The 72,089-nt window shown below is 37.8% G+C and overlaps 2 protein-coding genes across 2 annotated transcripts; both read left to right on the top strand.

Moving 5' to 3' along the window:
• Nucleotides 1-21,680: 21,680 nt before the first annotated feature.
• Nucleotides 21,681-26,628, top strand: LOC117962381 (potassium voltage-gated channel subfamily A member 5-like). The gene has a single exon (XM_034926246.2). The coding sequence runs from the start codon at nucleotides 21,874-21,876 to the stop codon at nucleotides 23,566-23,568; it is 1,695 nt and encodes a 564-aa protein (XP_034782137.1). The 5' UTR covers nucleotides 21,681-21,873; the 3' UTR covers nucleotides 23,569-26,628.
• A 3,828-nt stretch (nucleotides 26,629-30,456) lies between these two features.
• LOC117419947 (potassium voltage-gated channel subfamily A member 1-like) lies at nucleotides 30,457-67,553 on the top strand. The gene is made up of 3 exons (XM_058985668.1): nucleotides 30,457-33,521; nucleotides 57,620-57,733; nucleotides 67,432-67,553. Exon 1 carries the CDS (start codon nucleotides 30,457-30,459, stop codon nucleotides 32,152-32,154), a length of 1,698 nt encoding a protein of 565 aa, XP_058841651.1. The 3' UTR covers nucleotides 32,155-33,521; nucleotides 57,620-57,733; nucleotides 67,432-67,553.
• The last annotated feature ends 4,536 nt before the right edge of the window (nucleotides 67,554-72,089 follow it).

The raw sequence follows: 72,089 nt of genomic DNA, 5'->3' as shown, positions 1-72,089 counted from the left end.
ACAAACTAACTGCGTCATCTGTCCCTCTGTCCTTTTTTATTTATTTATTTATTTATTTATTATTATTATTATTATTATTATTATTATTATTATTATTATTATTATTATTATTATTATTATTATTATTATTATTTACCGTTTTCTTTCCAACTTGAATTTAACAATACTGCCTGAACCAGTAAATACCTGAATGCCATATTACAAAAAATACATTCTGTAGGCATTAGTAAAATAATGGTGGAGGATGAGCCCTCATTGTATACCAGACTTTTTCTTTTGTGCACCTCGGAATATCGTTCCATCTTTTTTTAATCTCCTCCACCGTTCTTTTAACTAAGAAGCAAAGGCTCTCATTAGAGCCTTGCTTTGCCACTGTGGGGAGACCTTTTAAGGTGCTTCTAAGAACCTTTTTTACATGGACTCTATATTCTCTATTTGCAGACTTTCTGTTTTGTCGTGTAAGCTATGAAACATGTATTGAAAATTGGAGTTTGCAAAACATTACAATACTGGTATTATAAACCGTAATTTACAAACTGACTTGACCAAAAGGGCCCCAGAATTACATATGCATATACAGAATTACATATGCATCAAGGGCTAAAGCGCACAGAGGCATTGCCCCCGCAAATCACATATTAATTGCGTGTTTATGCCACTGCGTGTGTTTCATAGGATCGTAAAACATGCGCAATCCTTTTATAAATCTGGGTCTCAGAGTTAATTAACCATGAGAGATTGGCTTCCACAGCTCCCCCTATGCAGTTGATTCCAGCATTATTATCAGAGGTTAATTTGTGCCGGATTGCATGGGATCCTAAATCCGGTATCTTTTTGTCTGACAGGCAAGAATTATTTGGAAATGAACTGTATGAAAAAAAAGAACACTATATACATAACATGCACAATAAAAAAGCCCCACTTTCCTGTTCCATAAATTGAATGACAAAACTGTACCATACATGTGCTTCAGACCCTTTCCTTTAAAGTGTTCAATGTGACCTACATGCAGAACAATGAGAAAGAAAATTATTGGTTTGTTTTTTACACCCCAAACGCTAAAAAAATAGCACTCTTAACAATTCTACAGTCCTCCAGATTAGTCGACCTGCCACTGGTATTGTTCAAACCTGAAGTGTTTGCCAAAACATAGGTAACATGTAGCTACCTAACCTGATCAAATCCTGATCCACAAGCAAGTGTATATGGCAGTTACTGTAAATCAAGGTCAGTACATTAGATCTTTAAACAAATTAACCCCGGAATATTATGTTTTACTAAATTCAGAACTCTACATAAGCCAGATAAGCCACATTATGTAGTGGGTAGTGCTTTGCAAACTTCAATAAAATCCTTGAAACACATACAGTAGTAATAGTTGAGTAATCCATTATATAACAGTGACAGATTGCTGCCATGATCATTGCCTGTCTAAAAATAATACTGTACATGTTATTTCAGGATATGTTATTAGCCTCAAGTTGACATTGTTAAGGTATGGAACACAGAAGGTCACAGAACTATATGATACATACTGTAGAGCCTCTGGACTGTGTAAATACATCAGTGCTTCTGATGACCACACATGGAGCTCTGTGGTAACAGATCCTGCTCAGACATTATTGGTTATGGTAAGTGGTGCTTCTGTGAATTTCCTGTGTTTAATGTAAGGCTTCTTCAAATTCTTGCCTAGCCCAAAATACCTCCATGTCTGAGAATCATGATAATAAACTGTTTTTTCATGACTCAGAGAGCTGTTGTGACCTCGGGCAGATGACCCTTGTTTTTGCATGACTTGTTTCTGCTCAAAAATGCTAAATGACAACTGATTCTAAACCACAAACTTCTGCTAAAAGTGACATGCTATACTTTTGGTACCACAGCATGGAACGCCTTCTAACACACCTCCAGTAAAGAGGGGCCAACTCTGTTCATTGGTGAAAGTAGGAGATTTCCACTCCCAGTAGGCAGTCATTTGCTAAGTATATTAATTCTTGTTGCCCGAATACCACCTGTCAAGACCTATAGGTTTACCTGCAGCTTTGTTGCTCAAGAGTCCATCTGCTGAGACCTGTAAAAGCGCTTACAGTACTGTTTATTTGTTTATTTAGCAGACGCCTTTATCCAAGGCGACTTACAGAGACTAGGGTGTGAGAACTATGCATCAGCTGCAGAGTCACTTACAATTACGTCTCACCCAAAAGACGGAGCACAGGTAGGTTAAGTGACTTGCTCAGGGTCACACAATGAGTCAGTGGCTGAGGTGGGATTTGAACCGCGGATCACCTGGTTACAAGCCCATTTCTTTAACCACTGTACTGTCTTTGGATTTGCTTTGTTCCTGAATAAAACTCTTTTGATTGAAGTTACCTGAAGAAGACCGACATTATTTTTAAGAAGAAAACAAACCTTACAGGTTAAAAACAATGTGGCACTGAAGCAGTAAATGTTCATGTCGATAAATACTGTAGGAAACTGTATTGTTTTTGGCTGGTGCTACAGTATTATTTTTATAATAAGGGCTAATTGCCAGAGTATTTTATCATTCTGTCGCTCAGCATGAAATATAATTGTAAATATTGGTAAGAAAGGCCTCCACCATCTGTCTCTTCCCTTCTGTTAATCAACACCAAAGCCCAGTGGAGGGCAGTACACCAGGGACCAGGGCTGCTGTGTATGGAGGGCAGTACACAGAGGACCAGGGCTGCCTCAGGGACTATGGACTCAGCTGCAGAGGCTTGCTTTTCACTAGCAAGCCAATCTGTTGGCAGTTATCAGACTGTGTGAAGGGTAACCAAGCAAATGTTTTTTTCTGTACTTTTAATTGGCATAAAGTATTTTATTGCTCAATTATTGAAGTTCACTTACATGTAACTGGACATGCAATAGGGAAATGTAACCGTATGAAAATGATAAAATAACATTATTATTCCAAAACTTAATATATGGTCATATGTGGTTATATATTTTTTTGTAGTAAGAAATTACCAATATAAAGTCCTAATAAACATACAAAACATACATATGGACGATGAACACAGAATTGCATTGGCAGACCGAGGGTGAATACACACAAGCAACGCCTGTTGCGTGTATCTTTTGACTGTGTATTAACAATAAATGTTTACTTGCATATCAATTAAATGCCTATTTATGCCACTTAAAAGAAAGCGATACCCTTTTTTATTGTAAGATGCCTGGAACCATTGCTGCACTCACAATGAGGCAGTAGCTGTACAATGACAATGCAATGGCTCTGTCACAAAGGGCATATTTTGTCATACCAAAAAAAAAAGGACACACTACATTGCTGATGCCAAGGTATCAGTTCCAGTGTAGTACAGTATCAGGCACATTTGTGTTGCCATTGCTCATCATGTTGTGTTCAGCTAATGGTTCAGACATAGTAAGGTTTCTTCAGGTTAATATGCAGGTAGTATCCCAATGGTATTTCATTAAACTTGTTGGTAAGGTTAACCCAACGGATGGAATTCTCCAATTTGCACAACAGGCAACTTCTCTTTGCTGATTTTCAAACCAAATTCTCACTGCGCTTGTGCAGAAAAAACAAGCCTGCATCAGCATTTCAGGGTGGCAGGTCCATCATCATTAATACGAAACTCTCTGCCCATCGGAAGCACTCAGATGAAAAAGCCTTTTCAGCAGCTAGTTGTACAACAATGACTGGTATTGACATTTTTTTATATTTGTTTATTTTATCTCACGGATCAAACTGCTTTATGTAACTTTCAAAGCATGTCAATAAATATAGGAAGCAGCTGGTTAGCTAAGGTTTGGAAATAAGGTGTTGACAATTTCACTCTGCAGGTGAAATAAAAAAAATTCCACGCTATCTCAAGGCTTGCAAACAGTATTCTATAATTTGTGTATCAGATATGTTTTTTTAAAATGAAAATACATGTAATGCATGCATTTTATATCAGAAGATGTATGCAATTATTATTTTTAGAATGGCTTCATGCATTCATTTCTGATTCACCCTAGTTGTTGGGGTGATGATCCTGCACTGCTGAATAAAATCCTGTAACGTTTCTTGCTATAAAGCCATCTTCTCCTCAACACTACAGGAATGCAGGTAGTTGTGGCACAGTACAAAGCAGCACTTTGTATTCAAACAATGTGTTTGGTTTCAGAGAAGACACTCAATGAAGCTCCTCGAGTGACACACATTCTGTTTTGATAAGTGGGGTTACATTGAACAAGTCACGTGAGACCATTTTATTAATTGTTATCAATAATCTATTGTTGCGGCGTTCTTAACAATTTGCACATCTCTATATAACACACAATGATTTCATTTAGTGAATTAACACTGCTGTGGTTGCTTCGGTTTCCTCTTTTTGGTCTCCCTGCTGCTACTGTGAATGGTAAAATAAGGATCTATCTCTCGTTTTCTCTCCCGCTTTGTTTGTGTGCTGGTCTCCCCTGTTTCTAAATACTTTTATCCTTTTTTTGTTGTTTGTGTTAGTGTTAACTTTGGTTGAATTTCGGGGTGCATTTGAGTTTCAATGTAATCTGATCTCTCTACCAGCACATGACATGTTCCCTTGCAGCACTGTAACCAGACCTCTGTAACCCAATCTCATTGACCTTTCACGCAATCTACTGCCTACTATATAAAATACTCCCATTTTATATAGACAGTCTCTTTTGAGTTTGTTTGTAGTTGCTGTCATTTCCTTATCTACTATTTTCGTACCTGGTTTGACCATTTTTGCATATCGACTACCCGCTCCCACAGAGCCAGCACAATTTACCGTTCCATCAGAAGATCCTGCCCTGGATCTCCAGCAGGTACGTTCAGAGTTTTAAAAAAAACGATCCAGCCCATTACAAACTCAATTTCAACCAGTGGTAGCTCGCGATTTTGACTGGTCACAACAACGACACTGCTGTACTGCAACTTTTCCACCGGCGCCTCACAGACCCTGGTTGACCACGGCAACGCCCTCATTGAGTGACTGCAGGGAGTGGTAAGTTGCCATGGTGACCAGGCAGCATCATCAGGCACTACAGACTTTGTGCCTCAGTACTGCAATCTTCTGGCTTCCTGTTGCTGCGCTTTCACAACTGGTGGGGGCGAGTTCAACTCCCTGAATTGTGACATCTAAATACTGCAGGCTCATCGTGTAGACCTTTGTTAACTTATTCATATACATGACTAACTGTCCTAAAACATGTATTGAATATATTATTCAAATCTAAAAAGAATATGCAAATATTGTTATACATAGACAAGGATTTTAATCACAATAACCAAATATATTCTACACTGCTTCACTCAAGCCAATAGTTTTAATTCCAATCACAACTTCTAGATGGCAGTATAACACTAAGTTCTATATATATTTTAAGCCAGTTTGCTATCGCTGCGAAGCTCACACACTCCAACTTTTCTATCCATTCCTGCAGTTCGTTGTCACCCTGAGGGATTCTCAGGAGTTCCCCTCCTGCCTCAGCCTTTTGCCCACCTATATCAACGGACATTCTTCAGTTTCAATTCATTCCAGGTGCGTTGTTAAATTCATTGGTGCTCTGCATCACTGAGTCGGAAGTGACATCACTTGGTGCTCATCGGTGCGGGGAATTTATCAACAGTTTGAATCAACATAGCTGATAATAATAATAATAATAATAATAATAATAATAATAATAATAATAATAATAATAATAATAATAATAATAATAATAATAATAGAAAGGTTGCTGCTGCAGCATGCAAGGCTGTGGTTGATCTGTGCGAGCTGAAAGCTTATTGGGACGAAGGCACGCGTTTATCGGCTATCTGTAACCGACTAATTAGGAGCTAGCTTGTTGTTACATTAAAATGTAGAAAGCAGGTAGCCTGCAACTGTAAATATTTATAAATATGAATATATTAATGGATACACTTTCAAATACCGTTTGCCTACTTTTCGCAACTTTGTAACATATTTGTTTGAAGTATAAACAGACAAATTCCCTTCGAGGACCTGGTCATGAAGCCACGCGCTTATCGGCTTTCTGAGATGCTCAGAATCTACCGTCACATTAACTTTCAGCTTCTCTGCATCAGGCATCCATTCCTGCGACCTCATCCTGTCCCCTCCTCTAGCCCAGCTCCTCTAAACCGACCAACTTCATCAAGGCACTTTATTCAACTTCATCATTTAATCAATGTGAGCCACCTGTCAGATACGGAAACCATGTCCTTAGATTATCAATGTTTCAGTCAATGTGTCCTCCTTCCCCGCAATAGAGAATACACTCATAGACTGCTCCTGACCAAATCAATAGGTTTTGCAGCAGCCTCAGAGCTGGAAGGGACTCAAGCGGGGATCACAATATAGGAGATCTGGTAACTCAGATCTATGCATTCTTCATCTCTGCCCAAAGGCAGCCCCATCTCCGGCTCCATCTAACCCACCTTAACACTCAAGACCAATATCCACTGCATTGAGCAGATCTCTGCTCTCTATAGCTGGCCAATACACACTATTGACAGCACTCCATCGTTTACTTCCTCAGATCTCTGCACTGTTCAGCAGATCCCGTCCTCTACTATTAATTACTCCTCACAACAGCAGATCTCGGCTCCCTCTTCAGATCTGCTCACTATTGCACCATGCAAAAGTTGCTTTAGTTTACTGTTTAAATCTGCAACTGCACTCCTCCAGAGCTTCCAGTGTTCCAGTTTTCCTCCAATATGCAGATCGTGGCACTATTTCCACAATCAAGGCTAACGCGAATCCCCATCTAATCAAAATACGGGGCGCTTGACTTCCTCAGCAATCTATTCATTTGTCCACTCATCCTCTCAAATATTACAGCATTAATACATGGTGAGACATGGTACGAGACTGGAAATCTGTCTTGATTATGAGTCAAGGAGTTCCACTATTAGGAGAATGACTGGAGTTGTGAAACCCAAATCTCTGAACGACAGGGATATGGCAATTCCAGCTCAACATCTCTTGTTTTCTATTAGCCTGGACCCACTGTAGCATATAACAACTGTTAATTGATAAAGAAGATATATGTACTACAAAGCAAACATTTATTTTATTTGACAATTTTTGTATTTTAAATAAATATTATTACCTTGCCTATGTGGGGTAAGGTTTAAACCATATGTACGGTTTCTGTTACTTTTTTCTTTCATTTAATTGGAAGGGACTCAAGCGGGGATCACAATATAGGAGATCTGGTAACTCGGAGCTCCCCTTACTCCTGGTTTAATTGAGGGGTGCCGTATCAAATCAATAGCCCTATAGGCTGGGTGCCACAATCTGATGTAGTTGACAGGATTAATAAATGGAAAAATGGAATGTACATATAGTGGGTTTTTTAAGTATAGTGGAAACAAAACAATGGTCAACTGTTGCACCTACCAGCAGAAGGAGATTTTGTTGGAGATCTGCAACCACGAGAGGAGAAGGCAACCTGCAGGGGATGGTTGTGCTTTGGCAGTCTGTTTTATTAGTACTACTTTTAAGCTTTTACAATCTTACTGTCAGCCCTATAGGATGGGTGCCACACACAGTTATAAAAAATGTGTTTTGCGATAATTCAATGACAGCTGTATTTGGATATCCATCGGTGCGATTATTTTTTTATTTGTTGTAAAGTGCAAAACTAATTGGATAATACACTCTTAAAATGTACCAGCCACCCAACTACAGCATTCACTATGGCAGACCAAAGCAAGTGTTCTAATGATTTATTTAGAATATAACTATATCCACGGCCCCCGATCTCACCTTTCAGTCTGAACGGAGCTACTTTCCTTATGAGGGTTAAGATGACGAACTTCAACCAAGGCTGGGTGTACAGTACACAGTACCCACCCAGGGATTTTGGAATATGGGGGGAGAGGCATGGGCCAGTATGGTCCTATTCTTTTTCCACCCATAACCCAATCCAAAAATTGAACAGTAAATAAATCATAATAATCTAAAATTCACTCTTCCTGAATTGACATATTTTATCCTCATCATTGCAACAATAACCCTCCCTTTTTGAAGATTTATATAATCCATTTTTTCTCACATACCACTTTTCTGGTAATGAGTGCCTCTTAATTGGGTATACAGCTGGACCCCTCTACTGCTCTGGACACTAGATAACATTTAAGTGAACATTTAGCATCCACAAGTCCTGATTAGCTCTGACAGTCCAGGAAATCTATCTGTCCTTTAGAAAAACCAACAGCTGCTGCTAAAAAGTTCACAGCTTGTATTATCTTTGGATGAAGCACATTGAGGGCTATTGCCTTTCCGCATAGAGATTCACAGCCAGGATTGACTTGCAGGGGGGACTGTGGAGTGAATGTGCTGAAAGGCTGTTGACGTGCAACCCAGACAGAAAGATTTCCTATCAGAATGAAAGGTAGCTCCAAGCAAAGCGAGACTCTTATAAATAGTAATTGGGCTCAAGGGGGTTTACGTAACCTATTTGTTTTTTGGTTTTGTCACGCTTCAGTCCGTTTATCATCAGCTTCTTGTTCTAGCAGATGTGGTGATTCCAGGGGTATTCTTGTGAGCACTGCAGGGACGTGCCGTACTGTAGTCTGTCTTTTAGAAACTTGTGATTGTATTGTGATATCTTAAGCTCAAAGCTGACAAAAAACAGCACTGAAGACTGGAGCTTCGCAACCATGAACAAGGGGGTTCATGGTCCTAACTCACTTCCTGTGGTGTGGGTACATGGCCTGATTGTATATCAGTGGAGTGAATGTGGCCTGCAGCACAGGAAGTGAATAGCTACAACAGTACAACAGCCACTTGTTATTTATCATGTAAACACTTGCATGTATATTAAAGCTAAATAAACAAGCCTAAAAAAATATCTTCTGCACAAGAGGACAAGTGATAATGTTGCTCATGCTAATACACGGTAGCAGAATGGATTTTAAAGCCTTGGTTATCAGTCCTTTAACAATCCTTGGCAAATGTCCTTAAATTGAAGTGCTTACAATTATGCTAAATGTATTTTGCACTAAAATTCCATGGGGTTCCTGATTGCTACATTCTCTTATAGCCTCCTGTGCATTCTACATCTTCAGAAAGCAGACCATTTATGTTCTGTTTGTTTAAATCCATTAGATAGCGTTAACTGTGGCCAGGTAGTGTGTGTACCAGTAAGTACTGTGTGTGTGTGTGTGTGTGTGTGTGTGTCTGTGTGTAGATAGATAGATAGATAGATAGATAGATAGATAGATAGATAGATAGATAGATAGATAGATAGATAAAGTAATTACAGCTAACAAAATATTTCCATACATTTTTTCACCATGCACAGCCATTTGTTATATAGGTCTCAAGTGTGCAGTTTTGAAAGAAACACCTGCTACACTTGGTTAAATAAATCTCTGGTTGAAAATTGTCCACACCTCCTCGTTGGCTTCTTTCTGTCAATAACTAATCAGATGTTTCCCCTATTGACTGACATACTTTCAGCCAGTAACATGCTTTGAAACAGGTGAAATAATAATAATAAAACAACTTTCTGGAAGGCAAGGCAAACAAACTGAGAACTTCCTTTAACCTAATGTAGTACTAGATGTCTGTTTTAAAAATGAATATATATGTTTACTAAAAATGTTACATTTGAGACCTATGTAGCTAATGGACACGCAAAATGGGGAAGATTTATGTAATTGTTTTGTCAGATGCAATTACTTTAATATTAAGTTCATATTTATTATTGTAAGTTCACTTTCAGCCACCAGTTTGGAGGTATGAAGCAGCGTAAATGAAAGATCACCAACTGGCAGACCTGATTGACAAGAAACAAATCATCTTGGACAAGCACGTGTGTTTGGGTAACGGAGGCCGACACAAACAACCCCGGGAAGGGGATTCTAGAGTTTTGAGGGCACAAGTCATGTTTTTATTAACATACCTTTTTCAGAGTTGAAAATTGTCTACCAAAAATAGACTCTGCCTAAAGTCACATCGCAACTCATTATGTTACAGTGTTGCCTTTCAGATTCCACAGTGAGCTTTCCAAAGACAGATCACACTATTTGTGTTACTTCTAAGAACTTAATCATCAAGTGTGCACCTAACACATACACACACACACACATAGCACACACACAGAGCACACACACAGGATCTAAACTCTGCTGCAATGCTGTATAAAGTTTTCCAGGTAGGTTTCCAAAACAAGATAAATATCATATCTACTCTGATTTTTTCTGTAGATTTTATTTTATAATTTTTGGAACACCTGTCTGTGCTATGTTGTGGCCCTATAAAATCATTTTTGTTCAATCAAGTTTTGAACAGTGCAGCTTTGAAAGTTAAGAATAATGCAATACTGTATGTTCCACAGGGTTGGTTGTATTACTGCAGACTAATAAGGGGAGTCAACTAATTTTGGCACTCTGTCCCATTTTAGCAGCCAAGAAAGGTTGGGCCTAGTTAATGCTTAAGCCGTGTTTCCACATTCATCAAGCCAGCCGGCAGTCACATGGTTGTATAGAGTGTTCTATTACAACACAATTTGTCCTAAAACCTGTCGCTATTGACAGTGTGGTGGCAGGTTGAATACACATAACCAGAGTCTACAAAAAAATATGAAGGGACGTCACCCCTTCAAATCTCAAAATGAATGAAAGAAAAGCGTTATTATTATGAGAAAACATAATAACTTACGCAATGTGGCTCCAATCTGCTGCGTACACTGCAAACCCACTTTGTGACTGTCATCCTTCGGCACTGATTAAATAGTGTTCTACCCCAGTGAGGATGGAGGGTCTCCATGTAAAATCAGATGCTGCAGGAAATGGTTGGTGGATCTGTACAGGGCACTCTAACCTCTGAGCCAGAGCTGAACCAATGCCCAGCATGGTGTGAGTCTGCACTTTGCTGCTGGCGAGTGCCGTCCTTCAGAAGAGATGATAAACTGAGGTCCTTTCTAGTCTGTGAACATTATAGATCCCATTTACATCTGTTGAAGACAAGCATGTAGTTTTATTACAAATTGATTGAATTCAGCCCTGGTTATTTCTCATAATGAAATAAGGCTTCGACATCCCTGTAAACGAGGTCTCTTAATTTCACTAAATACAAGAAAGATGGAGTGGAAGGATGTGTAAAACAGTTCCCTCCCCAGTGTTATATGCGTAGCTTCTAGCTGTGGGGATCTGCCTCTGGTGGCTGGGAATAAGCCTGTACATTCACCCCTTTGTTATTGCCTGTTTTGTGTGGTCTGTCTGCATTCTAGACAGTTTAACTACTGTACACTGGATGTATGTCTGCTGATGCTCTTCTTCTGCTTGCCTGCTAATAAAGCTGTTGTGATTGTGTGGTCTGTCCTTGATATCAGTTCCAGTCTGACAAGACTTGTGAAGCTGTCCTACTCTGGGGTGCAGACATCTTTACACTGAACAGTTAAAGGTGTTACTCTCAATGCCAAGATCTCTGATGTCAGTTTTGTATGAACTTTTTTTGTCCTGCAAGTAATCACTGGCTTTGTTTTCTGTTATGTATTATAACAGATCAAATATACCAAAGCTGTGCATATTAGGTTGCTATTTTATCTTGTGGGTTATGGCGACATTAATAAATCATTCAAGCATTGAGAAATCATTCAAACTTTGAGAAATCATTTGTACATTCAGAAATCATTCAAACATTGAGAAATCATTTGTACATTCAGAAATCATTCAAACACTGAGAAATCATTCAAACTTTGAGAAATCATTTGTACATTCAGAAATCATTCAAACATTGAGAAATCATTCAAACATTGAGAAATCATTCAAACTTTGAGAAATAATTTGTACATTCAGAAATCATTCAAACACTGAGAAATCTTTCAAACATTGAGAAATCATTTGTAGATTCAGAAATCATTAAAACATTGAGAAATCATTTGTACATTCAGAAATTATTGCTGTAATTATAGACTTACTAAGTTCTGTTGAATGTACATGATTGATTGTGTTATTAATTAATAATAATAATAATAATGGGCTCTTTTCACTAAACTGTAAGAGTTGTTTTAAGGAGTGATTTGCTAAATCTCATTTAGATTAATCACATTTACAAATCTGTTTTCAACTGTTTTAGAGAGGATTGGAATTGTAGTCTCATTTTTCAAAGCACTGTTTTCAACCCCCTCCAAAAATCAGTCCTTGAAAAACACTCCTTAAAACAGTCTTTAAAGTTTTGTGAATTGGGCTCAGTATTTCATCCATAACATTGAGCACTCAAAGTTATCTAAAAAAATCCCCAGCAAGATTAATACAGAGTTAAATGGCGACACTATACGGGTCACATGGTCATTTTACAGTGTAACATTGCTAATTTACAAACTTTACTTTTTTTTTACTTTGCATTTATTGCTACTAACAAATAACCATTGTTTACCATGTTAAACCATAGTTCCCAATGATTTAACAAATATGGTAAAGCACGTCTGTGCTTGACAAAACGTATACACTTTGATATATTTTCACTAGGTTTTACTAGACCACAGTAAACATGTATAATGGTTATATCATTATATCCCATTGAATTAAATAAGAAAAGATTGGTCTTCAAATGTTGTGTTTCCATGCACACAGCATGTTCCTCATACCAAGGTGGTTTTCTATTGGTAAATGTGACTTTGGCCTGAACTTTAACGCATGGTACCCACATTTCACCACATATTTCCAGTCATACAATCTCAGATGGTAGTCATTGTTCCACAAGCCTTTCTTGAGGGTGGAGGAGGGAGCAGTTCAATCTGTTCTGCGGTCTTTCTTTTCGTCTGTAAATTCTGCTATTCCTGTAAATTTAAGTTAACACTGGTGACATTTAAATTAGCTTCTCTAATGCACCCCTTAGCTACAGGTCCAACAGTGCCCCTTAGTGGAGCAGATGTGAACACTGCTTAAACAGTGCTACAGGATTCCAATCACAGTGTGGGTTAGCAGTGTAAACTGCATATTGGAACCACATGCCACATAAACCATGTGGCGTAATTCATAGACTTTTGAAGAATGTGAAATATTTTTTACCATGGCCTACCAGTGAGAGATCCTGGGATCATAGCAAAGGGAGAGAGAGGCTAAACCATGCTCCTTGCAACCGAAAATATTTTTGAGGAATCAAAAGACACTTTCAACCTATCATGTTGTATTTAAACATATTTACACATCTGCATTAATAATAGTGTGAGTGCTAACCTGAAGTAAGAGTTTTACCTGTGCATTTGCTATGAATGCACCATTTATATACAGTATATACATTGCTGAGTCTTACATCATAGGGTAATAGGATATTATCCTATTGTTTATAGCTCAGAAAGTGCAGTCACAGCAAACCTTACTATGTTCCTGTCAACTAAATCACAAGTAGCCAGCGATGTGAAGTCCCTCTGTGTGTGTCCTGCAGAGATGTGCAGATTAATTTGGCATCTCCCAAAAGTCCTGCAGCATTGTAATAATATGATTTCTGTATCAATCTTCACTGCAGATGGATTCCAGGATGACAGCAAGGTGCACAGCGCCTGCAAAGTGCTGTGCCTCTCCCGTCACTTGTATATTTTTCAAGATTGAATGGGCTGCCATGTTATAGCAATTGTGCAGTGTAAATATTTTGAAAATTAAACAAGTGTTTCCGTAGAAGCAAGAACGAGGGGATCTTCCTGCCACAGCATGGTTGCTAGGGGGTGACAAGTGTATAGCTCTCAGGGTTATATCATTTCATCTGAAAGCAATGGAAAATAACCAGTCATGCCATGCATTGTCCCAGGAAGGAGGCAGCTACAGTAGATGGCAGCGTTGGTCAAAGGCCAGGCTTTCCCATCTTAGTAAAGTTCTAGAGAACACTTGGCTTCGAGAGTGAGGGGAAGCTAAGTATTATTTACATTTATACATCATTAATCATATGGAAGTGGAGGATAAACAGAAATTATTTATATAAAGCTCATCTCGTTTCAAAACCAAAGTGGTCGGTTCATGTGCAGTCTATACTCCAGACTGCAGGCAGCTGTGGTTTGATTGACAGGTTAGTACAACTTGGAAGATGAGACTTTCAGGTATATGAAATGGTTAGAGACAATTATATTTGTCATTGTTCAGTACGACTAATTAACCCCTAAAAAACGTGTGGAATGAATTTCCCATCCTCCAGTATTTCCCTGATAATATAGGTTACAACATCCATTCTGCCTAGAAAAAGTCCCAATTGGTTCACTGAATGACACAGTGACATTTACATTCAATGGGGAGGTAGCTAAAATAAAATGTTCTGCTAATGTAATAGACTTTTGAAAACAAGTACTATACTGCTTTAATAACCAGGTTACATGAGTCTATGAAAGAACCAAGGAATATATTTCAATATGAAACCTAATTTGGATACATCCTCAGTATCTATCTTGCTAATGCAAACCTATCATACAACCCTTAAAGGTGTACATTCAGAACTAGATGTCTGACAGTTGGTTTTGTCACATTTTAACCAACTGAAGAGTTGGCAAAGACCTGTGGGTTTCTGTTCCATGGCATAAAAGAAACAAACTACTTTAGGTTGCCGTGACTTTAACCACTTCGATCAGAATTGGGTATAAATGAGACAACAAAATCACTTTAAAAGAAGAAAAAAAATTAGAAACAGTGCCAAAACGACTGGGAGGCAAATAAAAGCCCACATTCTGACCAATTCATGCCTACTGCTCATTAAAGTCTAATTTCATTTGACAAATCATCTTACTCTGTAGACACTACCAGTAGGGGATGCAAATCGAAAACCTTTTCCCTAGGTTGGTGTCACGGATATTTCAAAATTGCACCTGTGAGATACAGATTGTGAATGGAAGTGCATGACAGGTATGATTTATGGAACTATTTCATTAGCGTTAATCATTAAGTTTGTATTATTCTTGCTCTATCTACAGTTTTGAGTCAAGCTCAGGTCACTTCCTACACTTCCTGGGTCATTTCACCTTGAGAGCTGTACCCAGCCCTTCACTGGCCTTTACTGGCTTCTTTCCTGTCAATAACCAATCAGCTTGTTCCCCTATTGACTGACATGCTTTCAGCCAATAACATGCTTTGACCCAGAAGACACTACTGGAGTGAAATGACCCAGGAAGTAAAGCAGTAACAGACTTACTGGAAGGCAAGGCGAGCAAACTGGGAACTTTATTTAACCTTGTGTAGTACCTGAAATCTGTTTTAAAATGAAAACACACATTGTGAAAACGTGCTCTAACACGTGCTTCTTTAAAAAACACACATATGAGACCTATGAAATTCATGGAAGGGTAAAATGAAACTCATGGGATTATTGTGTTAGCTACAATTACTTTAAACATAACATTTAAGTCAATATAATATAAAATATAACACTCCAGAGGAAATTTGTGCCGAGTTTGTATTAATGTGAATTGATGTATTATTATTATTATTATTATTATTATTATTATTATTATTATTAATTTTACAAATACCACCTGGTTCAAATTTGTTTTCAATGAGCATAATAATAATATTCTGACCACAAACAGTGTTTTCCATAGAACATCATGATGCAAAAAAGCAGTGCAATTGCAAATCACAGTAAGGATTAGTATGTCGGGAGTGAGTTCAAATCATCATTTATTCTTCAGCCCCTCAATCGTACCACATTCTGAAGGACAGATTGAGATACTGTTCCACCATGGACCATATTTAAATGACACCACTGATTAATTGCCACATACCATACAATGATAGAGATCTTTTCCACAGAGCCATCTGACTTCATGTTTACAAACCATTCAATCAGAAACACTGAAAACATTTCTAATTTGATTGAAACCAATTCAAAAAAAAAAAAAAAAAGATTTATAAATTGCTGCCATCACTTCCAAAAACTTATTGCACAATGGCTTGCTGTGGGGAATTGTTTTGTTTTACCCCACCCTGACTTTCAGACCCCTTAGTGCCAAGACTGGCTTCTGGAGGGGGTATGTCCAGCCAACAGACCTGGCAAAATCTCTGCATGGAAACAACAGCGCAGTGACTGGTTCGAATCAACAATGGTGCTTTCACTTTTAATTGTGTTTCCATTTTAAGCACGCCTAAAGGGGATATTTATTGTAAAGTGTAAGTAAATGTTTCAGCAATCTCAAGTTTAATATCCCTGGAACAGTTCTTCTCTTGTTAATAAAAACCAACAATAGCCCAGAACGGCTTCAGGAATATCAGACATGCTTTTATACATGAAAACTGAATTTTTGAAGAAAAAAAACAACAACAACATCATGAGTAAAACGCGAATACAGAGTGTTTTATGCTAAATATAACACTACATTATCTTTGACTATGAAACTGTTCTATTATTTTGTTAAAGAAGCCAACAACAGTCTATATACTGGAACAGTTCCATGAATATCAAACTGCATTATTTTCATAAAGCAGACTTTAAAAAAAATATTCTCTAAATAAATGATGAGTAAAATCTTCATTATGTTCATTTTTGATACACAACTGTATTCTATGAGTTTCTCAGTAAAGTGTCATTGCAGGAGTTTAGTTAAAATTAAACCATTCCACTGCCAAAGAGAACTCTTAGCATGCTTTGGAAACTACTGTTAAACCAATTGTTTACAGATTTAAAATAAATATTATAGAACCGATTATAAACACATTTTAGTACATATTTAATTGTTTTAGACTATACTTTAGATGCATAATAAAACACACATGTTGGCAATAAAGATATACTAGTGTTTATTATAATCATCATCATCATTATTAGGCTTCGAAGACAGAATGGCTGGGGAGCATATTGTTATTGTAAAGATTTTTAAAATTTTTTTATTATTATTCCCAAATTCTTCCCAAGATTTCAAACTGCTCCTGTTCGAATGCAGTGTAACCAATCACCATCAAGCTTGGCAGGTATCATCCCGGGTTGAATACAATTCAGATGCTAAAGAATTGCACTCCTGTGTCAACCAAGATGGCGGCCTGAAGCATTCTTTTGAAAAACCTTTCAAAATCTTCTTCTTGGGAACCGGTGAAGCAATTGATCTGAAACTTAGCATATGTCATCAACAACCAAACCCGCTTCAAGATTACAAAGCAGACATTACTGCGATAAATTTTAATATCAAAATGGCTGCCAGCAAATTCACTGAAACATGCTCCAAACATCAAACTGCTTTTGTTTGAAAACCATTTAACCAACTAACTCTGAACTTGGTAGACATCATCCTGGGGACAATGGAATTCAAATCGGCCAAAATAGTGTTATTTTGTAAAACAAGATGGCCGCCAGACCTACATTTTCTTCTTAAATTTAAAACTGCTTCAGTTAAAAAATGGTTTATTTGCTTGACTCCAAAGTTGACAAGCATCATCCCTGTATCAATACAGTTCACTTTTTCAAAAATGGTGTTTGTGCGTAAACCAATATGGCCACCTGACGCATTTCTTTAAGACCTTTCAAAATCTTAGGTCAAATGTAAAACTAGTTTATAACTTCTTACAGAGTGCATATGCTCTATCCAAAATTCACCTTGCCTGTGACCTTTGACCTCTCTAACATCAAATGTAAAACTAACTTAAAACTCCTTATAGTGCACACACGGTTATGGTTACTATATAACATATTTAAGAACCCATATATTGTCTATTCAAAAATTACCTTGATCGTGACCTTTGACCTCTCCTTAAGGTTAAATGTAAAACTAGTTTATAATTCCTTAGTGTGTAGTTAGGGTCATGGTTACTATGGTGTTTAAAGTTATAAAGTATCGTGAGATAACAAACTAATGCATTATTTTGAAATGAAACTGCTCCATAAAACTGATCTGTTGTTGACACTTGTGCTGCAATGCTACAGCTTGCCAAAATTTCCAACTGCTACTGAGCTTGGAAGCTGTAAAACTGCCTGGCAGGTCTAGTTATTATTATTATTATTATTATTATTATTATTATTATTATTATTATTATTTGCAGGAAATTCTTCTAAACCCTAGTGTCAACGTTTCGTTTGATATTATTATTATTATTATTATTATTATTATTATTATTATTATTATTATTATTATTATTATTTATTTCTTAGCAGATGTCCTTATCCAGGGCGACTTACAACTGTTACAAGATATCACATTATTACATACAATTACCCATTTATACAGTTGGGTTTTTTACTGGTGCAATCTAGGTAAAGTACCTTGCTCAAGGGTACAGCAGCAGTGTCCCCCCACCTGGGATTGAACCCAGGACCTTCCGGTCAAGAGTCCAGAGCCCTAACCATATCATTGAATCAATGATATGGATATAGTGTTTTTGGTATATTAAATGCAGAAGACATAAGATATTTTTTTTCTATTAAGAGTGTATGATGTCAATTAATCAAATGGTTAACATAGAATCTGTTTTATATATTGTACCTCTAATCCTTAGAAAGCGTGTGCCCTTACGCCTTGATGAAAACAATCATAGCTCCCCCGCTATGCCCTGCATGAAGATGATTTGATCTCCCTGTGAGACCCCATTTCCACAACCACTCTCTAATTTTCTGCGAGGATTAATGCAGTTTAGTCACACAACCTGATCTCTATACCTTACTGTACCCTTGTTTCTTTTTAGAGAGAAAACAAAATCCACACACGTATAGTTAAAGATTGATTGTACATTCACTCTAAAAACATTTTGCTAAATTAACATCGAGAGGTCGTTTTTTTTGTTTTTTTAAAGAGATTTGCACATTCGCAAGCACAATATATTTTTGTAGGCTGAACGCACCCTATTTTTTTTTTTTAATGGGCCTAGAATAGTGTTTTGCTAAGGTAAATGTGGAGTAGTGGTTTGGGCTCTGGACTCTTGACCGGAGGGTCGTGGGTTCAATCCCCACTGGGGACAATGCTGTTGTACCCTTGAGCAAGGTACTTTACCTAGATTGCTCCAGTAAAAAACCCAACTGTATAAATGGGTAATTGTATGTAAAAATAATGTGATATCTTGTAACAATTGTAAGTCGCCCTGGATAAGGGTGTCTGCTAAGAAATAAATAATAATAAATGTGTGATTAACAACAACATAGTTTGCGTGGATGTTACTGGAATTGTGTTTAATAACAACTTTGCACATTTAATTAACTTTGCTTATATTTTAGTTATGATTTAAAATAAGTATTATAAATTACTTAGAATTAATACCTTTAAAAAAATCAGACACACAAAAAAAAGCGCCACATTGGTTGGGTCTAATACCATAGTGTTATTTATGAGTGTATATGGGAACAAAATAAACTGCTCTTTAAATGTTTGATTGGAAAAGTGTACAATATGATCCTATGGGAATGTATAATGCAGTTGAGGGAGCTCCAGTTTCCCACGCTGGATTCAATGGCAATAACATCTGGTTTTTGCTTTTTATAAACTCGGCCAGAACCTTTTAAATACGTAATTTTATTTGAATGTGCAATACTATACATACCCCCCCCCCCCCCCCCAGGTAATTTACAGTGTAACACTATGGGGTGCAAGTGTAAAAAAAAAAAAAAAAACACAATCACTTAAATCAAAATTTTTTCCTAGATTTAACCAAAAAAAATGTGATACGTTTTTTTTCCAGATTTAGCTTAATATATGTTAACAAAAAAATACTTTGAAGTTTAGAAATGTATACTTTCAGATGTAATTTATAAATATTGAAAACGCTTATAGCAAATTCAAAATTTAAAATTAATATGACAATTAAATCTGTTAAAAATGTTTCAGTCTTTAAATCTTTTTTATTTTATTTTATTTATTTATTTAGTTTTTACACTTGGCGAGTCAACATTTAAATGACACCTTAAATCTGGGAATCTAAAAAATACATTTGTGAAAAAAAAACCAAAAAAAAAACCATGGAACTTAAATCTTTATTTTACACTTGACGTCATCATTTAGCTAACAGATAAATCCGAAATACATAATCTTTCAGCAATTTAAAGTAAGTTAAATCTTTGTTGTTAGTAAATAAATCTGGAAAACAATTCTGGGAAATAAATCTCTTTTTTCAAAATACATTTATTTTGCAAGCTAAATCTGAAGCTAACGTGCAAATAGTCCCCGCCCATTTAAGCGTTTGACGTAGGCATTCTATGCACAGAGGAGGCGTGGAAGCAGCTCACCACTAAATCTGGGACCCCAGACGACCGTTCTCATTCAAATTGTAAAGACCCTGGGTCTGATGTAACCGCATTAGGGACGGTTCTGTGACCCAGAGTCAAAGGTTCAACTGCAGCAGGTGCTCAGGGACGTCAGAGACGGGAAAATCATCACCAATCATAAGTTCGGCTTGCGGCGCGAGCGGGACCTGGTTGCAACAGTGTTGTCACAAATCAGTGGATAAGATGTTGCAACAATCAGAGGATCGAGAGCGGGAAGTCGTGCATGCTTGGGATTGGTGGCTGGTGTACCGAGGGCGTGGCCTGGACGCGGGGGGTAAGTAGTTCGAGGGGGGAGGGGGGAGAGTGGGGTGGCTGCTGCTGAGACGAACGTGTGGTGTTGGACAAAAGAGAGCTGAAGAACAGACAGACTTGGAGAAGAAACAGCAACAGACAGCCAGGGGATTAAGAGAACAAAGAATGAAATCGGAGACTGCACTTTTCTGGCTGTAGCACAAGGGCCAAAACAGGAATTTGTGTTTGTTAAATCTTGGAATAATTACATGATTTAAGTTAAATACAGAAAAAAAAAACTCCTGATACAATGTTTGTGCTTTTGTTTATTTTATTTATTTATTTATTTTATTTTTACACTTGGTGCCCCATATAACACAACTATCTATTGACCAGATACAATCTGTGTTGATTTTCTGACCAGTAGATCTTACTGCTTATATTTAACTATACTACCCACATCCAGTATCAGCATCTTTAATTTTGTATAACGTAATCACGCGGTTATTGTCGGTGCTAATTCCAATCTCCTTCAGGGGTTTCACGGTTCTTCTAATGACTAGACCATGCTAAATACTATAGGCTATCTCATACAGAACAAGAATATTGAATAACAAGGCAGACGACAAAACCGTCTACATGCAAGCCTGTTTGTGTTGATTACATTTTAACATGGTGCAGTAAAGTTGTGTTGAAATATTCATTATGTAACATTGTTATCATTCTTCATAAGAACTCAAAGCATCCTTTATATATTGACATCAACGTCACATTGTTAAAATATTGACTGAATTCGTTTACATTTTAAAGAATGCAGGTGTATGTCAACAACAACAACGACAAAAACACCAAATTATCTCTAGGAAATAAAATAGACACGTGGATTCAAGCCTGCAGCATTCAAAGAAGACAAACAAATGGTGATGTTTTTTAATTTTATTTATTTATTACTCTGTTTCGGTTTCAATGGAAAATAATACCCCTGCATGCACGGAGCGCATTTTCATAAAGCACCGGGCATTTTAATAAAAAGATGTTATGGGATATTAAAGTGGAAATGCAGCTGTCTTTCCTTCCACCACAGATTGTTCAATGCCTGCTGGATGAAATGCGTGACAATTGAACACGCACGGGTCGCCCTCGCCGTCCAAACCCCTTTTACTTGTTATTATATAGGGAAAGAAAAAAAAGAAGATTTTGACGTCAGGAATAGTCATTACTTTCTCATCCGGGTCTCCACTCGCCTGTTGTGGCGTTATTCATTTTATAAAGACCCGGGTGTTTGTGCTGGTCTTATTTATTTATTTATTTATTTAATTATTTTAAAATGATTGTTATTAGCATTTTGGTGGGAGTTCTGGATTATTTCCAGTTTAATCCGGTGCTGATCTCTTTATCTGAAGAAAGCGCGTGTGCAGTAGAGGGAAAGTGCTGATCTAACTGCGCAGTTGTGTGTTTCTGATGAAAAGGTAATGGATTCAGAATGGAGATAGTGTTGGTAACTTTGGAAAACCGTGATACTACTGCCATTGTGAGCGGAGGCAATGCCAGTGGAGGGTGCGCGAGCTTTCTGAATCTCCCCCAAGCACCTTTTCCACAGTCTCGGCTGAACGAGGTATACGGCAAAGAGATGAACTCTTGCAACAGCATGCAACAGGACTCTTGGAAAGTGAACGACATAAATAATTCTTGCAGCAGCAGCGAGAATGCCATGGATGCTCTGCTGAGGGCTGATCACAGCCCTCATCTTTTAGATGAAGACATCTTGGATATGGACGGTGAGAACAGCGAACGGGTATTAATTAACATTGCTGGACTCAGGTTCGAAACTCAACTGGGAACCCTGAACCAGTTCCCAGACACTTTGCTCGGGGACCCCCATAAAAGGATAAAGTACTTTGACCCCCTCAGAAACGAGTACTTTTTCGACCGGAATCGGCCCAGTTTTGATGGTATACTTTATTTTTATCAATCAGGTGGGAAAATAAGGAGACCTGTGAACGTCTCCATAGATATATTTGCGGATGAGATCCGTTTTTACGAGTTGGGGGAACAAGCAATGGAGAAGTTCAGGGAGGACGAGGGATTTATTAAGGAGGAAGAGAGACCTATGCCTAAAAATGACTTCCAGAAACAGGTATGGCTCATCTTCGAGTACCCGGAGAGCTCCAATCCAGCACGGGGGATCGCCATTGTATCTGTTCTGGTGATCGTCATATCCATTATAACCTTTTGTTTGGAAACGCTGCCAGAGTTTCGAGATGAGAGAGAGCTACCACTGTCTGTCAGTGGAGCTAATAGTACCCAGGCTCTGCCACCGAGTAGCACGTCAGACCCTTTCTTTATAGTAGAGACTACCTGTGTGATTTGGTTCACGTTTGAGCTTACTGTAAGGTTTTTTGCCTGTCCCAGTAAATCGGCGTTTTCCAAAAACATGATGAACATAATAGATATTATGGCTATCATCCCCTATTTTATCACCCTGGGCACAGAACTAGCAGAGCAACAAGGCAACAACGGGCAACAGGCGTTGTCACTGTCGATCCTAAGAGTAATTCGTCTGGTCAGAGTGTTTAGGATCTTTAAGCTATCAAGACACTCCAAAGGGCTACAGATTCTGGGTCAGACACTGAAAGCCAGTATGAGGGAGCTTGGCCTTTTAATCTTTTTTCTGTTTATCGGTGTCATTCTGTTCTCCAGCGCTGTTTACTTTGCAGAGGCAGATGAGCCCGAGTCTCATTTCTCCAGCATCCCTGATGCGTTCTGGTGGGCTGTGGTAACCATGACGACCGTAGGCTATGGAGATATGCGACCCATTACTGTCGGAGGGAAAATTGTAGGCTCTCTGTGTGCTATTGCCGGCGTGTTGACCATTGCATTGCCAGTACCTGTCATTGTGTCCAACTTCAATTACTTCTATCACAGAGAGACTGACCAGGAAGAGCACGCTTCTCTTAAGGAAGAGCCAAACAGTGGCCAGGAAAGCCCTTGTAGTGACTTGAAGAGGAGCCGCAGCAACGCATCTCTTAACAAGTCTACAGCGCAACTCGAAATCAGTGATGGGGTCAACAATGGACGGTCAATGGAAAAAGCAAGCCTCAAAGCAAATAGCAACATGGACCTTAAAAGGTCTCTTTATGCGCTTTGCTTAGACACAAGTAGAACCACAGACCTGTAAATCAAAGTGCGTGTTGGGTTAGGTACAGTAGATATCAATACTAATATAGACAGTGTTTGCTGTTGAGAGCTTTCTTTTGTATATCGAAAAAGCCCATATAAACTGCATATAGGCCCATGCATATATATTTTTGATAGTATTTCCGCAGAGATCGATCAACACATTTATGCCCATAAATGTCGTGTGTAGACTTTTTAACATAAACTAGGCCTACTTAAAGATTTGTAATGTATTACGTTTACAGTACAGATAACCGAAAGTAAGTATTCAATACTGTTACTATACTGTTTTTGTGATGTTGAGTACAGTAGTAGATGTCGCTCTTTAAACACAAACGTATGTGGTGGTATTTAAAAAACAAAACAAAACAAAAAAAACAGTATTCTGAAATTAACATTATATTTTGTAAACAGATGAAAAAAAAAACAAGTTAAGACAACATTTTAGATACCCATGGTTTGATTTTGAAAGAAACACAGATTCATTTTTTTCATTCTTTTTAAACAAATCCAAACTATAAACCGGGCCAGGAATACATAGCACGCATATCAAAAAAGGCTATAATTTTGAACAAGGAACAATATATTTATGTATTATTATTATTATTATTATTATTATTATTATTATTATTATTATTATTATTATTATTATTATTATTATGTTTAATGTGTGGAATTTGGTGCTGTCAGGGGAACATCAATTGTTTCTTAATCCTTTCTTTATATTTGATATAAGTTTCAGAATATTAGGAACACAAATACCTGTCTTTCTGTGTGTGTGTGTGTGTGTGTGTGTGTGTGTGTGTGTGTGTGTGAATATCTCGTTATATGAGAACTACCGCATGCGGGTCCAAAAGCCCAGTGTTGCTATTCTCTTTTGACATCCAACTACTTCATATCCAAAGAAGCCGCTACTTGCAGCTGCAGAGTTTCTACAGCTTTCTCTATATTTAACAATGCACTCATGAACGTTGTGTTTATTTTAAAGGGTTTTCGAGAAGAACCATAACAGATCGTGTCGTTTTTATGTTGCAGTATTTTTTTTAATACTGTATCGATCTGTGGCAGAAAAGTGTAACACGTGTTTCAGGAACATTCAAAACTCTAATGGATTTTTTGTTTGTGTTTGCAAACCGATATTCTGAACAATGTAAAGAAACGCATCATGCAACAGTTGACCTTGCAAAAACACCCCGCAGCAGATCCGTATATGTTTGAAATACAAATTACTTTTCTGTCAGATTCACCGGGTCTGAGTTGTATCCTTTTAATTGCAATGACATAAGAACGTGCTAAGAAAGTTATCAGTAACATCTCCCAGCGTTTTCAATGAGAAATCTATTGACAATTGACTGCGTTAAAGAACAGAGGGAATCTGCCATCATTTACCGAAGATAGCCAACGAAAACATTTGCAGACCAGGAGGTCAGTTGATGGAGTAAAATAAGGAAGCAAAACCCACGAGAAGAGCCCCGGTGCCTGCTGGCAAAGAAGAAAGGTTAGTGTCTATATAAGTACCTAACTGTGTTTTTATTTACCAGCATTTACAGTGCATAAGAGTTAATTGTACCGTAAATTAAAGTGTTCACAACATAAAACGGCCTATATAGGTATACCGATTAAACTCATATTTATCAAATAAAACACAAACCCAGAACGGTCTAACATTTTGGGGAAAGGGATAGAGTGACCAGGGAGTTCCTAAAACCGTACAATTTCTAAAACTGAGCTACTGAAAAATTAGTAATGACAATTGAAACATAAAAGAGGAATATATGGGTTAAAATGAGTCAGTATTTTGCGTGTACATTATAAATATGTCGCACGTATAAACACAACACTGTTACAATTTGACTGTATTTGCTTCGACCAAATAGTTCAGAATACTATTGTCGTCTGTTAAATGCTATTAATAGCCTTGCATGGGATGCTTTGCCTCTTATCTCAGAGGGGACATATTGTGAAGCTCAATATGTAGAGACTACCTGTGTGATTTGGAGCGTATATAGCTCCAAAGCAATGCATGTATTGGACATATACTGCAAGCAGTTGCCAAAAGAGAAATGGTTATTATGTTGTTGCAGACCTTGAGTTTATCCCCGTTCCTTGACCACCCTCTCCCTGTACCACCTGGTCTCACAGCAAAAACGTTATCATGCTAACGTTCTCACTAGGCTCTGAAACATTACCTACATGACTATTTCAGCGATTTTGCCGATCAACCACAATGCTTTGCAGGTGAAATTGTTATGTTTTCAAAACGTATATTCCAATTGTTGGATTTGTACCTTGATGTTATAAAAACGTATATTCCAATTGTTGGATTTGTACCGATTATTTATTTGTGATTTATAACGACCAATTTGTTTGCTTTTGAACCAATTAAATTGTTGCAAAAATACTATTCTTTAGTCCATTCAGTTGAATTCCGTAGATGGTCTTGTTGTACCAGTGCTGAAATATACACTGCCTTTTTTCTTTATATATGTACACAAAACCACGCTTAATATAATTGTAGGAGTGTCAGTACTGTCCTTGCATCCAGAGCGCGTCTGTCGATGAAAATAAAAATACGTCTAAAAACAAAACAGTATTCGGTTCAACAGACAGTCAGTAGCTTAAATACATTTAACATAAGTACTCCATGTTTATCTGTGTAGTTACAAATTTGAATATGTCGACCCTGTTTGCTCTGTGGCTCTCAGCCATAGGCAGGGGTGGGACGTTGAAAATAATAGGGGCAGCAGTGTGGAGTAGTGGTTCGGGCTCTGGACTCTTGACCGGAGGGTCGTGGGTTCAATCCCAGGTGGGGGACACTGCTGTTGTACCCTTGAGCAAGGTACTTTACCTAGATTGCTCCAGTAAAAACCCAACTGTATAAATGGGTAATTGTATGTAAAAATAATGTGATATCTGTATAATGTGAAATAATGTATAATGTGATATCTTGTAACAATTGTAAGTCGCCCTGGATAAGGGCGTCCGTCTGCTAAGAAATAAATAATACAATACAGTAATACAAATGTGTGGGATCGAGTCATAGAAGCAAAGGTGTATTTTAGGTTTTAAAACGACGAGAGAAAATGGATCGGTCTGTTGTTCGCGGAGGGAAACGATCTTGCGTGGCTTCAGAAAGCAATGAAAGTAAAAAGGCAGACGAAAGAAAGAAGCATCGCAGTTTGGCAGTAGAAGTCAGAAAGGTACAAGATCACTGGAGAAATGTTTGCAGTTAGAGAAAGAGATGGGAAGCCGTTTTGTTGATTATGTCGTACTGCCCTCACTGTGTGCAAAACGTACAATGTAAAAAGGCTCTTTGAGACGAAGCATCAAGACTTTCAAACTATATATGCAGAGAAATCTGAAGATAGAAAGTTAAAAATTCGTCATCTTGAGAAATCGCTAAACAATGAGCAGAATGTGTTGCGTGCAACATTTACTGAAGCAGACGCTGTGACACTTGCATCGTACAACATTTCTTAGATGCTTGCCAAACTCGGGAAATCATTTAGTGATGGGGAGCTAGTAAAATAATTCTTTTTAGAGTCCTCAGACTGTCTCTTTAATGATTTGAGAAACAAAAACAAAGTCATAAGAAGGATAAAACAAAAATCTGCAGCTTGCGGTGAAATGAATGTTCCGCTAAATTCAGTTGTTTCTGTAACAAGATGGAGCTCCACGTATGAATGGTAAACATCGGGGACTAGTTGCTGAAATGACAAGGGAGCAGCCAAATCTGTTGTCATTTCACTGTATTGTGCATCAACAGGCTCTCTACAGCAAGTTAGGAGACGGTCGCATGAAGGGAATAGTGGACACAGTTGTGAAAGTAATAAACTTCATTCGTGCTCGACCCTTACTACACCGCCGTTTCGTTTCTTTGCTGCGAGAAATTGACTCATCAAATGGCGATATACTGTTACACACAGAAGTAAGATGGCTAAGTCGTGGTAAGGGTCTTCAAAGATTTGTTGCATTACTTCCAGAAATTGTGCGGTTTCTTTCTGAAATTGGTGAGGAGGATAAATATCCTGAATTAAAAGATGACAGCTGGAAGGAAGATGTGGCATTTCTTGTCGACCTCACTGGGCATCTAAATAAGCCGAATTTGCAACTGCAGTGTGAAGGAAAAGCAACTGATTTAATGTGCGCTGTTGCCAGTTTTAAGATCAAACTTGAACTGTACATCGCTCAAATTAAAGAAGGAGACCTCGCGCATTTTCCAATTTTAAATGAAGCATGTGAAGGGGCTCTGGAAAGTAACAAAAGAGAAAAATGTGTTGCTACGGTACAGCAGCAGCAAGAAACGTTTTAGTCACGTTTTGCCGATTTTTGTTAAAGTACAGTCTGCTGGTGCTTTTCTATGGGATCCTTTCACCTTTCCCATTTTACATCTTAAAGACCTTGCCGCAACATTTTATGTTCCCCGGCATGAACTGGAAGAAGAGCTGTCAGATTTGCAGGGACAGGGAGCAACAGGGACACAGCATGCAACTTCTGTCCAGGAATTATGGAAATGTATTGCTGGACAAAATTTGCATCTTTTGAGTGCCAAAATACAGTCTATGTTTGGACCGACTTACATTTGTGAACGTACGTTCGCAGCCACGTGCCGGATTAAGTCCCGCTATCGCGCTTGCTTGACTGCTGCAGACCTTCATGCACAGCTGCGGTGTCCTGTCACCCATCTTCAACCAGACTGTGAAGCAATTACTGCTTCAAACAAAGGAAGTTGTAACAGTTATATTTTTACTTATTTTGGTCATTTAAAATGATTTTATTGATTTGAATGAATTATATTGATTTGTATGGCATTGCTATCAGATAACAGATACAAAACATACTTTTTATAGATATATAGGTAGTAAGTATATTGTGTGGGTGCGGCCCACATAACACATAGATAGCTGCATATGCGGCCCACAAATGGAAATAGGTTGAGAACCACTGTTCTAGGGAAAAATGAACTATTTGTATACGGTAATTAGATACTCTCTCTGTCCTGTGCTCTCTCGCCTTGCTCTCCCTCCCTTCTTCAAAACTCTCAGTTGTATCCAATCACAACAGTCTCTCAGTTGAAACCACACCCTTGTCACGCCCCCAGCTTCATTGAGGTGTGTCTCTTCACCAATATGGGTAGGAAAAAAGACTCTCCCCGCCTCTATCAATAGAATGCCAAGTCAAACGCTTAAATGGGCGGGGACTCATTTGCATGTTACCTTCAGGTTTAGCTTGCAAAGTAAATATTTATTCTGAAAAAAACATTTATTTTTCCAGAATTATTTTCCAGATTTATTTGCTAATGACAAACATTTAAATTACTTTAAAATGCTGAAAGAGTATGTTTTTTCGGATTCATCAAATTCCCTGTGTTTTTTCACAGATTTATTTTTAGATTCCCAGGTTTAACATGTCAGCAAAATGTTGACTTGCCAAGTGTAAAAAAAAAAGATTTAAAGACGGAAGCATTTTTTTTCCAGTTTTATTGTCATATTGATTTGAAATGCTGAATTTGAGATGAGGATTTTCAATATTTATAAATCATATCTAAAAGTATACATTTCAAAACTTTTAAGTATGTTTTTGTGAACATGTATGTATTAAGCTAAATATGTTTTTTTTTGTTTTGTTTTTGTTAAATCTTGGAAGAATTACATGATTTAAATCCGAACTATATATATATATATATATATATATATATATATATATATATATATATATATATATATATATATATTTGTATACTTGGCGCCCCATATAACACACAACGTTCTATTGACCAGATATAATCTGTGTTGATTTTCTGACCAGTAGATCTTACTGCTTATATTTAACTACACTACCCACATCCGTATCAGCATCTTTAATTTTGTATAACGTAATCACGCGGTTATTGTCGGTGCTAATTCCAATCTCCTTCAGGGGTTTCACGTTTCTTCAAATGACTAGACCATGCTAAATACTATAGGCTATCTCATACAGAACAAGAATATTGAATAACAAGGCAGACGACAAAACCGTCTACATGCAAGCCTGTTTGTGTTGATTACATTTTAACATGGTGCAGTAAAGTTGTGTTGAAATATTCATTATGTAACATTGTTATCATTCTTCATAAGAACTCAAAGCATCCTTTATATATTGACATCAACGTCACATTGTTAAAATATTGACTGAATTCGTTTATATTTTAAAGGTGTATGTCAACAACAACAACGACAAAAACACCAAATTATCTCTAGGGAATAAAATAGACACGTGGATTCAAACCTGCAGCATTCAAAGAAGACAAACAAATGGTGATGTTTTTAATTTTATTTATTTATTACTCTGTTTCGGTTTCAATGGAAAATAATACCCCTGCATGCATGGAGCGCATTTTCATAAAGCACCGGGCATTTTAATAAAAAGATGTTATGGGATATTAAAGTGGAAATGCAGCTGTCTTTCCTTCCACCACAGATTGTTCAATGCCTGCTGGATGAAATGCGTGACAATTGAACACGCACGGGTCGCCCTCGCCGTCCACTTTTACTTGTTATTATATAGAGAGAAAATGAAGACTGTTTGACAGTTAGGGAGAGACATTTTCAAAGCATTCCCTCGTAGCGTTGGTGTAGAAGAGCAATTTTGACGTCATGAATAATACTTTCTCATCCGGGTCTACTAATACTTTCTCACTCGCCTCTTGTTGTGTTATTCATTTTATAAAGACTGATCTTATTTATTTATTTATTTATTTATTTACTGTTATACGGGGGGAGTTCTGGATTATTTCCAGTTTAATCCGGTGCTGATCTCTTTATCTGAAGAAAGCGCGTGTGCAGTAGAGGGAAAGTGCTGATCTAACTGCACAGTTGTGTGTTTCTGATGAATATTTAATGGATTCGGAATGGAGATAGTGTTGGTAACTTTTGAAAACCGTGGTGCTACTGCCATTGTGAGCGGAGGCAATGCCAGTGGAGGGTGCGCGAGCTTTCTGAATCTCCCCCAAGCACCTTTTGCACAGTCTCGGCTGAACGAGGTATACGGCAAAGAGATGAACTATTGCAACAGCCTGCAACAGGACTCTTGGAAAGTGAACAACATGAATAATTCTTGCAGCAGCAGCGAGAATGCCATGGATGCTCTGCTGAGGGCTGATCACAGCCCTCATCTTTTAGATGAAGACATCTTGGATATGGACGGTGAGAACAGCGAACGGGTATTAATTAACATTGCTGGACTCAGGTTCGAAACTCAACTGGGAACCCTGAACCAGTTCCCAGACACTTTGCTCGGGGACCCCCATAAAAGGGTAAAGTACTTTGACCCCCTCAGAAACGAGTACTTTTTCGACCGGAATCGGCCCAGTTTTGATGGTATACTTTATTTTTATCAATCAGGTGGGAAAATAAGGAGACCTGTGAACGTCTCCATAGATATATTTGCGGATGAGATCCGTTTTTACGAGCTGGGGGAAGAAGCAATGGAGAAGTTCAGGGAGGACGAGGGATTTATTAAGGAGGAAGAGAGACCTATGCCTACAAAAAGTGGCTTCCAGAAACAGGTATGGCTCATCTTCGAGTACCCGGAGAGCTCCAATCCAGCACGGGGGATCGCCATTGTATCTGTTCTGGTGATCGTCATATCCATTATAACCTTTTGTTTGGAAACGCTGCCAGAGTTTCGAGATGAGAGAGAGCTACCACTGTCTGTCAGTGGAGCTAATAGTACCCAGGCTCTGCCACCGAGTAGCACGTCAGACCCTTTCTTTATAGTAGAGACTACCTGTGTGATTTGGTTCACATTTGAGCTTACTGTAAGGTTTTTTGCCTGTCCCAGTAAATCGGCGTTTTCCAAAAACATGATGAACATAATAGATATTATGGCTATCATCCCCTATTTTATCACCCTGGGCACAGAACTAGCAGAGCAACAAGGCAACAACGGGCAACAGGCGTTGTCACTGTCGATCCTAAGAGTAATTCGTCTGGTCAGAGTGTTTAGGATCTTTAAGCTATCAAGACACTCCAAAGGGCTGCAGATTCTGGGTCAGACACTGAAAGCCAGTATGAGGGAGCTTGGCCTTTTAATCTTTTTTTTGTTTATCGGTGTCATTCTGTTCTCCAGCGGTGTTTACTTTGCAGAGGCAGATGAGCCCGAGTCCCATTTCTCCAGCATCCCTGATGCGTTCTGGTGGGCTGTGGTAACCATGACGACCGTAGGCTATGGAGATATGCGACCCATTACTGTCGGAGGGAAAATTGTAGGCTCTCTGTGTGCTATTGCCGGCGTGTTGACCATTGCATTGCCAGTACCTGTCATTGTGTCCAACTTCAATTACTTCTATCACAGAGAGACTGACCAGGAAGAGCACGCTTCTCTTAAGGAAGAGCCAAACAGTGGCCAGGAAAGCCCTTGTAGTGACTTGAAGAGGAGCCGCAGCAACGCATCTCTTAACAATTCTACAGAGCAACTCGAAATCAGTGATGGGGTCAACAATGGACGGTCAATGGAAAAAGCAAGCCTCAAAGCAAATAGCAACATGGACCTTAAAAGGTCTCTTTATGCGCTTTGCTTAGACACAAGTAGAACCACAGACCTGTAAATCAAAGTGCGTGTTGGGTTAGGTACAGTAGATATCAATACTAATATAGACAGCGTTTGCTGTTGAGAGCTTTCTTTTGTATATCGAAAAAGCCCATATAAACTACATATAGGCCCATGCATATATATATTTTTAGTATTTGCGCAGAGATCGATCAGCACATTTATTCCCATAAATGTCGTGTGTAGACTTTTTAACATAAACTACTTAAAGATTTGTAATGTATTACGTTTACAGTACAGATAACCGAAAGTAAGTATTCAATACTGTTACTATACTGTTTTTGTGATGTTGAGTACAGTACATTGTGGTGGTATTAAAAAAAAAACAGGATTTTAAAATTAACTTTATATTTTGTAACAGATGGAAAAAACAACAATGTAATACTATATTTTAGATACCCATGGTTTGATTGTGAAAGAAATACAGATTAATTTTTTCATTCTTTAAACAAATCCAAACTATTAACTGGGCCAGGAATACATAGCACGCATATCAAAAAAAGAAGAAAAATGGTTTTAATTTTGAACAAGGAACAATGTTTTTTATGTTTAATGTGTGGAATTTGGTGCTGTGAGTTTAAAACGGGAACATCATCAATTGTTTCTTAATCGTTTCATCATGTTTATGTTTGAGCCTTAATTTTATTATTGAATATTAGGAACACAAATCTATGTATTTGTGAATATCTCGTTATATGAGAACTACCGCATGTGGGTCCAAAAGCCCAGTGTTGCTATTCTCTTTTGACATCCAACTACTTCATATCCAAAGAAGCCGCTACTTGCAGCTGCAGAGTTTCTACAGCCTTCTCTATATTTAACAATGTACTCATGAACGTTGTGTTTATTTTAAAGGGTTTTCGAGAAGAACCATAACAGATCGTGTCGTTTTTATGTTGCAGTATTTTTTTTAATACTGTATCGATCTGTGGCAGAAAAGTGTAACACGTGTTTCAGGAACATTCAAAACTCTAATGGATTTTTTGTTTGTGTTTGCAAACCGATATTCTGAACAATGTAAAGAAACGCATCATGCAACAGTTAGCCTTGCAAAAACACCCCGCAGCAGATCCATATATGTTTGAAATACAAATTACTTTTCTGTCAGATTCACCGGGTCTGAGTTGTATCCTTTTAATGGCAATGACATAAGAACGTGCTAAGAAAGTTATCAGTAACATCTCCCAGCGTTTTCAATGAGAAATCTATTGACAATTGACTGCGTTAAAGAACAGAGGGAATCTGCCATCATTTACCGAAGATAGCCAACGAAAACATTTGCAGACCAGGAGGTCAGTTGATGGAGTAAAATAAGGAAGCAAAACCCACGAGAAGAGCCCCGGTGCCTGCTGGCAAAGAAGAAAGGTTAGTGTCTATATAAGTACCTAACTGTGTTTTTATTTACCAGCATTTACAGTGCATAAGAGTTAATTGTACCGTAAATTAAAGTGTTCACAACATAAAACGGCCTATATAGGTATACCGATTAAACTCATATTTATCAAATAAAACACAAACCCAGAACGGTCTAACATTTTGGGGAAAGGGATAGAGTGACCAGGGAGTTCCTAAAACAGAACAATTTTTTTTTTCTAAAACTGAGATACTGAAAAATTATAAATATGCCGCACGTTTAAACACAACACTGTCACAATTTGACTTTATTTGCTTGACCATATCGTTCAGAATACCCTTGTCATCTATTAAATGCTTTTAATAGCCTTGCATGGGATACTTCGCTTTTAAATCAAGGGAGACATATTGTGAAGCTCAATGAGGCATATATAGCTCAAAAGCAACCCATGTATTGGACATACTGCAAGCAGTTGCCAAAAGAGAAATGCATTGTTTACATTGTTACAGACCTTGAGTTTAACCCCATTCCTTGACCACCCCTCTCTCTGTAACGCAAATAAAAACAATGTGTTAATCGATTTTAATCGATTTTAATCGATTTTACTCACTGGGACCCAGAAAATAAATGGACATATATCGATTGATATTTCAAACATTACTCGACAAATTAAGCATCGATATATTGATTTAAACGAGTGGTATAGTATTGTGTTTTTCAATAAAGTGCGTTTCTATTTTAATTCGGAAATTGCTATTGTTTGACTTGCATCTCTAGCTGGGCGAATAGTTGAGTCGCTTGGCGCTGTTCTTTCAGCACCACGCATTACCTGGCGTGGCGGCGAAGGGCAAGTGTAAAACTAATTTGATTGCAAGATGTTGTTGATAGGGCAGTTAAGAGACTGAGGTGTATTCGTCTATATCGGCACAAAACCTAAATATGCATGGAAGACGGACAATTGGATTATTTGTTGTGGGTAACACCTAAAACAGTTTAATTAAACCTTATTGGATGTTGCCATTGTTTTATGACACAACGTGAAAGGGTAGTAGCGTTTAGGCCATTTCAAAATGTAGATATCGGTGGTATGTTAAGGAACATAGCTGTTGAGGACACTAAGATTGAAAAAGAGAAAACCACCACTAAAGTATTCAATCGTTTTAATTCGTTCATGCAATGGCAATTTTTTCTAAGCATTAACAGTTTTCTCTAGCTACTGTAGTAATTGAGGGGTGGGCATCTATTAAGCGTTTCCTTACAAAAAATCCGCTAATATCAAGGTAATATTAATAACTATGAGCACTGCCTCTTCCTAACTTTGACCTCAAATTGCATTTACTACAGCATGGCTTTAACACAGTTCTGCTGCCAGCTGGCATGTTGCAGTTTATAATAATCTCTTTGATCTTGATCGTTGCTTTAATTAAATTGCAGTGTAAAGAGTAGTAGATACATGCAGATAATGTATTCATTGGTTTGTTTTGTGCTCGAAGGAATAATAATAATAATAATAATAATAATAATAATAATAATAATAATAATAATAATAACAAACATCTCAGAATAAGTGACCCTTGAGTTTTAGTTTTATCTTGCAAGGTATATTTGTAACAGTTTAATCATATGTAGGTGATAAATATACACACGTGTGTTCATGTATAAGCCCGATATACGCTCTTTGCAAAGGAGCCTTGGCGCTATCCTTTAGTAGGAGAGGTCCCCGGTTCCCGCCCTCCGCCTGTGTGTGAATTGCCTCGCCCTGTGTGATGCGCCTGTCTGCGTTAACCGAGATCGCTACTTTAGTGTTAGAGTTGGGTGCAGGTACCCCGGCACGCACTCGTCGAACTGTAGCCTGGTGAACAAGTCTGGGCCGGACTTGAGGCTTGCAGGAGAAAGCGTATGCACGGGGAAGGCAGCAGCAGGTCTGATAGGTGACGTAATCACACACGAAGACATAAGCCCGATATACGCTCCATGCAAATGAGCCGGCTCTTTTGTACAGCGGTATCGGCGCTATGCTTTAGTGCGAGAAGTCCCGGGTTCCCGCCCTCCGCCTGTGTGTGGATTGCCTAACCCTGTGTAATGCGCCTGCCTGCATTAACCAAGATCGCTGCATTATATATTCTCAAACAAAAATACTAATGTGTGTTTAAAATTTGTTGTATTAGACTTATGTTTTAAATATGAGTTTTCAGTATAGCATTTCAAACAAGTACAAGCGTTAAAACAACTGCACAAGTACATGTCCGTGCACAAGTTCACATATCTTTGAAATTTGTCACGTTTTAGAAATGAAAATACTGTTTCCAAAATCAGTGTACTGTATGTGTGAGTACATCCCTTCCACTACCATACCCTTTTTTTGCCATGCTGTCAGATTTCCTTCTCTTGTCCCATTACTCCCATTTGCACATAAACACCATGGACGCAAAGAGAACATTATAAACTGCTATGCATTGTTGGGTTTCCTTCATAGTGTCTGTTTCAGGTATGGTTCAGTCTATTCACAAAATAATTAGTTATTGCTTGAGCAGGTAATGAGGAGTCTCTTTTCCTGTAACCCATTGTGAACAAAGATGAAGGAATATGCAACTCTGTATTACTTATTTCCTGCTTTGTGAAAATAATGTTGTCTTTAAAACCATGTAGACTAGTCTGTGTCTTTAGTGTCCTTTGCGTTCAATCTATTTAGGCAGAGCTAAGCAACTATAGCTCCTTTTAATGCCATATGGTTCCTCAATTTGAGGTTTATATACATATTTCAATTGCTGTGTTATGGAACCACCAATTGTTCCATTTTATAGAACCCTTTGTTGTTCTGCATATAAAATGATTATTTTAATTGGCTGCTTGCTTATTAAAGGTTTCTGGGAAAGCCCTAAGGAACAAGATAGTTGTAAAAAGAACACTCAGGGAGCCCCCTTTTAGAAAATACGCTACTGAAGTTAACAGATGGGCAGGTTGTATTGTTTTGAGATTTGAAAGCATGTCAAACCCATTTATGTATTCAGAGGTACAACTATAAGAAACCACGTCATGCAGACACACATTTTGACGAAAGCCTTCGTCAGTCTTAATTTGATCCTGGGCCGAATGCAAATAACTTTTAGCTGGGGAAAAAAGGGGTTTAGAAAAATACAAACTGATGTCATAAACAGATTGCATGTGCATCCATGCCCTGTGAAGATTGACATTCATAACATTGTTGTCATTAAGAGTGAATTTAGAATAGCCTCACTGAGGTGATGATTTTTAGTGTGTCTGACAGTTCTAATGAAAAAACAAAAACAAAGCTTTTGATTTAGCATTGTTGATGTGGTAAACACATCATAATCCAAATTGCACTGTTTATTGCATACATTTCTATTTTACTGCTATGCTTTTCCCCCAGAGAAATGATAATTGAATTGGGCCTTCAGTTTCTTATAGAGCAGTTTTACGTCAGTATTTACGATTAGGTGTCTGACATTATGGATAACTTCTTGATTTACTAAAGGTACTGTGGCTGATCTTGACAAGGAAGCAGACATTACAATTTTGTTATTCATTTTGCTCAGCATGGCACATTTTCAGCATAGTAACAAGAAGCCAAGAATAGGCCTGTGTTGGCAACATCCACTGATGAATAGTTCTTGTTTAGCCGGGTACCACAGTTAATTATCAATTCACAGGCGCTACAGTGGATGCACCGTCTCTCTGACAACCTGTACAAAAGGGCTGCTGGGTCTAGTGAACACATGATGAGCAGTACAGGAGGTATAAACACAATGCTCATAACAGGTTCCTTTTTTGTTTTCTGAAGAACATTAATGTACTGGAACCTATTATTGAGTAGGCCTGCATAACCTCATCAGCCCTTGCATCAGAAAGCTAATATCAGTAATTGGAAGGGAGTTTCAACTTGGAAACACTAGGACTCAGACTGGGGCAAGCGAGAACATCACAAGCAGTTACTTAACTCAGTGAGACAAGCATGGTCAATAGCACTTTGTTCGAGGTAAGAATTAATTGGTGCAAGTACTTGATAATTGCCATTTTTTGTGATAACTAGTAAATTGTAACAGTTCTTGCTATGATTAGCTACAGTAAATACCTGATATCTTAGCACATGGAACTTGAAAGACAATACTAACTAGATGTCATGTACTTGAACTCATGGTCTCGAATACTTAATGAATGTATTAATAGAGGAATCATGGATTCTAAATTCCAGCACCAACACTAATAACATAAAAGGGGAGGATAAGCTAATGCTATCTGCACCAAGGCATTCTGTAAAACTCAATATCATCTCATCCCAATGACAAACTGCATGTGTCAGTCTAAAAGCTAATCCATAAGGTCACAAAGATCATCAATGTGTATCAAGCTTTTGTTAAATTCCCATGTATACATTTCTTCAGTGACCTCCAGTATTTCTCTTTAATAGAATAACAGATTGGCAGCCCTTCGTTCTGCCTGCATGTTTAACACAGACTGGGGCTGATGGAGCCCCAATTTTACAGCATAAAAACAAACAGGGCTGATTTCAAGTGACTTTCAAATTGGTCCCAGTGACAGAACACTTGGCATCTCGCTTTATGAAGTAAGAAAATTTGCCAGACTTATGGACAACCCTTTACCTAAAGTATACAGATCTCAATACAAAAAGCACCAGTAGATGTTCTTACCTTAAACAAGTAGGAACCATTTATCAGCTTTGAGACTACCCCTTCTTTAGGAGATATGCCTCCAAAACATGTTGTGTGCTAAATTGAATGTATCAGATATAGAACAGCTTCCCTTCAATTGAACTTGTTGCAGTCTGGCTGTTTCACCAGACAGTGTAAATAAATACCAATGCCATGTGTTCAGTATGTCAAAATGCCAAAACAGAACAAACAGTTCATGATCTCATGCCATGGTGTTGGTCATGAATATTGCATTGTAGCTGTGAATTTGCCCCACCCCACTCCACATTTTTAACCCTAAATCCAGCATGGTTAAAGCTAAATGACTGCAATCACAAATTGTTTTTAAGCTTTGTCCTCCAGGTCACAACAACCTGGAGAACAACCTCCAGGTCACAACAACCTGGAGAACAACCTCCAGGTCACAACAACCTGGAGAACAACCTCCAGGTCACAACAACCTGGAGAACAACCTCCAGGTCACAACAACCTGGAGAACAACCTCCAGGTCACAACAACCTGGAGAACAACCTCCAGGTCACAACAACCTCCAGGTCACATCAGTGAGCTGGAAGTATATCCACCGGTGACTGGATTAAAACAGTTTGGTGACATTAAATGTGGCGACTAGTACTAGATTTGTTCAAATGTTATTTATTTTAGATTTTTTTTTTTTTTAATGTATTTATGTACAATATTTAGTTATGTGAAGGGCTCTGAGATGTTTTACATGGAAAGCACTATATAATAATACATTTCTTACACTACAGTACCGGTATCTGTTGAAAAAATAAAGAAATCTTGGAATTTATAGTCTATTGTGTGTGTGCGCACGTTTTTTTTTTTGTTTTTTTTTAATATAAATGAACTTAATTGCTTTGACAGTGCATTAGATTAGGTCATAAAAATAGCATCAACTTAAAATTTTTGCTTTATAATTTGAATACTTAATTTAAAGGTTGAAAAGTTCCTAAATGAATGGGATTTGGTAGGACTTTTATTACCTAGTGATTTACAGTATCCGAGTCCACTATGTATTTCATTTAGTCTGCCCACAGCTCACATTGACAGATTCCATGGGGGCATCCATGTAGTCTACATTGTTTATGGTGAATCTCACCGGCTTTTTTTCTCGGTGAGTCTGGTGGCTCATTGATGTCTTTAACAACAGTTTGGTGAGCACAGAGGCTCACCGGTGGAGCAATCGGTGAATAAAACAACGCACCCATAGTTGCAATCCATATCCCCCCCTAGAAACTCTCAGCGACTGACGTGTTCTGTCTGAAGTTCATTCAGAATTACAGCTTTCACTATTGACAGCCGTATTTCAGAGGTAATTTATCTGTCTGTTGCGCAGAGCGATGAGTTAGCTGATTGGAAACAACCCTTGAATTTCAATCTGGTGAGAGAAAGGCTCTTGCTTTCTCTGAAATAACTAAAATTGCAGAGCAGATTAGGCCATACACATCTGGACACCTCCTGCCAGGGTGGGAAAAATGGTTTGTCTGCTACTCTCCTGGTCTGCCAGCAACAAAACTTTGTGAGAACTGCCAGGGCTGCTCTCAAGGGAGTCCCTTATCTGGTTTATTATATAGTTCATACAGAGCATCTGTGGGAACATCCGCCACTTTCACTAAAACATGGGTCGACAGCTGCAGGCCGTTAATACACACAAACAACTCAGGCTGACACATTTGCATGCATCTCTGTGTAACAGCACTGTGCCTCTGAGAATGTCCAATATGGTCTTGGCAGTCAACATGGTAAAATGTGTGTCACACTTTATAGCTTCACAGTATATCTAGAGAACTGCCTATCCAATAGGACATTCATCAGCACAGAAATCAGAGGTATTTCAAGGGGCTCTGTCTATCTGACTGGCTGCCCATGAGCATGACCATTCCCTTTGTAATAAAATGGCTGCACACTGTAGAAGTACAGCCTTTTATTATCCACCGCACAGGATGAAATCCCCCTCAACAGCAGTGTGGGAGGCTGTATGCACACAGGATGAAATCCCCCTCAACAGCAGTGTGCGAGGCTGTATGCACACAGGATGAAATCCCCCTCAACAGCAGTGTGCGAGGCTGTATGCACACAGGATGAAATCCCCCTCAACAGCAGTGTGCGAGGCTGTATGCACACAGGATGAAATCCCCCTCAACAGCAGTGTGGGAGGCTGTATGCACACAGGATGAAATCCCCCTCAACAGCAGTGTAGGGGGCTGTATGCACACAGGATGAAATCCCCCTCAACAGCAGTGTGGGAGGCTGTATGCACACAGGATGAAATCCCCCTCAACAGCAGTGTGGGAGGCTGTATGCACACAGGATGAAATCCCCCTCAACAGCAGTGTGGGAGGCTGTATGCACACAGGATGAAATCCCCCTCAACAGCAGTGTGGGAGGCTGTATGCACACAGGATGAAATCCCCCTCAACAGCAGTGTGCGAGGCTGTATGCACACAGGATGAAATCCCCCTCAACAGCAGTGTGGGAGGCTGTATGCACACAGGATGAAATCCCCCTCAACAGCAGTGTGGGAGGCTGTATGCACACAGGATGAAATCCCCCTCAACAGCAGTGTGGGAGGCTGTATGCACACAGGATGAAATCCCCCTCAACAGCAGTGTGGGAGGCTGTATGCACACAGGATGAAATCCCCCTCAACAGCAGTGTGGGAGGCTGTATGCACACAGGATGATATCCCCCTCAACAGCAGTGTGGGAGGCTGTATGCACACAGGATGAAATCTCCCTCAACAGCAGTGTGGGAGGCTGTATGCACACAGGATGAAATCCCCCTCAACAGCAGTGTGGGAGGCTGTATGCACACAGGATGATATCCCCCTCAACAGCAGTGTGGGAGGCTGTATGCACACAGGATGAAATCCCCCTCAACAGCAGTGTGGGAGGCTGTATGCACACAGGATGAAATCCCCCTCAACAGCAGTGTGGGAGGCTGTATGCACACAGGATGAAATCCCCCTCAACAGCAGTGTGGGAGGCTGTATGCACACAGGATGAAATCCCCCTCAACAGCAGTGTGGGAGGCTGTATGCACACAGGATGAAATCCCCCTCAACAGCAGTGTAGGAGGCTATATGCACACAGGATGAAATCCCCCTCAACAGCAGTGTAGGAGGCTGTATGCATCTTTTCAGATCTGGAAAAATGCTTATCCAATTAAAACTTTCTATTAACATTATTTGGCTTACGTTATTGTTAGCATTAGGTTCGGGAGATATATGTGGATGTCTGTTGGTACATCCACTCATCACACTTTTTTGTATGTATCTTGAGAACACAAAAAGTCATTCCACGTACTGCAAATTACTTTTCTTTTTCATATACTTTACCGTGATATAAACATTTAGGCCTTAAATACCACTTATTCAATTTTCATGAAACTATCCCTTGCAATTTCTTATTCTATAGCATTCTGTACAGTCTGTTGAGATGGTCATAACCTTTTTGGTAATGCTGATATGTAGCTTCAATTTTGATTTGACAGCCGTGGGGATGTGTGTTACAGACACACTTGTTCTTAGTGCACAAGAAAGCAGTGCAGATGAATAGTTAGGGATGTAAAGAAAAACCTTGTGTAGTTGCAGCTGTCGAGAAGCAGAGTTGCATATTGGTGTTTTAAAGGATTTTAAAATGGATTATATAAACATAATGCTTAAAATATCCCTACATGTCTTCATATTTCCCCCAAAAGTTATACATACTGTAGTAGGTTAAATATGTGATGTTTCTTGTTATTATACATTTTAAAATAATAGTAGTGTATTGATCTTGGTAAAGGCAGAGGGGTTTGTAAATCAATGCACCTTGTCACAATAATAAAAAAAAATAATAATAAATATGAATTTACTACTGTCAGTTTATCTTCGGTGCTTGAATATCATTTGGTGTTTTAAGGAAAGCCAATTTCCCTGAGTGCTTTTTAATAACCAAATCAATTTTAAAGCTGATCTTTAGCATCCACTATGTGAACATTACCCAGAGTTCAGCAAGATAAAACTTGGATTAGATAACTCATAGACTGCACCAGAGCTAAATCTAAATAAAGGTACCAGCCTAACCTCTTTATCTATGACCCACTTTCTGGTTTCATAGCACAGAGACTATATTCTTTCAAGTATGGAGATTAATGCTGTGTTACCAATGGCTTCTCTGGTGCATGTATTTCCAGACTGATTCAGGTTGTGGGTTTTGCATTGGCTTTGGTTTGTTACTCTAGTGTTAAAGCTAAGCGTGTTGTACAGGTGCTTTTAGTGGTGACTTTGATGTGTCCTGGACTGCTGACATCCAATAATTTATAGATGAGGCCTTTGTTTGACAGAAATGAGGTAGCCTGAATAATGGAGGCTGTAAAATGTTACATTATACCCTGCAACAGGGATATAGTGGAGACGCACGTACGCATAGATGTAGTTTCACACATACATTTTTACTGGAGAACCTGTTAGCTGTTTATATAGAGCAGTGTCACACTTACATTTTTACTGGAGAACCTGTTAGCTGTTTATATAGAGCGGTGTCACACTTGTTACATACGCTGGCATTTTACCCCACTCAGATATTTCTTACTAAATATCTAAGTAGCCCTGTATAGATATTCATAAAGTTTTCAAATATATGCACATGTGCAGTGGTACCCCAAATAATAATGCTTACTGACATCCATTTACTGCTATTGTTGTTTTTTTTATTTTCTGCAATAGTGACTGACAAGGCTAAACCCAGTCCTTCTGCTGTACTGGTAAAAAGCTACTTCTTATGATAATGACGGCTCTAATGTTGTATTTGCAGCCACAGTTGAGGAGATTCAATACATTCTGTAAATTTAGCCCCATTAGAATCATTCTTTACACCACTGTTAGGAGTCATATTATGCATTCCCAGAGAGAATGTAAACAAATAGTGACGTCAACAACAACCACATTCTAACAGCGTTGAATATACAGGAGATTGAAAATTAAAAAATTTTGTGTTGCACTGTCTGCAGCTTTAATGGCAATTATGCAACTGAATCCAGTCTTTTCATTGGTTTCCATGGTGACCTGGGCGATGCCTTGTTTTGTTGTTGAGGCCTTGAAGCAGATGGAAGAATGTTCTGCATGTAATGAACAGAGATAGAAGAGGGAGAGAGAGGGTGTGCTGTTTTATTATTGCAGCTCAGTAGCAGTAGGCTAGTAGACGCCTCTGCTAAAGAATCACTTAAACTCATTCCAGGCTATTTCACTGGATGTTGCATTGATCTGACAAACAGTGACACTAGAAAGACAGACCCAAAGATTCAAGTCACCATGGCAACATTCAATGTATAGATGACTACACCATTATACATAAATTGAATCAGGCATCGAATCAGACAGTGTGATAACTGCCCAGACAAGACAAAGGAATACTTCCTACAAAAGAGTTTCTTTGAAGAGCAGCCCTTTCTTCCACCAAAGTCTACAACTAGTTCACCAAGCTCTTTGGTGGACAAAGGACATACAGCAGCTTTTTGGTTACTCCACAATACTGCACCAACCTGCTTTACTAAAATGGAATGAGAGAGTTAAACATTTCCTTTGAAACTAAAAAAAGTGCATACGAAGATGGAGAAGATTGGAGCTGTCAGTGTGCTTCAGAGTAGATTTAAAAATAAGAAGCTGAACAAAACAATAGCAGTGTACATAACTTTAAGAAGACTGAATAATAATAATAATAATAATAATAATAATAATAATAATAATATATTTACCTTTCATAGTGGACCACCATCACAAAGCGCTTTACAGAGGTAGGCTGTGAACTTTGCATTATATGCAGAGTCACTTACAATAGGACATTGATTTAACATCTCTTTCGCAGGATGGAGCACAAGGAGGTTAAGTGAGTTGCTTAGGGTCACACAGAGAGACAGTCAGTGGCAGAGGTGGGATTTGAACCAGTGATCTTCTGGTTACAAGCCCTGGACTTTAACCACTGGACCGCACTGCCTCCTTAAATTTCTTTTGTTGGGGGGAAACTGGCACTGGACTACAAATTTATAACTACCGTGGTAGGATATTCATTTACTGGAATGTATTGCTTCTCTATTTATATATTCAAGTTTACTGTACCAAAGCTTGGTACAACATCAGCATATTCTCCAGCATTTGACTTTGACATTCTTTGGCAGGTTTACAAGTGAATAGCAAAAAATAAATAAACCATAGCTGCCAAGGTGGATCTCATCCATGCTCAATTATTGCATTGTATCATGATGAACAGACACTGGCCCGACAACATTATTATTATTTATTTCTTAGCTGACGCCCTTATCCAGGGCGACTTACAATTGTTACAAGTTATCACATTATTTTTACATACAATTATCCATTTATACAGTTGACTTTTTTTACTGGAGAAATCTAGGTAAAGTACCTTGCTCAAGGGTACAGCAGCAGTGTCCCCACCAGCTATTGAACCCATGACACTCCGGTAAAGAGTCCAGAGCACTAACCAATTCTCCACACTGCTGCCCCATAGTACAGTGTGCATTATGTACTTTAATGGAGGTGGCTGTACTAAATGCACTTTATAGGACCTAACTTGTGTTTGGATGTTAAATGCTTTTAATTTGGTAATTGTAATGGTTATTAAGAAGAAGTAGTTTAGTCATTTCATTTACAGAGTGCATTAATAATGTAAAGAAAAGAAAAAAAGGATTTTCAGTAAAAGATAAAGGAAACTACAAATATTGACAGTATGGTATGGATTTCTTTGGTTTTAGCAGCAACTTGACAACTTGCCATAACAAGCTTTTTGAGCTTAGCAGATATCTTTGGACTCTCTATCAGTTTCAGCTGCTTAGTACTTGAAGACCGTCTTCCTTTAACCAACCTCTTCACCTTGATGGTCAGTTAGATTGGGCTATATAATACAATACAGAAACCCTGGTGTAGTGAAAACCAAGTATACAATAATAGAATGCTAACTAATGACCACAAGTTGTGTCAAAAAACAAACAAAAAACACACACACACACAAACACACACACACACACAAAACAGAATCTCCATATCCAATATTTTAAAGAATAAAATTCCATTGGAATCCAATATTATCAATAACTTATGCTAAATAGTGTTAATACCAAGTTTCATGACAAGTGGACAAGCGGTTCTCCAGATCTATGCAAATGTAAGTGTGACATACAGATGGACACCCCCATCTATTTCCAGGATCTGATATTCTCAATAACTAGTGCTAAATAGTGTTAATATCAAGTTTCATGACAAATGTTGTTCACCTGACGAATCCAAAAATGTGTAAAGTGTGACATACGTACGTCCTACCACCTCCACTATAGCCCCTTCACAGGGGATTTCATCGCCAGCGTGGGATAATAACAATGAGTTAGGAGCATCTGACAATGGGAATGTTTCCGGCCCTTGTCAATGTGGACTAACTGAGCTGCACTGTAATCCTAGCATGTATTACAGTCATGTGGATGACAGGGAACAGCCTACCACTGCCACAGGCAGGATTGTTATAAAGTGCAATCTGTACATTCAACACATTGAAGAGCATTTTGGATGGGATCTCAAGTGGAATTCTTGAAACTTTGCCCAAGCTGAAATAAATTTAGATTTCTTTCCAAGCAGTCTTAGAGGTTTAGACTTTCCATTTCAACAGTATGTTATGTACTGCATTCATGCCCAGCTCTGAAGGCTCTGAGACTAGGGCTGCATGCACTGTAATCAGGGTTGATCCTAACTCAGACACCCAAGACTTTTGCCCTACTGCACATAGCTAGGAATAAGACATTAGCATTCATATTTAAAGGCATGATATGCAAGGCTTCAGTACTCATTTTATTAGAAGCACTAGGGCATGATGACTGCTCCGCCTGGGTTTTTTTGTGCTTTATTTTACATCAATGCTGAAGCCATCTAATTAAAATGAATAGCTTGTTTCACAAACCAATGATTAGAACAAGTCTTGGACCACCTTACCTTACCATGGTAATCCGGGTCTGTGAAACCCTCTGTAAAAGTGTTCAATCTATAAAGGTACCCAATCATTTTTGCTTTGCTTCAGATGAAACTCACTCCGATCAGGATGTGATTAGATACCAGGACACAGCAGTTTAAACTTTAAATCTATGGGGCAGGATTTAATAACAAAAAACAGTGTTATTGTATCAAACTCATGGTATAGTAACAAGAGCTTTAGTAGCAAGTGATTTTCAAATGAAATATGTTAATTAAATCAATCCGTTATGCTTTGAAATTGAGTCGATGAGGTCGTTAATGAACGCATTTCTCATTAAAAAGCTGAATTGTCGCAGGTCACCTACATCACTTCCTGTCTCAATGACTAGATAAGGGGAATTCGTTAATCAAAATGCATGTTAACGAGATCCAGAAAAATGAATGGAAGCATAATTCGCTGTTACGGAAACTATTAGCGGCTCTCCCACCAGCGAGCAGCAGCCAAATGGAAATAAAAAATAATGGGGATATCTATGTTGTGTATAATTTGTAAACTCCATTTAAAATTGTGCATTTTGTCATGCAGAATGTACATTTATTTAGATAGCTTCACATATAAAATGCTGATTTATGATTATCTGGCATGTGGGTAAAAATCTGACGGCATAGATTACATTTTGCAATCTTTGTTTGGTTAAAAAGAAAAAAAAAAAAAGTAAGCCATCTATGTATATTGGTTTGAATTTATTTTCTTATGTTGACATCTACTTTTGTTTGTATTTTAGTATGTACGATTGTAGGCTATAAATAAATAAGTTTCAAGTGCCATTTATGTTTGTAGTTGTTAGTATATTATACATACCATGTATGTAACACGTCATTATATATTTATTAAGCTTTTAAAATTACGATAGAACTCCCTATCCAATACACAATCTGTTTCTAATTAATTGTTCGGTGAATCTTCTAATCATGCATTGGTACTCTGGTACTCTTTGCTCACCCCCACGATAAATAAGCTCAACATGAACAGAAGTAGCCACCAAACACTTACAGTATCATAAGAACATTTTATATGCATACAAACGTGTGAAGGTGAAAGTGTACACTGAACATAAAGTGTGGGGGGAGTCTGACAGCATTAAATACATCTAGGCAAATTCCATGTCAATGACCTTGATCACATTCCTAGTGGATCTGTGTGCCCTTGTACACCTGTTCTTCGTTCTTTGTTCCAAGGATGCATTGCAAATCCGCAATCACCTAAGGAAACTTTATTGTAATATCTAATGTGCCGTTTTCAATACCAAGATTTCACTTGTATAATTCAAATAAAATCTACTGCAGAGGTCAGCTGTCATATAATGTACGTATGCAGAATTCATATAGGAAACAGTTGCATTGCTAATTTCTTGGTAGTAACATTACACTTCATGCAAATAACGGTATATCATTTTAGCAATACAACAAACGTTCCATAAGGTTACACATAGTTAAAACAGGTGAATACATTTCCTTCATAACCACAAGTATAGAAAAGGCTAAAATGTTTTCATAACTAGAAATATTGAATTATTTAGGTTGTCTGTAAGAAATTAACCCTGGTCGTGTACACTATCTCTGTATCGTCAGCCACCGTCTGTTAAATTTCTGTTTCAAGGTGAGTTTTATACTGTTTCCTTAATGTAAACCCTCCTTTTCCAAGTGCAAATTAACTCCTGATAAATTATGACAATTAACACAGATTTGCTTTTAAATTCCCACACAAACAAAAGAAATAATCGCAAGAAGTACTGCTCATTAAGATAGTAACATTATTTCATAAATCAACATAATTTCGGCAATCACATTAGGACGATTATTTAATTACGAAATAGGGATAAAGACCGCTTGAAATGGCCAAAATCAATGCTGCATACCGATTTCTTGATTAACACTGGAGTTATCATTTATGACCTTTTGAAAATCCTGCCCATGGTGTGGTAATTGAACAATCGAAAAATCCTGGAAAACAAGAGAATAACAGCAAGGCAAAGAGTTTCAGTGTAACAAAGAGTTAGTTTTTTCAGCACATCTATTCATTCTGTGACTTGAATTAAATCAAAATGTTAGCACCACCATATCAATACAAGAGTCTCTATTGCAGTCCCTTAGCCAGTGTGGTGCTGTACATTTCACCATCATTTTCAATCCTTCACGGCATTCTCAATAAAGTTTAATCACGATTGTTCATTTAAACCTATCTGCAGCGCAATTATTTATTATCCATAACTTCAAACACTTAAGGCAAAACTATTCAAGTAACTAAAGTCATAGAGACAACTATTTTGGATTATGCCTTCATCAGGGTACTCTGGGAGCTTTCCAAAAAGCCACTTTTGGAATTAGCTCCTGGGAAATTTAAATGTAGTCAGCTCCTGGTGCCTCTGGTGATAAATGACCTTTGAGTGTAGAAGAAGAGACAGGTTATAAGGAGCCTCTGGACCTAAGGGTACATTAAAAGACATGCACATGTCTGTTGCTGTTGGCTGCTTGCATGTAACTGTTGGGTTATTGTGCAGGTTGTCCGTATTGTACAGTACTCACATATACCATTAACAATCTGGTACACTGATGTACTGCTGCAGCAGTATGCTTGTTCTTTATGAAAAAAGGTTTGTTTGATCCTTTAAGCTTTTGTGGTTGTTTTGATTTGCATTTTGACAAGAGTTACATGTATACTGACACAATAGTTATTGTCACATATATGTGTCTATATGTCATACTATTCTTTTTTTAATAGTTTTTTTTAAATATATTTCAACGCTGATGCAGTGCATCTATAGCTAAATAATAATAACACAAAGTTAACATACTGTATGTGAACTTCATTGCATGGTAAAAACAACAGCCTGGTCCTTTTCTATTATGGGTATTTTTCTTTGCATCATGAAGAACATGGCATGGAACTTGTATATGATATTTGATGTTTTCTATGGATAGCATGCAACATGAACGTGTGAAGGAGGTATTAATACATGCCATTTAATCAAGAAAAAGAGATTTACCCGCTACTCTTCGTGGAAAGCACAACCGTAAACAAGCTGTTATTTTTTTTGTCTTATAAATCCCCAGGGGGAATGTATGGATTATACTACTTATATACAGTATAACACATAGAGCAGTGTCCATGTGTCAGCAGTAGAACCTATCATCATAAAACAATCTGCGTTCCTAATGCTCCTGGCATAGATTCATTATTATTATTATTATTATTATTATTATTATTATTATTATTATTATTAGTAGTAGTAGTAGTAGTAGTAGTAGTAGTAGTATGTGGCTCTTAAACCAGTGAAACCGTACAATGTTGTAAATGTCGGTTTGCTTCCTGAGCTATGACAGCATTAAGATGAAATGTATAACCTCTGCTAGGGCATGCCCACATGTCTCATAGACTGATGCAGTGGCAAGCAGCTTTCAAGAGAAAGCTGGTCTCCCAATAGCTGAAAAGCTGAAACTAACCTCAAGGAATAGCAAACAAACACCAAGAAGTTATATTTTAGTGTACAATTTTCAAGCCAGGTGACTGTTTGCTACTTCTTTCAAGGACCCTTTATTATCTGTGTTTGTATTTGATAAATACACACAGTAATGTAACAAATCACCTTTTAGAGTGACATACAGATTTTGAGGCAACTCAGAAACATCAGTAAAATATGTTAATTGTGCAACAGGTCTCAGTTCCCTGGCTACTTATTGCGGTAACATTCGATTTCGTTTCTGAATAGCTGAAACCTAGCCCCAAGTGTTACCTTTCAACCCTGCTGGCTTCATAATAACAGCATGGTTAAGGTGGAGCAACTAGGAGTCTATCGGCACAGATTCAAATGAAATATTGGTGCTTTAAAACTCAGGATCACCCAGAATGATAGTATTATAGGTATAGGATCTAGCAATTAGCAAAAGCAGCTCATTTTAGCTCTCTCTTGTAGGCATTCTTTCATTGGATGCATGCAAAAGAAAATTTGTAGTTGCACCGCATCAAGTACCTGCCTGTGATCCATTTAAAAAATAATTAAATTAGGAAAGTTGTGATTACAATATGGGGCAAGACAATAATGCAGTACTGGTGTCATGGTATTGTAGAGTGTTTCATGAAAAAGGTCCCTTATGTAACCATCAAAAAAGAAAAAGCAACCTCATATACTCTTTATGACACAGGTGTTTCCCTGCAGCTGGTAAACAATATGTGATCTGAATGTCGACCACAGACATGTCTGTCTGCTGCCATCTACTGCCTATAAGGAATAAGCACTACAGTGATTCTGTGAATTTTATATTACTATTTTGTGCATTCTGCAGACCGTATGAATTCCAGTTCAGTAGCTATGCCACCCCTAAGATCTTTAATCACTGTGTTGGTGAAAATGAAAAAAGCATCTTGTAATTAATTACCGTACCCTTCTAAGGTGAGCAATTATATGGTAAGATCAGTATAATCTCAGGGTTTGTACTCTACTGCTATAGAAAAAGCTGAAGTGATTTGACAGAAACCTCTATCTTAGTCTGCAGCAGGTTATACATTAATTTGATAGCTTGATTGACATGGCTGTGATGTGTAGTGCCCCTATGGGGTCAGAAGCGGGCGTCTATGAGACAGCGTGCCAAGGCCCTATTTTCAAGATCAAAAAGGCAACTGGCAAGAAACAGTTTAGTTGAAGCGCTGTGACAGATTGCTACAGTCTACAGAAGCAAGCTTTGGGTTGACTGGACATTTAGGAAAGATTGTGACCTTCTTTGTTTTGTATTTAGTGCATGTTAGTTAATATCTTGCACATTTCACAGCTATTATACAGCCTTCTCTTGTTGGGCAGCCTCACTTTAACACTGGAATGAGGATTACAGGCTGGTTACTACAGCAACGATTACAGGCTGGTCACTACAGCAAAGATTACAGGCTGGTTACTATAGTAAAGATTACAGGCTGGTTACTACAGCAACAATTACAGGCTGGTTACTATAGTAAAGATTACAGGCTGGTTACTACAGCAACGATTACAGGCTGGTTACTATAGTAAAGATTACAGGCTGGTTACTACAGCAACGATTACAGGCTGGTTACTATAGTAAAGATTACAGGCTGGTTACTACAGCAACGATTACAGGCTGGTTACTATAGTAAAGATTACAGGCTGGTTACTACAGCAACGATTACAGGCTGGTTACTATAGTAAAGATTACAGGCTGGTTACTACAGCAACGATTACAGGCTGGTTACTATAGTAAAGATTACAGGCTGGTTACTACAGCAACGATTACAGGCTGGTTACTATAGTAAAGATTACAGGCTGGTTACTACAGCAACGATTACAGGCTGGTTACTATAGTAAAGATTACAGGCTGGTTACTATAGTAAAGATTACAGGCTGGTTACTACAGCAAAGTCACATTTGGGGCCCAGTAGCAAGTTTGTTTTGTGTTGTGATTATAACAGGAAGGTACACCTGCTTTTCATTCCTCCCTTCCGTCACTAACCCAGGCTGGCCGGAAGGTATATACTGGCAGACAAATCCTTAGACTCTTTAATGAAGTGGTACAATCGGGGGAGATTACATTTATAACAGCATTCTCTTATCTTAAGAGTAGAATAGTAAACAGACAAAGCTCTATGAATGATTTAACCTCTCAAGATCTCTATTAAAAGTGGTTTGGCTGGTTTAAAGGTGAGAGTAACATTTCTGAAAGGGTGCTTAAAGCAACATTGCTTTGCTGAATGTGTATAGGAAGCAAGTACATGTACTGTATGTACAATAACTCCATTGCTTGTATACAACTTTAAATAGTTGTTTGGCTCTTATTAGCACAACGACTTACTTTCTGTTGATTTAATTTGGACTCCATTTACTGCAGATTCACTTGCTGTGATACAGGTACTGGGCATCCTAATAGAAATATACAATTCCCTTTTTTCTGCAAATGTAACTCTAGTTAAGTCAAGCGGGATCCCAATACCTGCTGCACTGAGAGCTATCCACAGTGTGGTTGGATAAATGGGCTTCATTTTTATAGCATCACAGATTTTATACTGCAGTCAGAATACATTTTGCAGAGTAGCGTCCTTATACTGAATTCAGTTTCATTACTATACTATTACAGCTTACTGAATTAGGTTATATAATACATAGTGTCATATATGATATTTTGTAAGAGACAACCCTTGATCTGGCAGAGAGGTTAAGCTACATTTTAAAAATATGATACTGCACTAGTAAGTAGGAGGGTCCTTGGTTTTCTTGTTCTTATCTGAAGTGGTTTCAAGTGTGCAGTAATAACAAAACAGACTAGCACGCGCCTCCATTACATGATTAATAGAATTCTAAATGGCAGCCAAGCTCGAACCTGCTTAGATTGTAGCCATTGTAGTTGTTTAACATCAACAAGGCCGTTTAAAACAGGATACTTGAAGATGGCTCATGCTGACCCTTTTTTCTAACTTGGCTCTTTTTATACATGTGAAATGTGTTGGTCTGTAGCTAGCACACTAGCACATCCTAGGGAAGAAGAAAACCTTTGTAATTCAAATAGCCTTGAAGTAGAGCTCAAGTTTTTCAAGACTGTAGCCAGCTATGAGGCACCCAAGGCACGTGCCTCGGTTAAAATCATACTAATAATTATTTATTTAGGCCTTTTTATACGTTGCTTTGCCACAAATAAAAATGCATTTCATCCATTTTTGCATTTAATGTAAGTGTGATACTTGAAGGTTTATTTCTGACAGTGCGTGACATTTAGTTGAGTTGAGGGTTGTGTTAAGTTCATTGGGCTGCGGTTTGCAAGGAGCCTCGCAGCCAGCCTATTACATTAGTATAAATCAAATGCATATTCATGAGTATAAATCAGAACACAGCCATACAGCCTATCAATTCGCGTGGTCAGCCGAAAAGCTCGAGCTGCAACCCTCATTGGTTATTATGTGCTTACGCAGCTAAACTCTTTCCGTTTTGTCAACCCACTTTAGCTAATTTTATTGCTGAATGTGATTTTATAATTAATATCACACTTATGTATGCAAGCACTTGTCTTCTCTGTATTTGGATAATGACATCACTGTTAAAATGATTTGTTTGATAGATTAGGATTTAAAACTAAGTAATATTTATTTTTTCTTTTAGAACCTCAGGTACTCCAAATTAATAATATCTTATTCAGAAAAAAAGACTGTTAACTAAACTTTTCTATTTAAATAAACAACATATAATAATGTCCTCATATCTTTTTTTTCTACAATTAGAAAAACTTTGGGGGCAGGGGAGCACGGGCAAGTGTCATGGTCATTTTTCATGGCTGGCTATGGCCCAGTTTTTGTCTTCAGTTTCTAATGGTATAATATATTCTAAAAATAATATATATATAAACATATACATCATATATATGTTTTAACATGCCAGCAATACATTTTATTACATATTTTGAAATATTCTGAAAAAAAAAATACAAGTATTTTATTTCTGGTGAAATGTTAAAAATATAAGAAATGTATGAAAATATGTTCCATGATATATAGATGAATACGAGCACTTGTGTCCTCCGAAATGTATGCCGTTAACCATCTGCTTTTTTTTTTTTTGCACTGCAAGCCCGCTGTGAATCTATTACAGAACTACAGCGTCGGAGGACCATGTAGTTCTGAATTGCACACAGGCAGGCCTGCAGGTGCCCGACCAGGCACAGTGGTCACTGGGGCGCAGTCGACCTAAACCCTCCCCGCCTAGGCAGCGCTTGGCCAATTGTGCGCTAACCCCTGGGGACTCCCAGCCACGGTCGGAGGTGGCATAGGTTGGATTCGAACTAGTGATCTCCAAGCTACAGGGCACATCCTGCACTCCCGGCTGAGTGCCTTTACTGGATGAGCCATTCGGGAGCCCCCTTGTTTTTGTATTATTAAAGGGAAATTTTAAAATATATGTACATTTTGAAATATAGTTTGGGTGTGGGGTCACCACAGAATATATTGGCTGTGTATTGTCCATTGTTTCAGGAATATTCAAGGTAAGGCCATTTAAGTACTGTTAGTTATTAAAATATTTGGTGAAAAAAAAAGTATTTTCTAATACATTATTTAATAGTATATAGAGTTCAGATATACTGTAAATGTTTCTGAAAGGGATTGCATTGTACATTTAAGCCTTAAGAATTACTTTTGCTATGACTTTAAGTGAGTACCATTCCAAGAGGAGTCAGGTTGTTCCAAACCTCCCATGCTGGAAATATACACTCCTGTACCCAGCAAAATACATACATCTATGATGTAGGGAAGCCTCTGCCACTCACTTTCCAAATCCTGTGATGCTGCTGCTGAATGACTGCTCCTGTTGAAGTCAGACTCAGAGTACAAGTGATGCATAACTGACTATTAGGAACTGGAATCTAGGACATTTAAAAAGGAAAGTCCATGTCCCAAGTCTCATAATAGCTATAACTAGAGGATGCATTGAGTGTACCTGGAGAAAACTCTCCTTCTCTAGTTTTTTTATGATAATAATTTAATACTTTTTTTTTGTCTTGAATTGGACTGGAATCTTCATAGGACATTGTTGATCTTGAGTCATGCCTGCTTGTGAAAGGTATCTCCTGTCTGAGAGTCCTGTTTGCAGACCTGGTACAGTAGAACCTCAGAGTTCGTAAGTCTGAAATGTTCATAACTCTGAAAACTGAATGTTCAATGGTTTTATTAAATGTGGACATCTGCTATCTACACCCTCAATCTGGCGAATAATACAAGTAATGCAATACTCATATTGTTATGGTTCTAAAGTCTTTAAAACAGTACTATAAATGGAAAAAGGCTACATTTAAATTACCATTGAAATCATAACAAAAATACAGATTTAAATGCATATGAAAACCTGGGTTAAGGTCACGCTTGTTTTAAACAAAATGCGTTCGTGCAGCTTGCCTCCTTTGGCTTGAAAAAAAAAAAAACTGTGCTTTGTTTAAAACTAAAATGTTCCCAGTAAAATTGCCGGTACTTGCTTTGAACTCTGCCTCACCTTTCTGAATACATTTGTTGGTTCAGTAATGTTGTCTTCTCTGTGACCAGCATGCTGCTTATTGGAGAGCCTATGTGGTTGCATTGCACTCATGGTTGAGTGATTGCATACTTCTGGTTGAAAGTGGGGTGTTCAGTAGACCAGTCAGTTTGTAACTTTGGTGTTCGTAACTCTGGGGTTCTACTGTATTGCAAAGGTTGTGCTGCCTTCGTTCAGATGCTACAGCAGAAACAAGCAGTAGCTCCAGTATGTTCTACTGTACATCACAATGGATCTTATAATGCAAATAGGTTACTGAAAAACACAATTTAGTGCATCACAAGATTTATTACATCTTATCGTAGGGTAGGAGGAAGCATATCTATTTTCTGACTGGTCATCCCCTCAACAGCTGTCATTTATAGTGCTCTGGTAAACACCCACACTGAAGGGGACTAATCCATCTTTAAGACTATGCTGTATTTCCTCGAGTGGAAATGTAAGTTCTGTAATAGCTATGTCTTCCAACATCTCGCTCTTAACACTCAGCAGACCATTTTCAGAGTTGATCAACATATAGCATGGTAAAGTTTTATAAAGGATTCCATTCAACTTTATCCTCTTTCCCTCCTTGCAAACATGTAGACGGTAAAGAACAAAATAAACAGCAGCTGTAGAACCACAGTTTTAAAGTAGACCAGTCATTAGAATATGAAAAACGGATAGGACCTTCAGCGGAAGGTTTCTCATTGTGAGCAGATGTTAAAGTTACAGGACTGTCCATTTGGTTCTATTCCACAGCTGATTATTGACCTAGGACTGGGTTGAAAAACATTGCAGCAGGGATTGGTACACCACTAAAGATTGTAACAGTAAGTTAGATTGGTAACAAATCTCATATTTCTGAATCAGCATGAAGTTAAACCTTTTCTTTTTTTCAATTGCAAAATCATCCGAACCTTGTCACTCCAGTTTCGTGCTGATCTGATCAGCACTGAAGTGAAAGTGCCAGTGGTGTCACATTAAATTGTGTCAGTCGAAGATGTTCAGGACATTTTCATGTCAACAACTTCCACAGTATCACCATGTGAGTCACACAATTCTTGTGTTTTCAAGAGAAAGACGATTGTATAATTTCGCTGTCAATTCACCAAGTTTGAAATATAAAGGTTGGTGGTCATGGGCTTATGGCTGTGTTTTCTTTATTTCTAAGGGGTCAACGGTAATTCCCTCTTTTAAGTTTGGCCAGTGGTCAGTCCCGGTTTGGGCTACTGATTGTACTTTGTACATATGTAGAGGTGAACTGCTGACAGCACAGCAATGTCATTTTAAAGTAGGATTCTGGGAAGAAACAGCAAGCTATGATTCTTCAGGGGCTGTAAATACATTTACACAAAATGAAAATGTGAGTGGTGTGCTAAAATAGAATAAAGCTCATAGCTAACGAGGGGAGCAGAATTCTACACGAGACTACCATTTAACCTTTTTGCTATGTCCCCTAGTGTGCCGCTCAAAAATTGCAACTATATATATCATACCAAGTTACAGAGAAAAAAAAATACAGGCGATAGTATAAACTTTTCTGTAGCTTCTAGTGTTTTCTTTGCGTTATATTACTGTATATAACAATATCTGGTGGCTTAGAAAGAGAAATAAGAACTGGTTATATGGGCTGAAATCCCTTCTCTGTCTTTGTGACAGATTTGTGAAATAAAAAAGGGAAACAAAACCAAAATATATAGTAACAACTAACTGTATAGACACGCATACTAATCCCTAAATAAGCATTCTAATGACTTGTTACTATGTTTGTATAAATAAATACATATACAATTAGGTTTTCTTGTTACAAACAAATATAGCTCAATCCCTCCCAAGTCTACCAAGTATCAGGATAGGATGTTTAATCTTCTGGAGGGGAAAAAAATGTGATACTGGAAAATTCCTCCCTTATCACACTATATGTACAGTAGGTAAACGGCTGTAATTCTACTCCCAGCACCTGCATGTGGAGGAGGCCTCATACTGTTATTAACTTTAGAGTCATCAGAAAAGGACCCCTGTGGATATTGAATCCCTAACAACCCGCAAACACCAGCATAATGCAATCTGACCAAGCATATTAAATCCTGTTTATAAAACTAAACCAACAGCGTGGGGGACACAATGTAATATAAGTATTGGAAGTACTTGTCAATATTTAACAAGGTGCACCAGTTGCATATTTATAATATTAAATTACAAAACTGACAGGGGTTTCCGAATGGCTTGTTTCAAGATGAGAGACATGTAGGCTGCAGGCTCAGCTACCCACCACTAGAGTTTGTTGTGCAAATGCTGTATGATGTACATCATGTTTTTAAACTGGGCTTCTGAACAGTACTATCAGAAAATCATAAATCTGTGGTATCGTCACATTGAGTGTTTATGACTTTCCCACTGTGTTTTATTAGAATTCTGTGTCTTGAAAATCCAACACTGAAGCCAGAGACTCACCCATCGATGAATAAGACAACACCAACACAACAAAGAACGCTTTGATAGGACGTCCCCAGTACGTAAAACAGGTAGGAGAATCACAGTACTCTAAGATTGACTTTTTGTATGCTTTACTATTAAAGACCTACTCATTTTAACAAAAGTTATTCCATATATTTTATAAATATATATAAAACTGTTAAAATGTGTTTCTAAGGGTTGTAATGTTAGCTCTTACCTTTTTGCTGCTGTAATCTATATTTTTCTAGGCCATTAGTAATACACCCCTGAAGCTTGCTTCATAAATAGCCTGACCACTTATTCAATTGACATTAATTTGTTTAATTAGCACAATATGGAATATTTTTTTGCTAAAATAATGTTTTGGTTTCTCCAACTCATGTATAGTACCATACACTGTATGTAATTATTTATTTTAATGATCTGTTATAATTTTTAATAATAAGGTAGGTACCATTCTTAGTTGCTTTTTAAACAATTGTGTAATTGAATATTAAAAACTTACAGTAACTGTCTTCATGGTTTTTGGTGTCACTGTATTTTTTTTAAACTGATGTTTAGAATACACCAGCCCAACCAGCCCAACCATATTGTTTAATATGAAAATAAACCTTTCAGTCCTCAAATTGAATACTACTGGTCGTTCAAAAAGATTATTTGATGGCGAGAAATGATAAGCTCTATGTCCTACTCCAGTGACCTGCATACAGTACCAGCAGTGTTAAAATGAACACAGACCAGTTCCATCTGCACTGCTGTTTAAGGGACAGAACGAATACTGCACAGCAGCAGCAGTGATCAGTGCTGGGGCCCTCTGCTGGATATTTACTTTAAAAAAATATATATATCTGTCCAAAAACATTTCACATGTACAGTGCAAAAACAACCATGTTAGAATAAAGGGACCAGCCAAAAGGTCATGCCTTTAATTGTTTAATTTAGACATTTAATATAAAAATGGCTAAATTAAACAAGACACAAGTGGCAGATTTGCCACATTTTTATTGCAGAAGGAACCAGTAGCTACATAAATAAAAGGAACCATGTTCATTTACAATATGTTTTTTCCTCTTCAACAAGGAGAGCATGAATAAAAACATGTTTTCACCTTGTACTGCCTTCCTCTCCTATTATAACAACAGATAATAAAATATTGTTTTGTATGATATGTTAGTGTTTGACGCTATCCAGCAAAACTAATTTAAATGGTACTGAAACAACTGGGATAGCGGTGGCAATATCCTAGGTTTCCCATGAAGTTTGGTCCTATATATGTAGCCACAGTAGTTTTTCTCATCCTTTATTCTAGCTTGACTGGTGAGATTACCATGACTCCCAATAAACTGTCTGTCAAAACCTTCAATATCACTTCAAATAGTCAGAGGAGAAATTGTAATTATAAACAGAGCTGACTATATCAGTACTTTGGCAAATTAACCGTTTCTGGATAATAAAATACAAAAGCTCAGAATTCTTTCAGCCAAACTTTCAGTTTTGATGGCTTACCGCAAGATTTTCAATGTGAACCTGATGAAGACACGTTAGTGTCAAAACGCATTGTTTGTTTGTTTTACAACCATGTTTTTAAAGAAATAAAGAGATTTTTTGTTGAAGAATAGAAATGAGCAGGAGTCAAGTATTTAATCCTTTTGAAGCAAAATGACGAGAGTGCGACCATGAATGTCCCTATGGAAACTCTTTCGGTAAGCCATCAAAACTGAAAGTTTGGCTGAAAGAATTCTGAACTTTTGTATTGCCGTAGAGACTCTACATTACTGTCCTCGGCTATTTTATATATAGTGTACCTCTAAATAATACATTGTAAATGTGGTGTTTAAAATATAATTCTTGCCAATATTAAATTAAATTGAATTACAAATGTTGCCCAATTTTCTTATTCTTTCTTTTGTTTATCGGAGCAGGATATTGTAGGTGATGTTCACAAGTAGTCATTTATTTAAACAAATACAGTATGATCCAAGCATCAACCCCAGGGGCTCTATTCTTGTGCTTTCTGTAGATATTGCCTCATGCCGTTGCATATACTGGGATGGCTTACACTGATCCAGCTTAATACTGAAGAAGACGCAGTCACTCATAACTGTGAGAGTCATGCAATTTTTTGTGTGTCCACTGGCACCATTACCATCTGTTGTTATAGAACAGGATTAACTTCTTGGAAAATGACAGACCTGATACCTAAACTGCATTACAGTATGTGCCTTAGGCACTGCTTTTATATTGTGGAACTTTAATACAAAGTTTTTTAAATGAATATGTACATTGAACACATTGAAAATGTATGCAAAGGATTTTTATGAACAATCCTTGTTTGGGGAAATTGCAAATGTTATGATTATTTATTTTTCCATTTGTAACACTAGAAGCCAGTTGTTTCAAGGGGGCTGCTAGTTAGTGAGTCATCGTTTCATTTTGGTGGACTGTATGTGGTCCAGATGGTGATTAAAGGGGTAATGTCTGTCCTTGGCTGGGCAAGTGGTTCCACTTGAATAGCATTGTGATCGAGTGCGGGATTAGAGGGGATTTACCAGGTTTCAGTGTTAGGGGAGTTGTCATGGACATGGAGAATCACATACTAAGAGTGCTAATTGGGAAGTGAAACTGAACCCTTGGCAAGTCAGAAGGCACTGGAGACCCAAGTACAGACGGCTCAAATTTGTTGGTACTCCTCCACAAAAAACGAAGAATGCACAATTTTCTCTGAAATAACTTGAAACTGACAAAAGTAATTGGCATCCACCATTGTTTATTCCATATTTAATAGAAATCAGACTTTGCTTTTGATTTTTTATTCAACATAATATTGTAAATAATAAAACAAATGAAAATGGCATGGACAAAAATGATGGGACCGCTAACCTAATATTTTGTTGCACAACCTTTAGAGGCAATCTAATCTTAATTTCATCACTTTTCAGGAGGAATGAAGCATTATTTCAATAAGCTGTAAGGGTACCAACAAATTTGAGCACGTCTGTAATTGTATTACCACAGTGGGGGGGTCGAGCACTAGAGCACTAGAGCACTGCACCGCTTATCCAGCCCTGTTATGGAGCTCTGTGTCTGTCTACATTGGAGAGGGTGCACGTGTGTGTCTGCATATCTCTGCATGTGTATGTTGGTGTGTGTGTGTGTGTGTGTGCATGTGTTCAAGGGGCATGGTCCTTCTATTATTTTTGAGGACAGTATTTTAAAAATGGTCCCACTAAATGAGTGCTGAAAAACCTATTTTGCGCATGGTGGTGTGTTTTAGGAAATTATAGAAGATTAAAAGATCTATTGGGGTATACGTTTGGTAATTGAAATACTGGAAATTGATACCAGTTGTTAATGAACATATGGATTTGACATTCATTAAAGTAATGATTTGGTCAAACTAGACAATAGAATGTATTTTTAATTAAAGAGGTTATAGATAATTAAATAATCCCCTGACTCTTACTGGCTGTGCTCTTCTATTTATGATTGTACTTCTTATATACTTCTTATAATTGTATATATATTGCTATGATGTGAACTTCTTCCATGAACTATTCACACGAAACTTGCATAGTGAATGGAAATGCATGACATTTAAGAGTTTTGGAATTATTTCATTATCTGTAGTATAACCCCTTTAACTATAATATCTAACTTACCACTACTTGTCTAGTTTGTACTAAATGTAGTATCAATAAGTATGTTTTTAGTGCCACGCTGGTAGTGGTCTGTGGGAAAATCTTTAGACCAAGATGGTCTTCGGAAACACTATGCAGAGCAATGAAACTTGGCAAGACTGGGTTTCAAGTGCTGTCAAATGCATTACTTTTTTAGTCATATCTGACTAAAAATAAAAATGCTAATGTGTTAATTTTGCCTTATTTAGTAAATAATCCTTTAGAGTCTTAGCAAACTCTCTTGACTTTCATCAGATTCTCACAGCTTACTGTTTCTGCCTCATGATTGTTTTGATCATTCATCTCATATTGAAGCATGTTTCTGTGCAAGCCAAACCTCTGAACTTGCTTTGCTGTTTTCTGTTTCAGTAAAAGTAGATGATTTAGAGGTTTATTTTTTATTTAAAACACAAGTGTGTGCATGTAACGGGGGGGGGGGGGGGGGGGGGGAATCTGTGCTGACTATCTGGCGCATGCGTGGTACTGCAGGAAGGGGGCAGCAGCCTTGTAGATCCGCCTGTCAGTCATGGCAGTGACATGGAGAGGTGGGGAAGAGGGTGTGTTGACTTTCCCTCTCTCTGAGTGGCTGAGAGGCGGGGCCTTGGGGGATTGCTCGGCCCATAAGTACTGCACTTGGTTATGCATTCGGGTGGCCGGAGAGAGGATACCCAGTGACACTGGGGGAAAACGTCAGTGTAGACAAAGAACAGGCAAACACGGATGAGGGAGACAGCCTGCCTTAACATAAACTAAAAAGTAAAATAAATAATTACTTACCTGAGGGGACGTGTGTAGTTATACGGAGAACTCTGGCCACCCCAGTGTATAGAAAATAGCTGAGCTTAGGTTTTATTTTCCCTTTTTCGTTTGGCCTTTGGTTTTCATTTTTATTTTTGAGCACCTGTGAGTGCGCCTTCCTGTACCTGTATTGGTATTACTGTGGACCTGACTACCGTTGTCGGTATTCAGGCCACAGACAACAGCGCCCTCTGTGGGCTAAAGAAAATAAAACCAAAAGAAAATAATAAAACTGGGCACCAGTGCGGTGTTGCAAATAATTCTTCTGTCTCCTATGTGTGTCAGTGAATTGCCCACCACCCTTCCACAGTGCAATATGGCGTTCAGAAGATTTACGTTAAGGTGCTCTTGTAGGTGAGTGAAATGGCTAGGGTAGACCCAAGGCACATGGATACAAACATTAAAACATCTTTGACTGAGTTTAAAAAAAAAACATTTGCAACAATAAGCAGCATCAGTTATACTTTAGTACCAGTAACACCACTCAATTCCGAGAAAGAGGGGGGTTTAGAAAGCTGACTGTATCAATGTTGGATTCTGCTTTTCACCTGCTAGACTCTGCATTCAATACTTCACTGAGTAGAGTATCACCTTTCCAGTGAGTTTTGTAACAACAGTATTGTCTGATGAAAAGGACTTGGAACTAAGGTGCCCTGTTTTGTTATCAAACTCTGTCCTAGAAATCTAGCATTTTGAAGCTTGTGGTGTCCTAATATTATGAAGTCTAGTGTGCAGTATGTTGAGTGATGCCAAGAATAAAGAGCTTTGTGCTGGAATGGTGTCACAGATGGCTTTGTGTGGCGTGTGGGTGGTGACGTCAGGTTCAAGAACCGGAAAGAAAACACAGGCAGTAGTGCAGGGCAAAAAGACGCAGCGCGCCGTTTAATTAAATACAAAAACAAAATAAAAAGTTTAAACACAAAAACACCGCTCACAGAGCAAAATAAATATTTAAACAAAACAAAATCACGAACACAAAAATTAAACAGCCAATACAGGTCAGGCTGGGCAAATGCCTTCACTGATCCTGTACGTTTTGTTTTGTTTTTTTTAATTTGCTCTCACTTCTCTTTCTCTTGCTCTTGCTCTCGCCCTCGCTCTCGCTCTCGCTCTCGCTCTCGCTCTCGATATAGGGAAGGGGTTTTAACCCCATACCCACCTACTACACATTACAAGACCGGCTCTCTCGCCGGTCTCAAACAGCAGATAATAAAAGACGGACGGTGCTCGACCGCCCGCCTACAAATACAATAATAATAATAATAATAATAATAATAATACAAAACATACATATATATAAATAATAATACAGGGGTGGGGTGTACTCCGTCACAAATGGGCAGTCAGTGTTTTCTCTGTGTTTTGACTGCTGCCCTGCATAAACCCAGTAGGCCTCAGAGGATTTTTCCTTCGCTCGCACTCTCGCTATATAAATCGGGATGAGTGGCTTATCAGTTATGACATGGGCTGAAGGATCCCTTGTGGTTTTTGTTCAAGCTTGTCAAACAGTGACTTTAGGGGTCTCTATCTTTAGTCAGACAACACGAAGAGAGCCAAGGATGAGGCATGCCTTTGGTTTAGGGTGGATCTGGGTTACTTGGAACAGTACAGAGTATAGTGAGCCTTGTTAAAGTGATTGTAGCTGACTAAAAATAATTTCATAAATATTACCTTTCATTATACACAGGTCTCAAATGTCAAATTTGTTATAGTCAAACATGATATATGGTACTACACTTGGGTAAAGAAATCTCTGTTTGCAAGCCATGCCTTCAGTTAGTGTTGAACTTGCTGGTTCATTTCACTTGTAAGGCAAAATTGTCCTCACCACTTCAATGGCTTTTTTCCGCTAATTAACACACCAGCTGCTCCCCTATTGACGTACATGCTTTCAGTCAGTAGCATGTTTTGACTCAGAAGACACTGCTGAGGTGAAATGACTCAGGAAGTGCAAGTGTAACAGGTATCCAGAGAAGGCAGCATAGAAACTGAGAACTTTCTTTCATTTAAAGTAGTAGTACCAGGTACCATGTTTTAAAATGAAAATGTTTGCTGTAACACATATTGATTTCCAGACTGCACATTTGAGATCTACAGTAGTATGTAGACATGGAAGTGCAAGGTAAGAAGGTAAGAATTGTGGAATTATTTTGTTAGCTACAATTAGTCTAACTGCAGAAACTGTATGATGAATTTTACTGAGCTTGTTTAAGTTCAAAGAGGTCTGTCACAAAGACAGCCGGAGTGGGTGGCGTCAGACCAGAGCCAGGAAATAAACAGACAAAGATGTGTGGTTTGGTGAAGCTGAGCGAATGTTTTCGCTCAGCATTTAATAAACAGAACAGAAAATAAAAGGTTGGAACACAAAAACACAGGACACGGCACTTGCGCCAAAATAAATAGACAAACAAAACGTACTAGACACTTAAACAGACAGATGAACAAACACTGTGAGTGAAAACAACTACTACTTCTTATTCTTTTCATTAACATTTACCTCCGCTCCACACCCGTTCTCCACTCACTGAACACCCAACCCCTACTAATTAATTATTCACTTGAATCCCAGCACGTGAATTAATTCTGTGCAACCCTGTGCTCACATATTACATTTAACCAGCACGTGAAGTGATTTGTGCCCTCCTCGTGCCTAAATACAAATCTACACTTTTTAAATACACGTGAAACACAGACCCGTTTATATCCCGTGTACCAATGACTATACACAAACATTAACACACGCACGCAACATACAACACATAATATGCACACAGGGGCGGGGCACATTGCCACAAGGTCATTTAATGCATTTAATTCATACATTTACTGTGCTCTCTTCATTGTAGGTGATGCAACCTTGCTGTTTGTCATAAGCGAATTATGAATCTGAATTAGGTAACAAGGAGTGATAGTTAGGCAGTAAAATGGTATTGTGTATGTGAAAACTATAATGTTGATAAGTTGGCTTATGTGATCGGTAACACAACTTTAAATTATGTAACTCATGAGTTAAAGCTTTATGAACAGTGCCCTAAACACTGCTAAACTGGGATTGCTTTTTTAAACCTATCCAAGCATAAGCTGAGTTGAAATAAATAACAAATGTCACAACGGTCTTGCAGCAAGAAAGAGCCTATAGCGTTCACAAAACCTTACATAATTACCAAAAGGTCAATTAGTCAGAACTCATGAACAAATAACATTACATATAGCCAGAGGACTTTCTGCTGTGTAGTCAAAATTAAAACATTTTATAACAGGTAACTTATGCCATTAACCTAATATTTTTTAATCAATTTAATCCTCAACTTAAAATAACTACTTTGTTTCATAAACAATTTAGTTTAATGAGTAACCAATTTTGCTACTTTAATAAGTCAGTAACATTTGTATATTAAGAAGTATTTGTTTTATTTTTATAGTGCAATATGTTTTCAGTGACACAGAAGTTTTAAGGGATGAAAGTCGCATTTTTAAAGTAATGGAGAGATTTGCAACAGACACGTACCACACTACTAATACCGTATAGTATCAATTATTTTAAAAGTACCTGGGAAAAGTGGCATCTTCTTTGCAAGCAAGCATTAGATATATGCAACATTCATTCAGGAAATATTGATTGAGCACTTAGCAGAAAGAAATTGAGAGGCCTTTTAACTGAAAACTAGTAAGGCATGTCAGCAGTTTTACCATCTTGGAATGGATATGGTAACATATTGAAAAGTATTACCATTCTGTGATTTAACCTTTTCTCCATGACCAATAGTGAAAGGTATAAGTATTCTGTCTAAAACCGACAAAGGCTTGAGATCATTAGGGTGTGGTCATGTGTGGGCAATAAAGTTGGAATTTCTTCAAGCAAATTACAGAATGAAGTGATGTGACACACATGGCCTCAAGATAAGTTATCTGTCTTTTAGTTGGTCATAAAATGGGTACAGGAAAATACTGAAGGCATGATAACGGGTACCTGAGCATCGTTATCCCAGAAATCACTGCAAAGGGTCTTATTTCAAGCCCTATACACTATGCAGCGCCACACTGTGACATTGCATTCTTTAGCAAGGCCCAAACTGGTTCAGAATAATCACTTCAAGATGGCAGTCACACTTGTTATACAATATGGCTTTTCTCTGGACAATTAAACATTGTACCTGTGTTGGCTAAAAGAACATTGCTGACAACTAGTGGACTCATAAAGAGTCACAAACACAAAGTGAAAATAATTGAAAACTAAAATCTAAAAGCTGACTAAATGATAGCAATTTTTTGGCTAAGTCTTAGATTTGACTGTATCCTCTACTAAAGACAACCATGTTTCCTTGCATGATTTTCAAACACAATATTAACCTTTTGAGGGTCTGAGGCTGCAGCTCCATCCACCCGAGGCTCCATCAACATGTAGTTCAGCCACCTGGTTTAAAGGGTGCTCCTCATCAATGGAGAACATGCTGTTCGCCATTGGAGGGAAGGTAGCTGCCATCTTGGTGAAGGGCAGACCAGCATTTCATGAAGCTGTTTCGGGGTGTTCATGTTTAAGAGTGGCAAATTTGAACTGCAATAGTTTCAATTGCTGGCCGTCCTAATTGGATACAGCTAAATTGGAGGCAGGCTTCTAAGTTGGTGAGTGGCAAACACACACAGTATCAGCGCCAAGGGAATTCTCCTAATAGTGTGCTTTGAGGTAAACTCCCTCTGTTTCTCCGTATATACCTTTGTTCTTAAGTCCCTCTCGGGCAATGTTTATTTTTGTATTTTGCACATTTTCTTTGTTTGATTGTTTTGAAGGGCTCCAGAGACCCCAGTTTAACATGTGTTCCTACATTGTTTTTGTGAACATGTTTAAATAAAACAACAACCTTGTGGTGTTTTGCACCAGACCTCGGACTCCTGAGTACTTTGCACCCACAACAGATTGTCAATCCTCCACACCTGTAAATCAAGGAGAGATGCACTGTTGAGGTTGATGAGCCATGTGTATTTTCCAGTACTGTTGGATTGCTTAATGAAGTGGGGTTATTCATAATGAAGAATGTGAGACATAGTGAACAGTGCTGTATTAAATCTAATATAATACATTAGTCTTTTAGTTTAATACATACTATCCAACTGTCCACCTCACCAATACATAATGAGTTGACTTGGCTCTCTCTGTTAGCTAGTAAATTGCACTTATTATTCCATATTTGGTTGTTATTCCAGATCCTTGCTGATCTAACAGACTAGTTCTCACCTACACATTGTTCCCTGTGGATGTGTATTTTACTTAAAACTTGTATCTTCTTTTTCAGGATTTGTGCCTAAAGAAGACTTGGTTCATCTAGCAAATGTCAAGAATTCCCTTCGTCAAAACAATCGCAGCTCTTTTTGTGTATAACTGTTATTTTTAGCTTGTTTCTTCAAACCTGTGCCTTTTTCTTTATATATATATATATATATATATATATATATATATATATATATATATATATATATATATATATATATATATATATTTCTCTTTAAAGTCTCAAGCCTACCTACTTCAGAACATGAACTTAAAGTTGACATTTTAAAAATAATTTATTTCAATGTGCTGGAGACGGATAAAAACACTGTAGTGGATGGCCGGTGTTTACCTGGTTAGTGTGTTTCTGTTAGAAAAGACAAGTGCCTGAGCCAATGACCGAGCCCTGCTAGCAAAGACAGACAGCAAACAAGGCAAAGAGGAACCATTGAGAAACCTTGTTTGTATTGCCAAGCGAATTGATGAAAGAAAAAGAAGGGCTTGTGACAATATCTGAAATTGTAGGAACTAAGCTTTTACAGTTTTTAATTTAATGTAAAATTTAGTACCAACGGTATGTATGACCCATGGAAGATAGTCCAAGAATCTCATTATTTGTGTCTATCTGCCAGGAGTCGTTGCTCTGTGCTCAATGGTTTTACTATCATAGCATTACATATGGGCATACTGACTTATAACCACCAATTACTTAAGGTTTACTATTTATTGCTTTCTAAACAAAAGTAAATGCAACATATTTTTGTTGTCCTTAGGAATGCACATAGTATCACAATATGATCCTAATACAGATTTAATAAATACAGTGTGGCAGTAAAATCTACTAACTATAGCAATTCAAAATAGTTCATTTTATGATCAGTTGTACATTATTCCATCTAATGTAAACTGACTGTTCGGTGTTTTATTTATTTATTTATTTATTTATTTATTTATTGTATAGCATAGAATATAGAATTGAATAGAATCTCTTTCAAATGTTACAAATATCTTGTTAGTACAGTAAATCATTCAGGATGTTTGTTTTAATAAGCATAAGTGTAATGGAGATTAAATACAGGTCCTACCACATCACAAGAGCTTTTAGAGTTACATTGTCATTTTCAGTTTTTTTTTCTTTCTATAATATGATTGCTTGATGTCTGGTTTATCTAGTCTTGTAACCTTTACACACTACTTTTTCTGGAAGCAGTCCAGTTTGTTTACATTCCTCAAAGGAAGTTTCAGATGAAGGTAGACACCTGCCCCTCTTGAACCTTGAAACAGGGACAGAGACGGCTCCTGATTCTACCTTCAGCAGTAAGAGGTTATATCGCAGCAGCTCAGGAAGCTAAAACAAACATTTTACAAGGTTGGTTGGCTTTTTTCCCCAAAATGTGTTTTATGCTGATGCTGTATATTTCGCAGAGGAAACTCAAACAGAGCTGATTTTCAATAAGATTAGTAAATATATATACACACAACATATATAAAACCATATAGGACACAACACCTTTAAAAGTCAGTTTAACATTTGAAATGACAGCACCACAACCTACTAAGACTATTCATACTGAGAAAACTACTGTATTTCTAATGTAAATTCAGGTCCATCAGTCTCTATTGCTTTAAAACAACGCAATGCTGCTAAATGACTGTTTTGGGGTTTCTTTTCTTTTTTTGGGGTGTGTGTGTGTGTGGGGGGGGGGGGGGGGGGGTGTTCCTAGTTATAAGCAAACAGATAAGAAATGTGAACTACATGAACTAACATGAAATCTTACATGAAATCTTACATGAACTAACAGACCAGTTTTTGTTGATTGTGTCTATTTAATTTGCAATTGTGGTTGCATATCCTGTGGGCTTAAAGTGAGTATAATGTATCTGTATTTAATTGTGTTCCATTTGTAGAACTTTTGTTGTAGCAATTGGGATTCTTCATGGCCAACATCCTTCACTTCCTGTAAGAATGTAGTCTTTTTAAAGCTGCAGTGTCTCACAACCATGTTTTATACTTAAATGTATAACTTCAGATACTGTCTAGTAATGTACATTCACAATAACTTAGTCTTCTGTGCACTCGACTTCATAGAAACAAGACTTTGTTGACTATCCAGCCTGTCTACCTTCCCCAAACATTATTTCAGCTACAGGCACACGAGCTGTCACCTCACAGCTATGTCTGTGTAAACTAAACCGGCATTGCAGCAGTAGCAGGTTATATATGATAGAAATGAGATCTTCAATCTCTGTTATAGAGCAGGAATTAAAGGGGGTTGCTATTTATTCCAATATTTATTAGTGGTTTTGTTATACAGGTCTGATATTATCAACGTGGGCATATAAAGTAACAATGTCATGGGGCTTTACAGCTTTAAAAAAATAACAATAATACATTTTAACTTAGATCAGCCTGATATTAGAAATGCTACACTGTAACATACCAGATTCCCGAAGCTACCTTCCTCACATCAGTGTTATATGTGTAATATCAAAGTAAATATGTAATAATGACAGAGTTATCCAGTGGATGTGCTGATGTTTTATATATTACTTGTTCCTGCCTACCAGTTGTTGCTGTTAATGTAATGTATGTATGTTTCATACAGAAATAAATCTCTAGTTTGAATAGGTTCTTAACCTTTTTGTTGCATAGTGCACTGTGGCAGCTCCACTGCTGCTAATTTAAGTATTTAAACCTTGTGATACTGTTGAAGCATTCCCAACGTTTTATTACGGAATATACAACATGCTTGTGGCATTTTTTAGTGTCCATTCCATTTTCCCAGACAAACCTGTGAACTGCTCTTGTGCTTATGCACACTGTATCATGTTATATTTTTTACTAGTAAAACCTGATAATTATAAAAGGTATAATTGTGATCCTAAAATGTATTAAAAAACACAAACTACTGAAAAGAAACCATTTATTTTGTTCACAAGATATTCACCTTATAATGCATTAAGTGTAAAAAATAAATAAATAAATAAATAAATAAATAAATAAATACCTTACCTGGTTAGTTTTGGAATAGGCATCAAAATTGATGTAAATATGTCACTTATTGCTCCAGTGAGCATTGGTGGATTATCGCTTGGCTTTAATCATAGCCTGGCACTGCCTTGACATGGGTTTAAATGTTCTCTATACCCAGTTCATGACCCCTAATGCAAATCAGAGTCTTCAGGAGATTTGTCTTTCAACCAGGTATCTTTGAATCTACTCAGTTTGCCTACAAGAGGCGGTCAAAATTCAAACACAGTGAAAATTTGATTTACTGGCGTTTAAAAGTTTCAGAATTTGTAACAGCTTTACAGATTTGTCAATTTCTGAGAATAATGCTGCATGAACCGATCATTCGATTATTTGGATTGAGCTCTCCAAAGAAATCAGGCGCTGACAATCAGGTGAGGGTCATTGGGGTTGACTGGGCTAATATATCATTCAAAGTGAAACTAGTGAAGAAACAGCTGCTTGGGTTTGTGATGCTTGCTGCTTTTCTTAGACTGTGGAGAACAGCAAGCCACACAAAACCAAGCAGCGGTTTCTTCAGTTGTTTCATTTGGAATGGTAAATTAACCCAATCCGCACCAATGACCCTCGCCTGTGGAGAGCTCATTCCCAATAATTGAATAATCGGTCCGTGCAGCTCTAACGGAGGAAGTGTAAAGTTAGCTGGATATTTGTTCATCTTTATTCGATTTTGACCACTTCCTGGCCACATCCCAAACACTGAAAACTGCAACAGTCTTTGGAAAAAGTTATAGTTTTTTCCTGTAATCCGACTTCTATTATTTCTACCTCTTTGGTATTGTTAAACAGGATGGTCACCGTGTTTATCATTTTGTCCATCACTGCTGCATTAAATAGGAAACAAAATTCTCAGTAAATGGTTGATTAATTACAGGTTAGGAAACAATATGTTAAGTGGCCATTTCCATTTTTGTTTTTTAATGGGTTTGAATTTTGACCATTCCTTATAAGCAAATTCTCCATCTAAAGTACTTTCTTAAGAAATACAATGCAAGGCGATGCAGTATTTATGATGGCAAACTGAACAACATGACATAATTCCTCTTCAGCACAGTTGCTAATTAATTAGTGTTGTCAGGATACCAGTAGCATTGTGATCAACATTCTGGAAATGTGTCTGTATTAAAGGTCCACATGGCAAACTGAAGCAGTGTAAATCTTACTTGTCTACTGATCCTGAACAATTTAAGAATGAAAGGCTGAGTCTGAGATGGTGCTAGAGATTTCGGATGAGAATATTACCAACACCAATTCATCGCTTCAGGAAAATACAGAAAAAGTGCAATCATAAGACATGGATTTATGTGGCTTTCTTTTATAGTTAAACATACCAGCAAAAGCAGTTACACTTTTTTGGAATGAAGAGGACAGATATTAACCTCAGAGTCAATGCTATTAAATTGTTCTAAACGTAGATCTAAATACAGCCATCATGTTCAAAAAACACTCTTTGTACCTTAATAAAGAAAACCAACATCTCCATCTTTGCGTGGTTTCCTTCATCCAATTTATAGTTTGAGAAAACATTAATTTGTCTAAGAAATATAACCTGAGCTCAGATGAGAACGTCTAATGTTTAATGTGTCTGAATCCTCCTAAAATGAGTCACAGTCTGAAAATGTGTCCAGCAGACTCAGCAAATAAATAATGGA

Source organism: Acipenser ruthenus, chromosome 14, assembly GCF_902713425.1.
Source record: "Acipenser ruthenus chromosome 14, fAciRut3.2 maternal haplotype, whole genome shotgun sequence".
NCBI classification, from domain to species: Eukaryota; Metazoa; Chordata; class Actinopteri; order Acipenseriformes; family Acipenseridae; genus Acipenser; species Acipenser ruthenus.
The sequence above is the reverse complement of the archived record's forward strand: the minus strand, read 5'-3'. Positions and strand labels throughout refer to the sequence as shown.

Excerpts from the sequence above, each read along its gene's own strand:
- LOC117962381 (XM_034926246.2), top strand. The coding sequence starts at position 21,874 with ATGGAGATAGTGTTGGTAACTTTGGAAAACCGTGATACTACTGCCATT.
- LOC117419947 (XM_058985668.1), top strand. The coding sequence starts at position 30,457 with ATGGAGATAGTGTTGGTAACTTTTGAAAACCGTGGTGCTACTGCCATT.